This window comes from Atractosteus spatula, chromosome 1 (genome assembly GCF_055471065.1).
Source record: "Atractosteus spatula isolate fAtrSpa1 chromosome 1, fAtrSpa1.hap1, whole genome shotgun sequence".
NCBI lineage: Eukaryota > Metazoa > Chordata > Actinopteri > Semionotiformes > Lepisosteidae > Atractosteus > Atractosteus spatula.
Genome location: NC_142706.1, coordinates 17,475,509 through 17,527,911, shown reverse-complemented (window position 1 = coordinate 17,527,911; position 52,403 = coordinate 17,475,509). Strand labels below are relative to the sequence as shown.

Sequence of the window (52,403 nt, the reverse complement as noted above, 5' to 3'; positions counted from 1 at the left end):
TTACCACAATGCACATACCATTGATGCACTATTGTTATTGCTAGAATTGCTTCTTTTTCAGAGACCAAACCTGGACATACTTATCAGTCAGCTAAAGTGATAGTACCACCAGATCTTTGCCATGTGATATTTCTAGCAAATAATGAACACCAGGGCTTGTTAATTGCTACTATCCAAACATAACAATCCACTGGCCAGGTATGAATTCTAGTGACAGTTGCTATTGATTCTGTATAAACTTTGGGCAGCACGGTGGCTCAGTGGTTACCATTTCTGCCTTGTAGCATTGGGACCCTGATTTCAGTTCCTTGCCTGAGGTGTTATAAAATATGTTAAAAATAATTAAGATTCCTTAAACTTATATAACACTTCTCTGGACATCCTATTCAAAGCACTTTACAGATAATGGGGATTCCTCTCCACCACCACCAATGTGCAGCACCCACTCAGATGTTCTCCCCGTGTTCATGTGGGTTTCCTCTGGGTGCTCTGGTTTCCTCCAACAGTACAAAAAACATACTGGTAAGTTAACTGGCTTCCGGAAAAAAAACTGGCCCTGGTACATGTGCTTGTGTCTGTGTGTCCTGTGATGAACTGGTGTCCATCTGGCTCCAGCTTCCCTGTGACCCTGAATTGGAAGAAGAGATAAGAAAGTGGGTGAAAGAATAAACTTTTTTTTAAATATATAAAACAAATTTTAGTAAAACAAGTCAATTGCCAAATGAAACATAACTCCACCAAGCACAAGAACAGTTTGTGTTGGCAACTTAAATTTAACATGAACCTTCTTTAAAAAAAAAAGAAAGAATGTTGTCATACCCAGATATATTCCTATAAAAGAATATAGGAACATAATAGATAGCTAAGTGAATTTTCCTAACATTCAACTTGTCATTGACAAAGACACTACAAAGGACTAATATTGCATATAAAGTTAAGGAGATGATATTTAGAACTAGACTTGAGAATCATGGTACAGTATTACAGGCTATGGAGATAGGATTCTGCAGGACAGCCAATATAGGTTCAGAAAAGGTAATGGAGCCTCTTAAGTGGCTCAAGCATTGAAGGTTAAGCTCTACGGTTAAGGACGGAGTGGTGGCACTGTGGCTAAGGATCTGCACCTGTGGCTGACAGGTTACTGCTTCAAATCCTGTGGCTGGCAGAGGAATCCTACCCCATTTGGCCCCTGAGCAAGACCCTTAACCCCAACTGCTCCAGGGGTGCTGTATAAATGGCTGACCCTGTGCTCTGACCCCACGCTTCTCTCTCCCCACCTGTGTGTCTCATGGAGAGCAAGTTATCTTACCTTATGAGCCACCTGTGACTGAGATTCCCCAAGCAGCAGCACATGACTGATTGAGCATTGCTGAGGGTGTGGTGTTTTTAGCTGGCCGAGACTCTCCTGGCTCCCTTGGGCACTTGCAGGCATGTGATGCTGTCTGTAAGAGATGCCCCTCTCCTCCCATGAACCTCTGGTTCTGGTCAGAGGTGCCTGTGTTATGTTAAAAGGTGTGTGGGTTAGAGAACTCTTCCCGTTTATCCCTTGTGAGCAGTCACTGGGATCCGAGTTGCTGGACTTTATCATAACCAACAGAGAAATAAACCACCGGACAAAAGTGGACTCAGTGGAAAAGTACATTTAGAACTGAGGTCAGGTGGCACCTTTTTAAACATGATGTTGTAAAAATGTGGAACAAGCTACACAGCTGTGTTGTCAAAGCTAATGACTTCATACGATGAGATCTTCAGGTTACTTAGCTGAACTTTTGGCCTCCTCTAACCTGTAACCTTTCTTAACTATTTATGTTCTCTGTCAATACTTAACTCTGAAATAATAGCCAAGATTTACAAAAACGAAAGACCAATGGTTATAAAGAGAGAGGAGGCCACTGAGCTCATTTCAAACCTTGGGATGCTGCAAGTTTATCCTTCCAGTCCTGAAAAGATTCTAGGGGATCTGCTTCAGTAGCATTGCTGGGTGATTTGTGGCATACACACATATTCCACTGCGTAAAAAAACAGCTTCCTGTTTCAGAACTGTTTCTGCCAATGCACTCTCTCCTAGAAACAAAAGGAAACTAGTTGTGACTAGAAATTAGATGCATATTGGAGTGAAACTAGAGGCACTTATATGTGAAAAGAATCAAGGGGCTGGAATAGAACTATCAGGCCATTTAACAGATTCTGACTCTCTGGGCTTCAAGAAGTGGCTAGATAAGGATATGGGATCAATTAGCCAGGATGAAACAAACAATTAAATGAACAAATCAAATACAAAAGTTGTAATCAAAGAATTGACAATATGTTAAATAACAGTGTATTAAGATGATGACAAAGGTTTGAACAACATAATTATTTGCTAAAGTTTACAAACTTATCCTTGCCATTAGAAATACCAATTTCATGAAAGAGAGAGTAGAGACCTAGACTGATACTGATACTACAAATACACTGTGATGACATTAAACTAAGTGTATCTTATCCACTCTACTGCAATTGTAACAGCAACAGGCCCCAGACAGTGCTAACCAAGGGTTTTGACTACATCTAAACTGTGTCTATGCCTATGAACAAATTCCCACGTGGCATGTTTATAACAACACTTTCTTAGTTTGATCTTCAAAACTTTCCCTAACCACAAATGATAGCTCAATAGTGCATGGAGTATGTATCATTAGTCTGCAGGAAAAAAATGTATCAGTTTTTATTATATGGAGTTAAAAAGCAAAGTAAGAAAGCCAAAATATTGATGAAGTTGACTCTATAGGAACATCTGCTTCTTTCTATTTTTTATGTTGCGTGGTGAAAAAGAAAGATCAATGACAAAAATTAGCAATGCTCTTTATGACAATTTTCAGTAAAACATTCTATCATCCTTTACAATTGGGACAGTTTATTAACTCCAGTAATGGAAGTAAAGTCTACAAATAACCTGATAAATTCTAATTTTATTAGCATCTAGAACTGAATGCATAGTTGTATATTACTTACTGTACATTGATTGCTATATATACACAGTATATACTGAAGGCTAGCAAGATGACCACCCAAAACAATAATCCCAAAATCAGAACATCATATTAAAGGTTATAAATGAGAGAAGGTTAATTGGCCTATCTAACCCATTTGGTAGTTAGTAGTTAATTAATCCAAAAATCACATCCAGCAGTTTCTTAATTAAAGGCAGGCTATCAGCTTCAATAACATTTTGATTACTTGTTCCCTTCAATTGCCGTCCTCCATACAGTTAGTCCAAAAAATTATGCAAGCAAGTAAGAAGTGCCTACTATTGAAAACAAGAATGTTGAAAATAATAACATTGCTAAGCATTACATTTAATTAAACCAGTTATTATCCACTGTATCTCCATCAGCCTTTCCCAGTCTACAGCTAGATACAATCCTGTCCAAAATTAAAACAGTATTTAAAATACATACCTCGTTGATATCATAAATTTAGTTAACAAAATGGGATTTTTTGTATTCTGCAGATGTTTTCTCTCTGCCACTATCATTGTTTTAAGACTATCACTACTGTGATATATATATTTATATTTGGTAATACTTTAAATACATGTTGCTTTAATGATTTAGAATTCTTGCTACATCGTTTTGAAGAAGGTTTCAGACATTCTTTGATGGATCAAAAGGCGCTACACAGAAAACAATCATTAACCATGCATCAAAAGTTTCTAGATGAAAGGGGGGATTGGGCCGGCAAGGTTGACGCTGGCGCCGCTGAGAACAACCGACACAGTGACTGTTGCTTTTTGTCTTTTTCTAATTTCTGACACTTCCCTCTTCTGCAATTATGAAAACCCTCACTGTAAATAATGAATGAAAGCTAAAGGAAAACAGCCCTGCTCTTAGGAAAGTCAGGCAGTGTTGTAGGTGGCCGTGCGCCTCCCTGCTCCTCCCAACTCGAGGTCCTCGGTGACTCTCTCTCTCAGCCCCTCCTCTCCATTCGCAACTGGAGTGTCAGCATGGCGGCCCATGAAACCAGAGAATGTGAGACGGAAGGCTGTAATAGCGAGGCCAAACTGCAATGCCCAACCTGCATCAAGCTGGGAATCCAGGGGTCTTATTTCTGTTCGCAGGTAAGGGGGATCTCGCCAGCTTCCTTTGCAGTATATACCGGCGGGACTCAATTGAGAGCCCAGTAGTATTGCGCGCTCACGCTACTTGGTTTTCTGAGGTTGAATGTACCCAGTTGTGATCCCTGGGGCTGTTTATAAAATACCCTCTTCTATTCCTGCTTAATAATAGGCATGCTTTTTTAACATCGTTTTTTTTTCCTTCCATTTTGCGATTGCTTTTGCGACCGAGTCGCAAAGCTACCCTGAAGTATCAGTTCGCCGTAATTTAACCGTTTGCTCGTGGGCTGCCCGAGGCCTGAGTGCTGTGCGTGTAAAAACTTTTGCGTGGTGATGAACTGGGGCTCGGCTGTTTTCGATTGGGCAATCGTTTGAAAATGTCTGCACCTCTTTTGAATGAGTCTGCTGCATGGGTGTCACAGGAGCTGGAATTCGCTCAGAGTGCGAGCGGTCTTCGATAGTCGTATTGCCATCACGGGTTTCATTCATTTTTATTCCTCGTTTTATTCTATGTGACAGGTTGCTACTATGTAGTTGCATGTAATTTATTTGATCGTATTTGACATAAACATTGAACTGCGACTGCCGGGGAGTTTGTATTGAAAACTGCTGGTGAAAGTCTTCATTTAAAAGACATGGAAGTAGAAAATGGTTCTCTTATCTCTTGCCCATCGACTGAGTGACTGCTGTTGACACGTGGGTTGTCACTTAGTTTTCACGTTCATTTGTTATGGAAACAAAATCACAAAAGGTCCAATATGAATTTTAGTTAAATCTATTGTGAACTGAATTTTGCAAGATGGTCACATCTTGGCGAAATTTAGCTCAGGTGTTTAAATCGGTGGGTAGGCTTAGCTTGTCCGAAAAGCTTGCTAGATTTGAGGATTTAACACGTTAATACAGCTATAATCATGTTGGGGGGGAGCTAGCGTTCATACCAGTGATTAAGTCTAAATCCTACTGTGAAACCTGACATTTCAGACTGAAAAAAATATTTATTTTTCAAACTAAACAAAAAAAGTGTTTCAATTAAGATGCTCAGTGTAACTTCTGCAACAGCAAATTTAAAAGCTTTATGGCTTCAGGTAACATCTGGGGGAAAGTCATGAAATACGAAGTGGAATAACTCTGCAAGTGTCTTTGACCCAGAACATCATCGAGCATGCTCTTTTGAATAGGATCAGCTGTTGCAGTGGCATCAATTAAAATTGTTTTAAAAATAAAATTAGTGGAAGAATGAAAATGTTAGTGAAAAATCTAGCTTTAATGGGCGAACAGCCCTCTGGACAACTGGGAAAGATGAGTGAAGTATATTGTACTGTCCATCAAAAGGAGCTTTCTGGCACTGGAACGTGACCTATAGTTAACCGCCAAAATAAAGCAAACAGCAATGTAGGTGCCACTGTGAGCCTTAACATAACAGCATCAGGTCGCCCTGGCATTGATTCTATGAATGTCCAGGACTCTGCTGAAGCGGTGAGACACTATTCTTCCACAATAAATTTGGTGTTTTGTTGATGGTGGTAGAAAACGCTGTCTTAGGCACCACTCCAGAAACTCCCACACGAGTGTTCAACTCTGTTGAGATCTGGTGACTGGCATATGGTTTATATCATTTTCATGCTCATCAAAACATTGAGTGGGCCCTCCTGCCCTGTAGATGGGGGTGTTGCCATTGTGGAGGATTCCACTATTCTCGATCAGGATAGAAGTGCTTCACCATAGGATGAATGGGATCCCTCAGAATGGCTTTGTATTTATTGGCATTTACATTGCCCTCTAAGGTGTTGAGTGGACCTAAACCATGCCAGCAAAATGCATCCCAACACCATAATAGAGCCAGAACCCTTCACACTGGGGAAATGAGCACTCGAACCTGTAGACTTCTTTTGGCGTGCACCACACATGTACTTGTCCTCTTGTTGAGAAAAGGGTAAGAATGACTTATCTGACCATATGGCTTTTTTGAACTGCTCAGTAGACCATTGCCTATGTTCTTTGCACCCCTTAACTCCCAAACGTGCATTTTTATGAGCCAGTGTTTGTAAAAACGTGCATTCATCCTGACCATAATATTTCTCTTTGTGAAGTTCTCGATGGACCGTACATGGTGAAACTGCCTGCTAGATTGACAACTGCAGTCAACTGATTCAGAGTTGCTCCTCTGTTTTGCCTTGCACTGGCATCACAGTCAAGGAGTATGTGCTTTTGCCCACAGTTGATGATGGCCTTCCCTCAGGCTTCCATGCCAACATCACCTTAGCCACTGTTCCTCATGAAACATCAGCAAGTTGAGTTGTCTTCGTCACTGAAACCCCTGCCAAACAAGCCCCAACTGTCACCCCTCTCTCAAAGTCACTAGGATCTCTTCTTCAAGCCATGGTAGCCAAAATAATGGGCAGCTGAGCCTGTCCAGCATTTTTATAAATGATCCTGAGCACAATGAGATGTTAATTGCTTAATTAACTCAGGAACCACCCCTGTGTGGGAGCACCTGCTTTCACAATATCTTGTATCCATCATTTACTCAAGTGTTTCCTTTATTTTGGCAGTTAACTATAAGTGCTTTAGAGGTCTTAGAGTATATAATCATTAAACTAGAAAACATTAATTGGACAACCACATTCAGATATCAGCAATAATGCAGCGGCAATAGTAAATTCAGGAATGTATGTGTCAAGAGAGACGTGTTTATAATCAGACATTTTAATTTTCATTAGCACAAACTGGGAGCAACCATCAGGGATACAGCCGCTGAAACTGAAATGGTAGACATGGATAACGGCTGCTTTCTTACTCAGTTTGTCTCTGAGCACCTTGAAGAATGAATGCCTGTATTGATCGAGTCTTTTCAAACAATTAAAACCAGAGTGAAGCAAACAGATGTGAGAGAACCATTAGGGAACTGTAATCATAACATGGTGTGCTTTGAAGTACATTTTTAATTGAGTAGATTGGGTCCAAACAAAGGTTTATACTTTTAGGAATGCAGACTACAAAGGATTAAGACCAGAATTTAAACGAAGTAAAATTGAAAAGCTTGAGATTTAAATGTCTGGTATACAAATCTGCTAATTGAAGTTGCTCATATTACATGATAAAATCCGAGTGCCTAGGAAGTGTTCCAGATGAGGTTATACTTGCATATCTGTAAAACACTGAATGCCAAATCATGCGTTTTAGTCTGAGAAATGATCCTCTTGATTTAAGAAAACAATTTTCCCTTCCGTTATTATTTGTCTCCATTTTGAAAACCTAATGTTGTCCTGTTCCAAAGTGGAAAGGCTGTAGTTGGAAAATATGATGGAGATTCTTTAAAGTGGAGGCCAACCTTTTCCCCTGCTACATGACACAGAATTTCTATCTTGGTAAGGTAATTTGGGAATATCAGTCTGCTAATTTGTAATGATGCATTTAGTGGATGCTTGATGACTTGATACCTTAGTTCTTTGAATATTCAGTCTAGTTTTTTAACCTTGAAAAAATTCTTTAAACAAGTAACAACTGTAATGGATATAAACTTAACACAATATAGAATATGGTGTGTTTAGTTTTTTAAAATAACCAGTAACCAGTTTTAAACCCATGTTCTTGCAGTTGCAGAATCAGTCTTTTATGAGGAACATGATCGTGCATCTTCTAAATGGGTGAGCCTATAAAAGGGCAACTCCTTTTAACTGTATTTAACTATGGGATATATCGTTAAAGTGTAGAGTTTAAGCCAAGGGATGTTAAAAGTGTGCAAATAAGACCTCCATCCATACATTTTCTAACAGCTTCTTCCAATTCAGGGTCGTGGGGGAGCCAGACCCTATCCCTGCAAGCAGCTGGCACAAGACAGGGTACACCCTGCACGACACGCCAGTCCTTGGCGGAGGAGATACAGACACGCACACACTCATACCAGGGCCAGTTTTCCCAGAAACCAATTAATGTACCAGTATGTTTTTGGACTGTGGGAAGAAAGCAGGAGGAAACCCACATGAACATGGGGAGAACGGGCAAACTCTATCCTCACTAATGCTATCTTTCCATATACAGTATCATCTTGCATCTTTTTTTTCATACCATGTTTATACCATGCATTAACATGCATTTGATACTTTAAGACTTATCTTACCATGGTTGATGAATACTGTGTTTAATAGTAGTTATCCTTGGACCTTATCTTTAAAGAGCATTTAGTGAATGAGGCTTCTTAGGTTTGTACTGCAAAGCTACCTTACAATTACGGTTAACAGTTATTTTATGTTAACAGTCACAGTTTTGACACAGTTGTATGATTGTTGTAAATAGCTGGCACTACAGTTTAAGGGTACGTTTTAGAGGTTAATTTCATCTGTCAAATGGCTTAAGTAAGCTATCAGTCTACAGTACTTGTGTCATTAAAGACGTCTTTGGGGGAAAGCTAAAGAATAGTTTTGTCAAGTAGCATTTCAGGATTATGCCATTTTCAGTAGGATCAATAGGCACTATTGTCTAAATTAACCCAAGAAAATAATTTCTTCCTAATTTTAATCTGCAGGAATGTTGTTTGAATTTATTTTATAAGTCATTTTATCCTGAGGTTATTGGTAACTGCACTAGTATACCTAATACTAGTGGGAAATCTGTCTGAGGGTCCTATGAGAGCTTGTACAAACCTTAATGATTTACAGCAAGTGTCTACTCGCTTCTCATGTAGTTAGAGATACCAGCTGTTGAAAATAGGATTCAGCTGAGGCTGTACATTATTCTGCAGAACACTCCTAGGGAAGTTGCCATCTATGGGGGAGTGACACTAGCTTAGGTTATTTTTATCTAGCAATGTTTGACTGTGGTACAGTAGCTTTTTTAAAAAATAGATGAAAAAGCTGTGTCACAATAATTACTTAATCAAATGAGTAGTATATGTAGTGTAATCATTAGTGTAAATAAGAAAGAAATCCTACTTTAAAATTTAAAAAATGTGTTTTATGAAGTTTCCTGCTGATATTTAACAGGCAAAATTTGCATTTCTTGAAAAATATATTGGGTGGGGTTGTCTTTCACTTCTAAGAAGAATTGGAAAGCTTTGGTTGAGAATAGTTGAGATATTGGATCAATCTTTTATCTCTGTGAATACTTGAATTTTAGCCCAAAAATGTTTTGAAATACTTGTGACTCAAGTTTGAAGATATTGTTATGACATTGCATTTGAATGTTGTATTTTTCTTCCTCGCTTTATCTCCATAATCTCCTCTCCTGCCCCTGAAAAGGCCCAGTCCAACAGGTTTTATAGGTAAATCACCATTTTGTAAAGGCTTGGAAAATTCATTTTGGGATCAGTTGCAGGTGACATCTTAAATGAGAGAATTTACAGATAATTAGGAAGAAATATCTTCAGCGCTCAAGGACAACAGTTTCCTTAATTTATTTGATTTCCAACCTTTAGAAATGGGTGATTTATGTGACCCATAAAACTTACTGGATTGAAGCTGTCTAGGACCATGGCTGCAAGCCCTTTTTGTATATGGTTTTGGCCTCAGAGCCGTTTTTATCAAGAAGAAACCCGTCTGGTTTCTAACTCAAATGTGCCAGAAAGTGTGGCCTCAAAGATAACTTTGCGGAAAGATTTGAGTGAGGAGTGGAATGGGTGATGAACATGTTTTGATTACATTTTAAGATTGACACTGTTGTAACATCAAGAAAGATAAACAACTCAAAAAGTCATCCCAATTAAATTGTAATGATAACATTGCATTTTAGTAGGCAGAGTGAACTAATAACAGCATTTGAAAAACATTGTGTGGCACAGTAATATCTGAATGAGAAATTATCCTGCCAGTGAATGAGATCAATAACACACGTACCTTTGGGCACAGTAACAGTATTTTGGTAATGAGTTGAATCTTCAGAAATGCTGAACCTAATATCAGATGAGTCTGTATTGAATTTAATATCATAGGGATAATCAGGTATGTCAGGTAGTATTGCTTTATGCAGTGAGTGATCTAAGTGTGAAGGTTAAAAGTCATTTGATGGGATGGGATCTTTTCCACTGTATGGAGAGGGTCAAGGGCTCATGTCTTCAGATTTCAGCAAAACAAATTTAACTGCAATCATTTTTTCTTCCAGGAGTGTTTTAAAGGAAGTTGGGCCACCCACAAGCTGCTGCACAAAAAAGCAAGTAAGTTACTTTTAAGTATTATTAACTCTTAAATAGGCTACTTTTATCTTAATTAACCATTGTTTTACATAAAGGCATGTAAAGGCTGGGACCTTGTATGAAAGACACACAAGATTAAACTCCCTGAAACATTTGGCTTTTTAGCACAACTGACCCCAGAGTTGCTCTCGAATACTTTGCTTTTTTGCACTAAAAAAAAGGTAAGAAGAAACTGCAATGGACAAATTTGATTTCACATTTCAGGAAAATAACTGCCCTTAGTTGTTTTAAGTTCTATAATACCATTGCTACATCATTAGCTTGACTAAAACATAGCTCAACTGTTTTTTTTCCCACTTTTACTATAGAATTATTTTCACTGTTTTCTCCCTGCTTGTCAGTGCAGTTAAATAATCATTAAATCAAAGGAAACGTGGTGTTCTTAAAATGATTAAACTGAAATTGTATCAAAGAACAAAGAATATTTAGAGAAATTTACAGATATTTTTTGTGTACTTTTTTTTATCTGGCTTTAAGCTCACATCAGTCAGCATTAAAGCCATATACAGTGGTGTGAAAAAGTGTTTGCCCCCTTCCTGATTTCTTATTTTTTTGCATGTTTGTCACACTGAAATGTTTCAGATCATCAAACAAATTGAAATATTAGACAAAGATAACACAAGTAAACACAAAATGCAGTTTTTAAATGAAGGTTTTTATTATTAAGGGAAAAAAAAATCCAAACCTACATGGCCCTGTGTGAAAAAGTGATTGCCCCCCCTGTTAAAACATAATTCAACTGTGGTTTATCACATCTTTGGAAAGCTGAGTTCAATTTCTCTAGCCACACCTAGGCCTGATTACTGCCACACCTGTTCTCAATCAAGAAATCACTTAAATAGGACCTCCCTGACAAAGTGAAGTAGACCAAAAGATCCTCAAAAGCTAGACATCATCCTGCGATCCAAAGAAATTAAAGAACAAATGAGTAATTGAGATTTGTCAGTCTGGAAAAGGTTATAAAACCATTTCTAAAGCTTTGGGACTCCAGCGAACCACAGTGAGAGCCATTATCCACAAATGACGAAAACATGGAACAGTGGTGAACCTTCCCAGGAGTGGCCGGCCGACCAAAATTACCCCAAGAGCGCAGCGACGACTCATCCAAGAGGTCAGAAAAAAACCCACAACAACATCCAAAAAACTGCAGGCTTCACTTGCCTCAGTTAAGGTCAGTGTTCATGACTAACACCATAAGAAAGAGACTGGGCAAAAATGGCCTGCATGGCAGAGTTCCAAGACGAAAACCACTGCTGAGCCAAAGAACATAAAGGCTCATCTCAGTTTTGCCAGAAAACATCTTGATGATCCCCAAGACTTTTGGGAAAATACTCTGTGGACTGACGAGACAAAAGTTGAACTTTTTGGAAGGTGTGTGTCCCATTACATCTGGCGTAAAAGTAACACAGCATTTCAGAAAAGGAACATCATACCAACAGTAAAATATGGTGGTGGTAGTGTGATGGTCTGGGGCTGTTTTGCTGCTTGACTTGCTGTGGTAAATGGAACCATGAATTCTGCTGTCTAAAAAATCCTGAAGGAGAATGTCCGGCCATCTGTTCGTGACCTCAAGCTGAAGCGCACTTGGGTTCTGCAGCAGGACAATGATCCAAAACACACCAGCAAGTCCACCTCTGAATGGCTTAAGAAAAACAAAATGAATACTTTGGAGTGGCCTTGTCAAAGTCCTGACCTGAATCCGATTGAGATGTTGTGGCATGCTGTGACCTTAAAAAAGCGGTTAAGGCTCGAAAACCCTCCAATGTGGCTGAATTACAACAATTCTGCAAAGATGAGTGGGCCAAAATTCCTCCACAGCGCTGTAAAAGACTCATTGCCAGTTATCGCAAACGCTTGATTGCAGTTGTTGCTGCTAAAGGTGGCCCAACCAATTATTAGGTTTAGGGGGCAATCACTTTTTCACACAGGGCCATGTAGGTTTGGATTTTTTTTCCCTTAATAATAAAAACCTTCATTTAAAAACTGCATTTTGTGTTTACTTGTGTTATCTTTGTCTAATATTTCAATTTGTTTGATGATCTGAAACATTTCAGTGTGACAAACATGCAAAAAAATAAGAAATCAGGAAGGGGGCAACCACTTTTTCACACCACTGTATGTTGCATTGTCACATAATGGAAAATTTTGTGATGTAGCTTAAAAACACTCCATCTTTTTATTGTTTGTAATGTTTGTATGAGAAGTGTGGAGATTCACTTGTGTAAAATAAGTAAATGTGTAGTACTTAAAAATTGCATTAACTGGTACACCTGTCTTGTTAAATGTAACTTAGATGTCTATCTGTGCGTTACCATTGTTTTTCGTACAAACTGCAGGGCAAAAACCATCACTTTGATTATGGTTGGCATATTTCCATTACGTGTTAATTTGGGAACAGTTTTACTTAAAATTTTAAAGTATGAACAATCTTAAGAGTCTTTACTATATCACTGTTAAAGAGTAAAGATTTTCTTTAATTTTTGGATTAGTAAAAATGCTAGAAATATTTCCAATTAAGGCTATATGAATTCATATCAATAGCACATAACTGGCTTATTTGAAGGGAACCATAACATTTTGAAATATAAAAGTAATGGAACCAGGCTGTCTTTCTTGTCCATTTTTAATTCGCAGAAGAGGATAAAACCAAGGATGATACAAAGAAAAATGTAGAGAATGATGTCAATACAGACCCCTGGCCTGGCTATAGGTACACAGGCAAACTCCGGCCCCACTACCCCCTGGTAAGTGAGTGCACAGGTATTGTCCACTTGTCCACTTCCTGTCTGGTGAAACTACATACATCACTTTGCAAAGAACAGTCTTATATGGCATAGACGAGTGGTTCTTAGCCTTTGAAAACACAATGCCTTTCAGTTAACACTATACATTATCAAATGTGAGCTCTGATGCCATGTACGTGTCGCAAGTTTTGAAGTTCTCGGCTCTGTGAAAGAAAGAGCACAATGGAGGCCGCTTTCAACATCAGGCTTGTTGCGATGCTGTTTTTGATCATCGGAAAGGCAGAAAATCCACGTTTGCTCCAATCCATGAAAACAGCAACCAAAGTAAATGCAGTCTTGTATGAAAGGTTTGAGTAATACCTCAGGTAGTACCTTGCGTACTACCTAAAGAAATGAGTATAGATCATCTAAAAATGTTGTTAAATGCAATTACAGGCCTCCCAACACACCCAGCCACATGCTGGTGTAAATTTAAGAATCAGAATGTTACAGGAAATATGCCTTGGTCTGCAATAATTAGGCCTTGCAAATTGCTCAAGGGTGAGTTAATTAATGAATTTCTTAACTAAAAACTAATCTGAAAATGTGTTAAGGGGATTAAATAAATTGATACATTATGTGGATCAGACAACCATTTTATTATAAGATTCTCTGTCAGACTAAATGGTTGCCTGGTCAACTACAGTAATAGAATACCAGCTCCTTAATTGTTTTAATCAAGGTTTGTTTGCACCCATTATTTCATAATGAATGCTGACTCTTTTATTTCTCAGATTCGTTATTAAATCTCGGTAACAAAATAAATTAATCGACGGTATTACAAAATTTTACAAATTCCAAATCAAACACAAAAATGTGGATTTTGTGAAGGTACTGTATACTCACCATGTTGTTGAGAGTTTGAGAATTGTGACTTGAAGCGGCCCTTCCTGCTCAGTAGTCACTATAACAACTTATATAATGCAATGTACGAGCGAATTAGTAGAGGTTGCGCAGCAGATATTTCGCAGCAGAAATGTTCCAATGTGATCTGCATGCAGAGTTAATATGTAGTGTTTGTCGGTAAAACTGTCTCAATGTCGAGAACAATATTTCTATTGGATTAAAAGAGATGGATTCATGAGCCTGCTTGTTTACAATGGTATAGGGCCATTTCTTCATCTCATGTAGCATTTGGTTGCCTTGTTTTGTCTATTTTGTGATGCAAATTGGAAGTTTTAAACATTACTGTGTAGGTTTTAGAAACCCTTTTACTTCCCACTGTCAAGACTATTCTGTAGTGAATATAACAGTAGTGTGCTGTGTTGGGATGTGATATTTACAGTATGCAGTATCTTATGCTGGACTCTTCTTTCCTTTGGACAGACTCCAATGAGACTTGTGCCAAGTTACATCCAGAGACCGGATTATGCTGATCATCCATTAGGTAATACATTTCTGTCTTCATTTCTAATATGTTTTTTTGTCTGGGAATTGTTCTTTATACATTTTTAAAATTCAACTGTAAAAATGGTCACAGTAGAGCACCATGCTATAATCACACTTATTTCTGCTAATGACTGGTAGCTGTTAAATTTATGAAGTTTCATTTTAATGTGGGCAGATTTTACCAGTTGGTGTACTGTTGTGTTCAGTAGTAACCTCTGGACTGTTTTGTGTTTTTTATTTACCATGTACAACTGCTAATATCCTTATCACCTGAAGCACAGCTGGGAAAGGCTGACTACAAAGGCCACTCTTTGATTTCACAATGGCCACTTCAGTGCACTTTTCAAAAGGAATGCAAACATACTTGAGTATGAGACGCTAAACTGCAGTTACTGGGGTTGTGCCCTTTCATTTTGTTTGGCTCTTAGACTCTCTTAAGAAGAGATCACCATTATTAAGCACTCATTATGTTCTGGAGCATTGCAGTCATTAACTGACATCCACCAGGATGGGACATCCAGTACCACCAGAATATTAAGCACTCATTTTATTCTGGAGCATTGCAGTCATGAACTGACATCCACCAAGATGGGACATCTAGTACCTCAAGTGACCACTTTGCTTTTTCCTCTACTCTTCACTTAATGTACTCTTCTTACATGGCTGAGCAGTGCCATCAGTGGAAACACCAATACAATGAAACCCATCACTTCAGAAATACAAAAGGTTGCATTTTATTAGTAGCAAAGCTGCACGTGAAATTGCTGGGGGTGGGTAGTCATAGCTTCATTTTCTGAACAGTGAGTAACTTGGGTTTTTCACTAATAGCAGCAGAATTACTACGTAAGTATGGCTGCTTTATGCTAGATATAGGGTGTCCTAAAAGTTCTGAAGTAGAGCTTTTTTAGTTAGAAAAGAGGACAAGATCCCCTGATAAAAGGGATTTATTCCTGCATGAATAGCCTCATGCTTGGCCTTGTGTATTTCTGTTGACATGAAGCAAAGCTTTTTCTGGAATTTGGATCATGAAATGAAACACCTATTAACAACATAAAGTGGACATTTGAGTCTACGTTGATGAAGGATAGAACATTCTATATCACTCATTGTTTTTTTGTTAAATGAGCACATGATGCATCTTTTTATCAGAAACAAGTTTTGCTGCATAGAAACATTAACTATGAGGCTTAAAGCAGAACTTAAGGGAGATACAGGCCATAGAAATACTAGTGTAAAATCCTCCCTTATGTATCTGGACAATTTTGAACCACAGTGGAGATGTTTTGAAGTTGTAGTCTGACAGAGAATGTGCTGTCAGTCAACCTGTCCTTCCAGTTTATAGTTTGTGCTTCAGGCAGTTGATGAAGGAAATAAACACCCTTGATAATCCATTGACCTATATTTACATACCAGTTGCCTTCCCTAATGCTTCTTAGGCTTTTGGGAGTTTATCTGGAGTAGCATTCCTTGTAGTTTCATGTTTAACACTCAGGAATGATTTGATACTGTATGTGAGGGGTAGTTTGATGTGTTGATTTCTACATTAGATGGAGTGAAGACTGTTCACTTGAAGTTGAATCTTCAGGTTTTATAGAAAGGGTACATCAGAAGATTTCAACCTCTTTAAGGTTTGACAAAAACAGTATTTTGTAAAAGTGAGAACCATTATAGGAATAACGAGACGGAATTACAATGTCATATTTTTATTTTTTCCCTCCATACAAACATATCAACATTTTTGAGAATGACACAGTCTTGTCCAAAGTAGGTACTGCGGGTTTTGTTTTTTTGAAGTGTAATTAAAAAAAATGAAAGACAAAGACGCGGGGGCCAGCGTTATGAAATTCATTTTTACAGGTCTAGGATACATTAGATCCTAGAACTGTAAAAAATCATCTTTTCTTTTGAAAGAACTTTCCTTTTTTCACATTTTGTTCTGCAGCACATCAAGTACAAATATAAGTAGTGTTCTTTCGAAATTTAAAATTATGTTCATGGAAGCTGGAAAAAAACTAAGTTTAAATCTCTTCGACATAACGTAAAAATCACGAGTACACAGAAAGGAGCAGCAGTGCAAGTGCTTTGTGTATACTGTATATCAGTTAAAAGACACTAATTATATTTTGTATAAGAGATGTATTCATTTCTTTCAAGTAGTTAAAAGCTGGTAGCTGACATAGGGGGAAAAAAAGTTCTTGACAGCTTTGTACTGTATTGTACAGATGTGCAGCCAAAATCTGGTTCTTTTTTTAAGATTGATTGGGTCTTTTCATTTAAAATTAGCTAACAGGAACTGGAAAGGTGATGGTGGTCTTTGGGGAGGAGTACAGAATAGAGACCCCTCCCCCCCCTACTGCATGTGCTGATTTATTTATAAAGCTCTTTTCTTGACTTGTTTACTACTACAGCAGCAGAGGTGGGTCTCCTAGCAGGTACGTTTCCATCACTAATCATAAACCTCAAACGAGAGACAAGACTTACGGCCATTTCACTTGGGGATTCTCATTTTTGTTGGACAGACAAGTGTGGTTACCATGCAATGGATGTTTGTTTTTAATTGTTTTCCCTTTAAGAGGAAGCTAACTCTTACATGTTCCAAAAAGCATGTGGTTTATTTCAGGCTTGCATGTTTGCTTTTCTTCAGCTTTTGTTTACTGCTGTAGCCGAGTAGACTTCATTAGCATTTCAGTCTTCTCTGTAGTGTTGGGGAACAAGCAAGTCCCTGTGTAGAGGAACATTGAAGGTATTAAATCATTTTTAAAAAACAGTTTACTTGTTTAAACTGTGAGAGTTAGCCCACTCTTGTGCCAGAGTCATCCATTTACTCAGAGTATCAATGCTGTAATGTGGAATTTATATATATATACATTTTCATTTTAGGAATGTCTGAGTCAGAACAGGCCTTAAAGGGAACCTCTCAAATTAAGATCCTTTCTCCAGAAGATATAGAAGGAATGAGGATTGTGTGTAAGGTAAGGTTTGTATTTGTGATCCGTCTGTAAAAAGCAAATGAACACATGCCACTGTATGTCTGGCAAACACATTCAGAATAAGAAAAAGTACTAGTCGCACCAAAACGTAGCAGAACATCTTGCAAAGCAATCTCATATACCTAAACAAAATGGTCTTCAATTTAGGTACCTTTTACTTATGGTTGTCCGCAATTTTAGGAGCGTATTTTGACTTTCTGGATTTTGCCTGTGTTATGTGCTTTAATATTCAAAAATATCATTTATGCTGCATAAGGTGTAGCAGACCTTCAGTAAAATGTAAATGTTTTATAAATGTTTATAAAAATGTAAATGTTTTATATTTAATCATGTGGAGTTCAATCGAAAAAAAAACTGTGTACTAAGGGTCAATTCCTGATTTGCATAAATATTACACTTTTGAGTGCAGCAAATAAAATATAACAGGTGTCCCTAAAAGGAATAAACAGATGGCTTATATAGCTGTTAGATAGCATTGCTCATATTAATTTGAGATTGATTAATTTTTTTGGGTGTATATGAATGCCCTACCGCCTTCAGATCATTTTGTAAATCACACTCCTGTGTTCGGATTTAAATTTGACTTGCACGTCCTGTTTACAGAAATTTGCTTGGGATGTGTGTCAGCCTTTTATTCCGTTGTCTATGTGTCTGTTGTCACAGCTTGCAAGGGAAGTGCTGGATATTGCTGCCTTGATGGTAAAGCCAGGAGTAACGACTGAGGAGATAGATCATGCGGTCCATCTGGTAAGGAGCTTCTTTGCATTTTAAAAGGCCGATCTTCCGTTTCCCCTCTTTACTACCGGCCGTGGGGCTCACCTGGTTATTCATCACAGTGCTTGTGTGTTCTAGGCTTGTACTGCCAGGAACTGCTATCCATCTCCTCTGAATTATTACAACTTCCCCAAGTCCTGCTGCACGTCAGTCAATGAAGTGATCTGCCATGGGATCCCCGACAGGAGGTCTTTGCAAGAAGGAGATATTTTAAATGGTTTGTGTCTCCGTTGTAGTCTTTAGAGAAAACCTGGGTTCACGTTCTTGTATTGCGATCTAAAATGCTTTACTTTTAAAAATGAAAAGAAACAAAGTGCCCCGTATATATGGTTTGACAATTGGAAATTCGTCATTTTTAGTATAGTTTCCACATGATCAAAGTCTGGCAGAAATTGTATTAACTCATATTTTAGACCTTGAACTATCTTGGGAAAAGTTAAAAAGGCTTGTAAACAAGTGAAAAGCTTTTAACTGGAAATAACTCAGTAGGCTACATTGTGAATTGTTGAATAACTACCCAGTGATGGTGATGGATGATGACAACACTGATTTAAATGATACAAAGTTAAGGTTGCAGAGTTGTGAGAAGTAGGTACTGTATCTTTTAGCTTTTTATGTTTTTATTTTTTATTTTTGACCCTCATTATTTAATTTCAGTGATACCTGCTTTATTGAAACATTCCTGTTAACCAGTTGTGAAACAAAGGAGTGGGAAAACTCCTCTGGGTTCTTACCAGACTGCATATTTCATATATGATGCAGTTAACCAACATCCAGATTGTTTAGTTTTGATTGCAGCTGTGCAAAAACCTACAGGTCTTAAAGTCTGACTGTTTATTTTTTCCCTCTATCTGTAGTGGATATAACTGTGTATCGTAACGGTTACCACGGAGACCTCAATGAAACCTTCTTTGTTGGAGAGACGGATGAAGGAGCCAAAAAATTGGTGCAGACAACCTATGAATGCCTTATGCAAGCTATTGATTCAGGTATGTTGAAGCCCCCCCGATGTGTAAAATTTTATATATATATAGTTGAAAAATCTGAATTGTTGTGTAGCAGTATAGCATAATGTTAATAAAGTTAAATTCATACCACACACCGGAGGCAGGACAAGACAAAACACATGCACTAATTATAGACCCAGACTGAATACTTATGACACTCCACTAATTGACGAAAATGTGCTGTTTTCTGACATTTAAAGTTAAAGATTTTAATTCCCAAATGAACGTGTTGAAAATAAAATTGAAATTAGAATTGTCTATACTCGGATCAATAACAGCGAGTACAGTAAAAGGTGATTAGAACACTATGTTCATATTTAACAGTCAGAAAGACTTCTCGTCCATGGGTTTATCTGTTCAGCATGTGTTTTTTCCCCACTGTAGAATGTTGAACAAACAGGAATGTTGAACTTGAATGTTAATCATTTTTTTTTATGCTCCTACACAAAGTGGATACTGAGATCTCCTCACAGCTGGTTTACCATTTTGGTCTTGACTGTTTCGACAGTGAAGCCAGGCGTGCGGTATCGAGAGCTGGGGAACATCATCCAGAAACATGCGCAAGCTAACGGGTTTTCCGTAGTACGAAGCTACTGTGGACATGGCATCCATAAGCTCTTCCACACTGCTCCCAATGTGCCACATTATGCCAGTGAGTAGCTTGACGACCAAGGTATTTAAGACCCTGAAATCATTCACAAACAAAACCACCTGCAGCTTTCTTTTAAAATGTTGGTATTTAAATGTAAACTTTGCACCTTGTTTGAATTAGATTTTTTTTCTTAGGAATGATAACAGTATTGTTAACTTTGACTTTTATGTATAGCCCCTGGAGACCCAATATAGATTATAGTTTATGTTGCCTTGTTTCATGGTTTTCTGAGATCGTAATGTTCAGTGGTAACATCCTGGGCAATATGTTCAGTTCAAAAATGTCTTTTCCTGTTAATGTTTAAACTGCACTTGTAAAATCTCAGTCCCTCTTGTTTATGTTAAGAAAACAAAGCAGTTGGAGTCATGAAGCCAGGCCACGTATTCACCATAGAGCCCATGATTTGTGAAGGTAAGAAAAAACAAAATCCTGATCCTGACTGGCAAATGTATCCTGGAATAAAAGTGCTATTTGGAAAGATGACAGATCAGCAGTCTCCATCCCTCTTTGACAAATAAAGTCACTGATTGGTTAAAATGAAGTCATTGAGAGCTTGTTTGGTTTTTAAAACCAGGAAGAGCTGTGGCTGGCCAGGGTCATTGCTGGAGACCCCAGTTTCAGTTGCTATTTCTAAGTTCTGCCCATTCTTAACTCTTGCTTGAACAGTTTCTGTACATCCGTTTCAGTGTCTTTTTATGTGGTGTGACATAATTAATATCCGTGACAGTGGGGCAACATGGTGGCGCTGTATTTAGTATTGCCACCACGCAGCGCCGGGGCCCTGGGTTCAATACCGGACCTGCGTGGAGTTTGTATATTCTCCCCATGTATACATGGGTTTCCTTCCAGAGTCCAAAACCATGCAAGTAGGTTAATTGGCCTCTGGGGAAAATATATGGCTCTGGTGTGTGAATGTTCGTGCGTGTGTGCCCGTCTGCCCTGAGATGGACAGCCGTCCCGTCCAGGGTGTATCTTGCCTTGGTCCAGCTCCCCTGTGACCCTGTATTGGGTAACGCGTTTAGAAAATGAATGGGTGGATGAATGGTAGTTCTGACGGCAATCAGCAGTCTGGGAAATACACACCCACACCCACCTTCTAACTTCGCTCTGCGTCTCCCCGTTGTCTCCTGTGCGCACACAGGAGGGTGGCAGGATGAGACGTGGCCGGACGGCTGGACAGCGGTGACCCGGGACGGGAAGCGCTCAGCCCAGTTTGAGCACACCCTGCTGGTGACGGAGACGGGATGCGAGATCCTCACCCGCCGCCTGGAGGACAACGGGCGCCCGCATTTCGTGTATCAGATGTAGGGTTAGTTAGTAAGGTGGGGGCTTACAAGCTCTTCCCGGCTCGGCCCCAGTGGAACTGTGCTGGGCACTGTTTTTCATTACAGTTCCTGACTGCAGTACCTGTGGGATTTCAGCAAGATTTCCCCATTCTTTGTTTTGTTTTTTTTCCCCGCTATTTTTTTAAAATGCAAGTACTTGAATACATCAGGATGATATTTATCATGTGGGCTATTTTAAAGTGAAGGGTCATCCGTTTTTATTGTCCTCAGAAGATGCTGAAGGTTGTATAAAAAAAAGCTATGACAAAGGTGACTATATAAATAAAGGTTTATTTATGAGGAGTGCTGTTTGGCACAACTGCACATGGTGTCAAATTTTGTAAGACAATAAGTAAGTTGGGATTCTGTAGACAATGACCACCTGCAGGTGCTGTAGAATATGGAATTATAGAATTTGCTGGAAGAACGTACATCGAGCTGTGAAATTCCTTTCTCACTCTGGGTGACCTGACCGTGACAGTGATGTATTAGGGTTATTACTTTAGGAACTTGTTATTTACGAATCCTAAATTTCTGGACAGTTGGGCTGGGAGAGAAAAAATGGGCTTTTCTCCATTAGAATGATCACTTTTCACTGAACGATTGCGGATACAGTAAAAAGCTCAGCGTCTTATTGTGGTTTAAATCAAGGCAGAATATAAAGGCACTAATAAAGATCTGGCTCTGCAACATAACCGGTCATTGCTATCAGAATTAGTGCATTCCCATCCTGGTGAACATTTGTTCTGTTTAAGGTGCATAGAAAGTCTGAATTCCACAGTCAGTCTTAAATTCCTGCAGTAATTGTAGATTTTCTTTTTTGAGGTGAGATAAGAAAACCTTGTTTTTGCGTTCTGGGTTGTGTGTTCTCATTGAGAAAATGACAGCATTACTCCTAAAGGCAGCCACAATACATTAGTCTGGACAGTTGTTCCTCCTCTAATAAGAGTGCCTCACAATTTCACTACAATGGTAGTAGAACACTTCAGAATTGTATTGTTCACTATGTTATTGTCCAGTTTTTAATCTTAAACATTTAGACAGAATTCTGCAAGAGATCAATGCTATCTCACCTATACTTGTATAAGAAGAGAACTGTGTGAATCCCCCAGTCAGTTATTTCTGTAGTGGGGGAAGGGAGTTCATTCAATGCTTTTTGAAAAGGGGAGATTTGTTTGAATGGCCTGAGCACGTTTTTTAGTGTGTTGAAGGAAAAAATCAGAGGATAAGGCGAAGTTGGCATTTGCCGACAAATCCGTTATAAAACCTATATTGTGGAGCCCTGAAATTCTGTTCTCCTATAAATGGGACAGTGGGGAAAAAAAATACTCCAAAAGACTCATAATGACAATACAAATCAGTGTGCACGAGCATAACATTTGTCCACTAGAGGGGGTGATGTGTTTACCTACAGTAGGTTTTACTGTCCCTGCAGCTCCCTCAGATAAGCACTCTTTGTATGTGACAATGTGTTACCTGTGGCCCCATTCTTATACGCAGTAGATTTCATTGCTCCAGAGTGCACGGTGGTTACAGTAGAGGTTTCGAAAAATTCTGATCTCTTGGCACCAAGCAGTATGGGTTAGAAATGTATAGAAAATGAAAAAAAAATGGAATAGAGCAGAAAATCTTAACGGTACTCTAGTTTGCATTTGACGTACTGTAAAATTCAACTTATGGTAAGACTAGATAAAATGATTTCAGTACCGAACATTTTCCACCCACATTTTTGTTAAGAGTATGAAATTATTTTCAGAATGTTATTCTAAATACATTAAAATTATTTTTGTGATCTTGTGATGGAAGTGTGTGATTTGCATTTGAAATGAACATTAAGAATTACAGCCTGTATCAAAACTATTGAAAAATAATACTTGAATATCAGCTCCCATCTGTTTCTCTATGGCCTGTGACTAGTATATTTTTAAGGTTTATAAATGTGACATTCCCAGCTGCATAATTACCACAATCAATTACTAGCAGTGCAACTGGTGGTGAGCTGTACTGCAGAATGGCACTCAGTGTGACAGTGCAAACCACAAAAGAATTGTCTCGGTACATTGGTACATTCATAAAACCTTCAAACATGATGAGGTTTATAATGCATGGGAGGTTTGATATCGAAACTGGGAAACTATTCAACCTTTCAACAAATGTTGATTTCACATTTGGAAAATGCAAGGTTTTAGGTTAGTTTCTGTTAATCTGACTATGCCAACAGCAAACTGTCAAGGAGAACCATTGCAGATGAGTTTAGCTAATCAACATGATGTCCTTGAAAAGAGAATTTCCTGCTACATACACATGAAATTTTTAGATACAGTATTATCAGTTTGTAAACCTTGATTTTTTTAAATTAAAATAATCTGATTTTAAGTCCATGTGCGGTGTAACTATTAAATTATGAAATGCACTAAAATGTCAAGCCCTTGTGTTTTTTGTTCTATTGGAAAAACTCCAGATACTACAGGCATGTAGTGCTCTCAGAAAGACTAGCACTTTGGTACCGTGATAAACATCTTCATAAGATTTGATTAGTATTAAAACTTGCTAGTATTCCGTTAAAAAAAAAAAGATTCTGTACAGATGCTGGAGCAACCTCAGTCAAGATCACCTGGTGATGTGACCCAGGCTGAGACCCACGACAATTGGATAACAGAGCTGAACACAGGCAAGCGCTTCTGCTGGTAGAGCTGGTAGGCAAAGCAATATAGTTCCCTACTTCTGTGAACCAAGTTATGTTTTATGAATTAAAACCCAAGTGGTGCAAATTGATCCTAAATACTTAAATATATTATGACCATTTAGAACATTTCTTGTAATTTACTCAGAGTTACACTACCTTATCTCCTCCCAGTTGGAAATTTGTATTTGCTAGTTTTCTTCGTAATTTACACTGTAATACACCTTATTTAACAAAACTGTTGTTACACTATTGGAGAACTCACATTCATAGACACATCTAAGATATACCATTTTTTAATTAATTGACCTTGAGCTTCAGGGAAACATTCTGAAACCCTATAAGGGTCATATACCCTTGTCAATGACCCTATATATATATATATTAACCTGTTTGTAATTGCACATAATCTGCATAAAACAATTGTAGTTTTTTTAACACCCCAGCCTGCAAATTCTTAGCACTTGGTACCATTGTCAGAATTAATGCATATTTTGACCTCACTTGTTTCATTTAGTCCAACCAAAATGTGTATTTTAAAACCATTCAACACTATATAGTATGTACTTCACTAAAGTGCCAGTCACTAAATCTGAGAAACATAAAATGTACTTTGCCTTAGCCAGAAAACACGTTAAATCAATTAATATTGGGAGCTGTAATTCAATTATGAACTAAAAATCATCTGTAGTGGTGGCTTTTACTTTTTACATCTAAAAGGATTCACAAGACTTGGTACAGATGCATTCAGTCACTGAATAGGAAATAGACATCTGTATTCAGTGGCTGGCCTTTTTCAAAGTGAAACTTGAAACTACAATTAAAGCTGTTGCTTCAGCAGGATTCAAAGAACATGAAAGTTGCAAACAACAGCATTTAGCCCACTTTGGTCTCTGTAGTGTAGTAGATAAGAAACATGGGTTGTAATGAGAGAAAAAAAAAGTTTGACAATCAATGATACAACATCTTTTTTTTTTAATCAATTTTATTTTAATTTTAGGCAAAATGCTGATATAACAACATTGTTAGTCACTTTGCAGGAAGCAGAGACTTTCCTGCAGGAGCTTCTGTTTGAGTGCATTTTAGTTGAGTTGAAGACTCCCACACTGTTCAAATCATGGCTGCAGTGGCAGGATAAGGCACCTAAACTGCAAGCTGTGGCCTCTCCACAGTCCGGCTTCAGAATGTCAGGACAGCCCGTATGCTAGAAGTAGAACAAGAAAACTTTTAACTTGCCTAATGCATTTTTACTATAAAATATTTGGAAATACATAACCATTGCAATTCTGAAATGTGGTTTAGTACTACTCCAGCACAAGGTGTAAGAATAATTACACATTTTTACAAGTATGAATTTCTGCAATTGCCCACTCTAAAGATGAATGCTGGGACTCTGATGAGGCAGACTGTCAAAATGCTAATGACTTTGGTTTTCTGAAGTGTCCATGAATATGATATTCCTATATTTTCCTATTCCTATAAATACAATTTTAACAAACTCATATACACATACACGCATTTGTAAACTAATCAAGACAGAAAGCAAACCATGATCATGCTCTATAAAGCTCCATAAAATAACTTTTAGAATGTCACAACATTATGTTTTCCAAAAACAACTGTCAGTAAACTCACTGTGCTAACATCTGGATATACAATCAAGAACATCTAGCAACCACATTTTTAGAAAAAACCTGGTCACTCATTTACAGCATATGCCAAATGTATGCTACTGTGTCACAAATTCCACAGCTTACAGTCAATTGTTTATGACTCTAGATTCCTTCATGATCCGAGTCATAAGTAAAACATTAACACGTCACTATAATTGAGGCTTTTTAAATTGAAAAAACTGTCAATAACCTAATGCTTCTTAAGGAACATGTAGTGGGTAGGTAGTTACAATTATCAGGCTCTGACAATATCATCAGTTCTGCGATTTAAAGAAAGGACATGAAAAAAAGTGTATATCATGACAAGAATGTGAATGTACAACCGCAATAAGATACACTAACTTCATCACAGATATTTCAACAAAGTTTAAAACTGAAAAATAACTGAAAAATCAAAATGGCAATTTTGTTGCCCATCAATCCTTGCTACCATGTGTCATGTTCACTGTAATGATCATGACAGTGAATTAGGTATTGCTGTATAGTTTTCTTAACCTTGCAAACAAGAGGAGTGCATTTTAAATTAAGTTCTAGATAGCAAACGGATATTCACTCCAGGCTCCAGTTCTCCTCTCGCTTGGATGTAAAAGTTAAGCAAAATCTTTAGAGTCTTTAAGAGTCACTTTACCTTTTCCCCGCATGCATGAGGTCAAAACCCTCATTGATTTGATCAAATGGCAAGGTGTGGGTCACAAATTCATCCACCTTCAGCTTCTTTGCCAAGTAATCTTGGACCAGTTTGGGTACACTCTCCACACTCTTCCAGCCTGTACAGTGTGAACCACAAAACAGAGCTTTAGCTGCAGAAGACCATCTTTGGCTTTATTTACACCTTTCAAGGCAGTCACCTTTGTGACCATCCAAATACATCCACTCTCCATCATCAGACAGCCATTTTAACCTGGAAGACGTTGTGGCAAACCAGAGCCAGAAAGAGAGGACACCAGGTGAGACCACACCCCAGATGGGATGCTAGTCCACCGCAGGACAAATGCACATAGAATGTAGAGACTCCTATAAACCTAGTCAGCACATCTTTGAAATGTGCAAACTACTAATTACCAAACAAGCTAGATGGGCCAAATGGCTTCCTCTCATTTGTAATCTGACTTATATTCTTGCAATGTGTAAAAGCAAATACTTTAAATATGCTCATTGTAAGTTGCCTCCATTTACCTTTTTCTGCACAAACATCATCAAGATATTGGGGATGCGATATAAAAATTCCCCATGTCTTTCATTTGGCAAAAATCTTGTATCTCAAGTTTTGCACAGCTGGTAATGAACACAAGTGAAACCTGTAGTGCGTGGTGAATATTTTAAAGTGTTGTCAAAATTTGTGAATGGAATAAGTTAGTTAACAGCTTGATTCATTCTTTTTTAATCATTCATAGCCCAAACTGAAACATACGCTTTGTAAATATGGTTAACCAGAGCAAGCATGTGTTCATTAAGGAATAACAATGTAAATTCCACTGCACTGCAATTTTACCCACTGAAGTATCAGAAAAGCAAGCACCAAACACAGTATTAAGCCTCCACAAGTGCGATTTTGCTGAAGACCTCTCACCTCCAAAGGCTGATCCCTTCCAGGTGCGTCCTGTAACCAGCTGAAATGGGCGGGTGGAGATCTCTTGTCCTGACCCAGCAACTCCTATTATTACACTGGTTCCCCAACCTTTATGGCATGCCTCCAGAGCCGCTCTCTGGAACACATGGGAACGATCATTTACCCCATTTCTTCTCAGAAACAATGTCCTTTTTACAAAGCAGTGCGCAGGGCGTGAATTTGACCAATTTATTAACACAAAAATATACTCTTCTCTGTTGTGCACTACATGCTGTACAGCACTGCTAGGAAGAGATCAGTAATACTGGTTCAATTAGGGATTCAAAATCATAATTCACTTGCAAATTAACTTCATTTTAGGATTGGTTTCCTTCACTCGAGGAAAATTAAACTCAACTTGAGTTTCTTTTAAAGTGAGTTCCATTAGGTATATCCCAATTATTTAACTTGCAGCTTGTGGCAGACATTAACATCTCAGGATAAAAAGCTGGCCATGGCCAGACTTGAACATAATATTTTGGTATTCAATGATGTTTTACCGACGTAAACCTTAGTTGTATTTTCATTATGCATCCATGCACTTTCCCCATCAAGGCGTATAGGTACCATGTTCTTCATTTAAACTTTGGTTTATTTGGCACTTGTATCATGTAATTATGAAAGAATCATAAAGTACTGAAAAAGCCCTGTCCTTTCAGAGGAAATCTGTGAGGTATATATACATCGATTATATACCAACCTATCATCAAAATTCACAGAAAGGCATACATTACAGAAGCATGCCTCTTCATGAGTCAATATCCATGTTGTCTTCCTAGAATAGATAATCATCCCTTACAGGCAATTATGAGTTGACATTTTTTACATTGATCAACCTAATTAAGGTTTGTGATTATTAATAAAAGCTTGTTTTGAATTTTAAAATGCACCATGCTTCAATATGCACAAGCTGCAGTATTAAATCTTGTTGATATTATATGACATTTACATACCACTTTAATAAGGCCAGCAAACTCTGTGAGCAGTCATCTCAAGAAACGTTCTTGGCGCTTTCTTTTTTTCTACAATTAAGTTTGGGATTTGGCACGGTTCATTTCCAAGGGAAAGCATGAGATCAATTAAGGAATTAAATCGGAAATTCCACTGCAGGGATGGGACTACGAAGGTTGTAGCTGGAAGGCTAAGGGAAAACGCATTTCATTTTTACAATACAGCCAGAACACAGCCTTGTGCCCGCTGCTTGCCAAGATAAGTTCCAGCTCCCCTGCGACCCTGACTTGGAAGAAGCGATTAGAAATGGGATGGATGGATGGATGGTCTTGAGCATACTCACCATGATGCCCACATTGCCAATGCACTCAAAGGAGTAGTCCACCCCACCGTCGGTCAGCTCAATCAGCACCTCCTGGATGGGTTTGCTGTGGTCCTTGGGGTTGACAAACTCAGTGGCGCCGAACTCCTTGGCCTTCTCAAACTTGTCTTTGTTGATATCGATCCCAATGATCCGAGAGGCTCCTGCAGCCTTACAGCCCATCACCACAGCCAGACCCACAGCTCCCAGGCCAAAAACTGCACAGGTGGTGCCGGGCTCAACCTAAGAGCAAAATTAGAAGCATCACATTTACCAAAAGTACATGGGAGTCCTAATTTACCACAATATTCCATTTCGTTTTCTGAAAGGTAAATAAAGCATTGGTCGTCATATGGTCTTCAACTCTCCCTACATCTTGCGGTATTTATTTTGGTTCAGTCAGGGATAACTATGAGAAATTGTTTGCTTTGGTGTTGTGTAACTTTGAGTACTTCATTTATGGCAAACAAACATTGTCGGTCTGTATACAAACATTCACTTCTTCCCCTACATAAAGTCAACTAAAACATCTGCTCAATTCCAGCTACAGAAGATACTTGAAAAACTGGCAACCAACATCTTCCAAATTTCCTTTCTTAAATGCTGATCATTCTGAGTTAATTTTTGTTCTTGTTGCTGTATGAGGGGAAACTACAAACCAAGTCAACATTACTGTATCAAACTTGTTTAAAATATTTACTTTAGTACTTCAAGTACTGCTGTAAGAAAAATGCACGATAGCACGGCAGCTGAAATCATGCCAGAACATAGTTGCCGTCTGACTCGAGCACTTCTAAAGAAAAATGCTGGAGACGCCACAAATCCTGGAGAGATTTCTTTTTCATGAATGGAGAACAACCAGTGATGCATGACCAATCAGGTTTCAATAGTGTACCTGAACAGCCAGTCAGCACCTTTAATAAAGAACACTAATAATTAAACAACCAAGGGTTTTTACACCTCTCAGCTCCTCTCACCCATATCCCTGAAGTTTTTCACTATTATAGTCTTCATACTATACAGAACAGCAAGAGTATGCCATGTTATTCCAAAATATAAAACACAAACGTTTTTAGCAAACACCCAGACTTGTTTGGCTCCTCATTGGTTAAAACCACCTGCAATTTTAGACTGCCTTATAATGTGAGAGGTATTCTATAAATATCCAACCTGATTATGAAGCTGGAATACAATGTAATTTAAATACTGTAACTTCAGTGGGAATCACTGTGGCATTATGGTTAACACCACACAGGGTCCAATTCCAGATTGGGGTGCCATTCTTTGCAGAGTTTGCATATTGTCCCCACGTAAACATGGATTTTTGCCAAAATAGCCATTTCCTTCCACATTCTAAAGACGTGCTGAATATGCTCTTAGGTTAAACCTCTAAATTTTCCCAGTTTAAGTGTTTAAGTCCCTCCAACGCACCAGTGTTACAGTCCCCTCTGCTACCAGGATAAGGTCTGGGCTGCCAAAACTCTTAGCAGCTTTCTGATAAGGAGGTAATAATGGAAACATTCAATGTTGAACAAACATTTAATCTTTGTTGTTCGTTCCAGACAATGGCTATTTTTCATAGAACCTCCTGTTTTTCTAACAATGGAACAAAATGGAATAACAGCAGTCATGAAGTATTTGCACCTAAAAGTACAACTACACAAAACAACTAAATAGCAGTTTTGACTGACTGCAATTGCTTACATCTATATAACACTTTTTTTCCCAAAGCACTTCATATTTAGAAGGTGACCTGGTCCACCCACCACTGAAGAGCACCACCTCAACCTGGGGGGACACCTGACAGCCATTGCACACCAGCAGAGCCACCACTTAGTAGACAAGCTGAACATGAGAGAAATTACTTCACTACTCAAATTAAGGTGGAGATGTAGTCAGGACAGTGAGGGTAACACCCCTATTCTTACAAGAATTTTAATGACGAAGTGGTCAGGACTTCGATTTAACATCTTATCTCAAGGACAACAGCTCATACAGCACAGCGTCCCACACACACTAAGGCACTGGTTTGGAAATTCTAGCCAAAACAAAGACTTTCTGCTCTGCCAACAGAATATAGAATACACAGGCAGCCTGTGAATTCTCCCATCCTAGTCTTGCTTAGTCCATAGGCGAGGTAATAACATTGCTGTTTCAGTCCTTCCAGATACAAATTCTGGCTCATGCTTCATACTTAAGCCATACACGTATGGGACACCCATTGTAAAAACTCAAATGTAACACTTAATCCAACACTTGACCATGGTGAGAGTCTATAGGTGGAAAGACAACAGCCTCTCACCTTGGCAGTGTTGAGGGCTGCTCCATACCCAGTGGAGATGCCACAGCCCAGCAAGCAGACCTTGTCCAGGGGGGCAGACTCATCCACCTTGGCCAAAGAAATGTCAGCAACCACCGTGTACTCAGAAAATGTGCTGGTGCCCATGAAGTGGAACACCTGCTTGCCTTTGCAGGTGAACCTGGAGGTTTTGTCAGGCATCAGACCCTGCCCCTGGGTGACCCTGTCCAGAAAAAACAGAGCAGACAATGCATGTTGGCTAATTCTGCAACACTTGACAAGGAAGTACACTCACATCCCAGGAAGAGGAGATATTTTTTCATAGGTTCTCGTTTTTTTAGCATCTTCAATGTCCTCGCTTGATTTGGGCAGTCTAAGCACTTTCGTATAATGCGTGTCGACTTTTTACAACTTTGGTTATCTCCTCTGTTACTACAATAACTGGGATTAGAGGCTTCCCAGTACACAGACAACTGATACCGAGTGAAAGCTAAAGGGTTGTCATCTTCAAATTCAAAACAGTAATCATTTTTCCATTAGTACTGGATTTTTTTTAATTATAAAACTGAATTTTAAAGTCTTGTGAATCCAATGTATAGGTCACTTTGAGGTATTAAGCTGAAAGATGTTTTCACACTGTTCTCTTCTTGACTTCAGTTATTTCTGAGATTAAAATACTATTCCATTACTTTTGATGTTTAAACAGCTGGAAAGTAATTGTGGTTTACATGCCCCTTATCTACAGTATATGACAGTGGTTGTCATCAAATATTTTAAAGCAGAACTTGAGAAATGGTAAAATTAAGAGAATTGCTTAAATAAGCAGTGGTCTTTCATCTTATTTAGATCCCTGAATCAGATGTTCCACACTGCAAGTTTCCAGTCATCACGAGTATACAGTTAAAGGCCGGTTTACCTTATCTTCTGACACAGATTGGTTTTCGGGTTTTTGCAGAACTTGCACTCTCCACATTGAGGAATATACAAGGGGATGACTTTGTCTCCTTAAAAAAAAGCAAAATAATTTTAGGACATTCCTAGAGATGGAAATGTGAGAACAGTCAGGATTCTTTGTCACATACTATGGAAACTTTTTTGACAAAGTCAGCTACATTCAAAATTAAATATCTTCGTAGATAACCTTTGAACTACAGTATACCATACTGAGTAGCACAGGAGGAGTCCTAAGGTGTCAAGGTGGTGAACAAGCCACTCTCAATTACTGGAGTATTCAAAACTGTGACTGAGTGCATTGACTGTGCATCTGATTGCCTCATGGCAAACTAGTGAGCATTACAGATCAGGGAGCTCTTCCACACTGTTTGAAATGATCCATACAGTTTGTGCATGATTATCAGTGGCTTTTTAAAGACGTTCTGGCTGGTGATAGGCTGACCAGTCACATACAAATCCTCCATATATGCCCAGGAAAGGTCACCTTCTGCCCACTTTGTTTACACTGGCACTGCACTGCTCTCCACATCTTTTAATAACACCTCCTTGGATCACAAATTAAAACACAAACACCACTAGCACTTTAAGTTTTGGGAACACCTGCTCATTTCACCAACAATTCATTCAGTGTATTTTATATATTCTGAATAGTGCTATATGCCATTTTTTTTGGCAGTCTCCAATCACTCTCAAGCAGAAACACAACAGATCACCTCCCTGTGTTTACTATATGACTGTAAATGGACATAAAACATAGTAGTAGGTAGGTTTCTTTCTTGAAAGGTCACTTAAGCATACAAAACGTTTTTCTGCCCAACATAAATTACAGAAACTATAAAGGGGAACCTTCTGGAACATGGTTAACAGAAACTGTTTGGAACTTCCAGCTTCCTGGATTATCCCACCTGGTTTGAATTTGGTCACTCCTTCTCCAACACTCTCCACAATCCCACCCCCTTCGTGCCCCAGAATCACAGGGAAGAGCCCTTCAGGATCAGCTCCACTCAGAGTGTAGGCATCAGTGTGACACACTCCAGTGGCGATCAGCTACAAGACAGCCCATCACAGACCCGTCATTTACCTCTGCCATGAACAGCACAACCAAACATATAAATAAAATAACACATTTGTAAATTTAATCATCCAGTCCTGAAATATTTTGCTGAAAGGGAGAAAAAAAGTAACAGCTTTGCTTACAGCTAAGGTATTTATGAGCTGTGATACCAAAATATACAATGATTTAACTTATAAAGCCATAGAAACAGTACAGAAAATTTAGTATTGTGATTTTAGTGGCTCTTCGGGAATATTTACAGTTCTACTTCTGCTACTTGTATACAGTCACAGAAAGCAACATGAAAAGCAAGTAATTTATCATGAATTCTGTTACTCAGAACTTATGACTCACACAGGAACTCAGTAATTGGATTTATCAGTTCTTTAAATGGATACTACCAAAGGTGCTGCACAATGTAAATATTATACAGAACATGTTCGTAAGGTTATACATCATGTAACCGATGGTCTCCTACCATGTCTCTTGTGGTCTGAGAAAATCTGAAGAAGTTTGATTGGCAGGCCTAAGATGGCTTTTCTTTATTAAGAAACACCATATACTGCACCTGCATATACTCTTAAGGTGACAATAACTTGTTATAAAATGAACACATTTTATGACAAGAAGACCTGTGTGAGTGAGTGAGTGAGAGAGTGAGAGAGACTTTTAACCTATGACAGACTGGTCCTTCTATATTAAAGTAGTCAATGTTGTGTGATGGAATACATGGAGTAGGTTAGTAATACATAAATGATGCTCAAGGAATACAATGCTAATCCTTTTTGTAACTAGAGAACAAAAAATAACTGCACCTCGGCAGACTGGGGTGGGAGGAAATACACATTCCTCTTTAATGACAAAAAGTAACTAGGAATTGTGCAAGGTGGCAACATAAAAAGTACAGGAGAATTCCAATGTGCAGCTCCGTGATTAGTCAGTTCCTCTTACATAATTTATCATGTCCACTGCATGGTCCCAGTTAGAGACTTTTTTTTTGGGACACGTTTACAAACAGTGTCATAACTAGGTTCTCAGTTAGGAGGCCCCTGTTATGTTAATCACGGAATCTGTTAAGCGAAAAATCATTCGAAGGCAATCCATTAGAAAATGCGAGTAGTTACCTTAATGCGAACTTCATGAGCCTTGGGCGGAGCGACTTCTACCTCCTCGATGGACAGGGGCTTCCCAGCCTCCCAAGCGACAGCTGCCTTGCATTTAATGACCTGAAAATAATTTCAGACATGCGAATAATTTTGCTGCACCCAGACTTTCTATGAGAGATTGCGGTTTGCAAAGCAACTTTACGTTCATATAAAAAACATTTAAAAATCTCACCTTTGGTACGGTATAATATTTCACGAGTGAACTTAGCAGTTCAAAGTTCTTAAAGAATACCAGAAGTGCATTTCATACATTTCGGGGTGGTACTTTCAAAGGCACATCAAACTTCACAATGCCGTAAGAATGTGTACGAATTAATCCATCAACTTGTATAAAGAAATGAAAGACACCAATTCACAACATGGGAGAGGAATAAAATTCTTAATTCACATAAGAACATTTGGTTTACTAACTGGTTTTAAAAATTGATTTAAATGACCAATACTGTCATTTTCACTTTATTAAATGCGATATTTTGAAACCTTCATACAAACTCTGCATTATATTAACTATCCCCAGTCGACTTTGTGTAAACAATCCTAATTTAAACCCGGATAGTGAGAACCCATTCCATACCATGGAAAAATGTTGTAGAGAGGAGATATAGTGTAAATAGTTTGAGAAAATATGGTACTCGGCGTCTCTCTATTTGCCAAATCATGCGATTGCACAATTTCTGTCTCTACAACTTTCAAGGCAGTACAGACCACTGTACTGTTCCGTAACTGAAAATACTAATGTAGAATATTGCTAATAATGTTCATGTCTTTGGTATAAATGACATGAAGTGAATTAACAGACATGCATTTTCCTTTATAGAGTTGTCGCCATTTTAATTTATGCAACTGTAATTAAAATAGATGCGTTTACATCCGTTAACTTCAACGCATGAACAATTTTCTCTTGGTTTTCACAGAGGAAATAAATATTATTATCTTCTAAACACGCCTAGAGCAACTATACCCTGTTAATCACTGCGAACGAAACAGTTGAAATCGAACAAAACACAACTGTCAATTAATTTAACTTATATGAATAAAATAACAATGATACAAGGTTTACAATTGCCTAGTAAATACTCTGGACTGAATTTACACATATTACAGATAATCCAAAACTCATAAAGTACTGAAGAATACTTGTGTCAAGTTCAGGTTCAACATGCATTTGTACAGTACAGTACATATAACAACCCTCTTTGCGTTAAACTTTTAAATGTACTGTATTAGCCCGTGGCAACCTTTTTAATGTAAATACTATTGCAAATATAAGTCAGATGACCAAATCTGAACTCTGATCTGTACGATTTCTTTGTGTTGTATTAAAATGCGCCCATTTAAAACGTTATCTCTGAACCTGCTTGTCAAGGCAATCACATTTTGGATAACCGTCTTCTCCCCAATACAACCGCTTGCAAGAACATTAAATATTTCGCTAAAGTGAGCATATTTTTCATGCAAAACGTACATAAATTATCGGCAAATCCTTATTTGTCGAGAGTGAGTTTTTTGCAAAGAATAAAGACAAACCCCACTCACTTTGCCAGCAGTCTCCATGTTCCTTCTCCCTCAGCAAGAGACTCAAAGCAGCTCCCGGGAATCTGTATAAATCAATAACAAACCAATCAAATTGCAGATTTAGAAAGCAACAGGAACTTGAAGAAGAGCACAGTTTACCTGTTTCGTGCTGACATACAACGAATGAAAACGTAGTGGTTTCGTTTTATCATACTGATGCAGTGATAGCTATAGCAGTCTAGCTTTTTTATTCAGTCATATTCAGAGAAATGTTTGATTTATATAAAAAAATAAAACACGGTGTGTATAGCTGAAATTTCAATAAGTTATTTGAGGTCTTGCACTCTTTTTCAAATGGCCGACCAAAACGGCTCCATTGAGCAGATTGTCGAGTCATCTGAAGCTCTTTTAGGACTAGTAAGAAAAATATCTGATCACTGGGTTTAGTGGTACTAAACAGTATAACTAACAGACACTTACATGCCCAGTTTTTGATTAGTTATTTCATTACAGTTAAATATTTGCATATAGGAGGGAAACTACTTCACACAAAGTACATAAAGCCACCTGGGTGATAATGCGCCACCACTATACAGCCGATCATGTGAGGCGAGATATTGTATTGCTTACTGTAACTGCCACTTTGTTAGGATTAGTGAGTGTTCAATAAACCCTGAAATAGATAACTGGCAAATCCAATAGGAAAATCAGTATTAAGAATATAAGAACTGTTAATAGAACATAATTTGGCCCATGTAGTTCTTTTGGATACTAAAAGCAAATTAATCTGAACATGTCATCTAAATGTTTTGTGAAAGAAATTCAGCTGCCAACTTTGATAACATGGCTGGAGAGCTTGTTATAGACTTTCACAACCCTCTGCACATAATGTGCCTCCTGTGCTCAGTTTTGAATGCATTTCCCTTTAGTTTCTATTTCTGTACTGCGATTTATGTTTCATGGTTGATTCTGAAGGAGTCTCTTGTTTTGACTAAGTCACTGGCTTTGATGACTTGAATGTTGAATGTTACAGCCTCCTCATTCAAAAGGATCCCAAAACAGTTTAAACTGAAAAGAGAATCTATTTCATCCACTAGTGAAGTGCAGCACCTAACCAGGGTGACACACAACGGCTGTTCTGTGTCAGCAGCCCAACTTCACAGCTGATCATGCAGAGAACTGGGAAATTACTTTACCAATTGAGCAAGCCCAAAGCAGAATACAGCCAGAATGCTGGGGACAACACCTCAGTATTTAGTAACAGTGCAATAAGGATTTTTAACAATGACTTTGTTTTACATCTCATTAGAAGTATGGTACCTGCAGATGGGCGGTGTGGTGGCTCTGTGGCTAAGGATCTGTGTCTGTGGCTGGAAAGTTGCTGGTTTGTATCCTGCAGCCGGCAGAGGGGTCCTACTCCGTTGGGCCCCTGAGCAAGGCCCTCAACCCTAACTGCTGCAGGGGCACTGCGCTCTGACCCCAAGCTTCTCTCCCTGTCTGTGTGTCTCATGGAGAGCAAGTTGGGGTATGTGAAAAGACAAATGCAAGAAATTGTATATGGCCAGTGAAGTGATCTGTTCACAGTGTTCCCAGTCACAGAATGGAGTAAACAGTGAAGTGTGGTCCAGAAGAAGGTCAAGGGTGCCACCTACTGGTACCCCACCCTAATTACAGCAGGAATCTGATTTTCCTTAGAGGTCTCCCAACGCCTCACTCACCAGGCCCAACTTTCCTTAGCTTCTGAGATCTAACATGATCAGGCTACATGACTAAAGAGTAAGGGAATGTATCTAGTTGATTATCTCTGAATTGCACCAATCTATTGGTTCTGATCAGGGGAGAGACATACTGTAGGCTACAGGTGTACTGGGTCTATGAAACAACGTCTTTTTTGCACTGGTGGTGATGGGGGTGGGGTTCATGAATGAAGGAGGGCTTGAGGACTTCAAATTATGAAATTTTGTCAAGAGTATCACAGGAAGTGTTGGAATTGATTATAAGTGTATCATCTTTATCGTATTTGTAATGATGATGTCCTGAAAAATGCTGCCTTGGGCTTCTAAGCCTTGCCTGTCTGTGTTTCCAGGTCTTAGAGTACAGCAAATTTATTTGCTATATATTCATTATGCCAAAAATGATTTTTTGTTACATTGTCAAGATAGAAGGCTGTATACTTCCTTATGTGATGATTGGGGAAAAGGTCCTTATTGCTGTCTTCTCTGTGTTAGTGCTATGATGATTTGTGATGCCCCACACCATGAATGTAGGATATATCAGGTCCTCTATGATATCTTACACCATTCTTCCATTAGATTTAATGGCACTGGTGACCACTTTTGCCCTAATCATTGTGATCACTGTGATTTTAATTCTCTGAGGTGCTGATATTGCCCAGGAAAAGAAATGAACAAATATCAAAATACAAACAAATTTGTACCAAATATAAGTCAAATCTCTTTAAGGCAAAGTCATGCTCTAACTGTTACAGAATACATATTGTACAGTATATTGTGACAAATACAGAATGTTTCAGTAAAATGTATGATGGAAAGTTAGTATAATGAGAAAAAGCTTAATATACTTAAAATGTGAAATATGAATAGGAAATGTTGCTCCAAAGAAATGTTTTCTACCTTTAAAAATGTTATAGCTACAAAACACAGGAACTGTGCCCTTCAGACACACAAAACTGCACACTGTTTGGAAAATGTATCTTCTAAAATCTTTTACTTTTTCATCTGCATTATAAGCCTCAATGTACAAACTGACATTGAGCTTTAAATGCTAATTTGGTTTTCTCTCTTCGTGCTAGATGATTGCTTCAATGACTTAACATAATTTACAAATATTTAATTGGGAAAAACTCTGTACTGTCTTCCAAATGTATTGCAATTCTCTGCCATTCTACAAAAATACAGCATTTTTATTAAACAATCTCCCAAGAGCAATTTGATAGTGATCTAGGCCAGTGGTTCTCAAAGTGTGGTCAGTGGACCACTGGTGGTCCGGGAACATGCGCCAGATGGTCCGCGGGCTGGCCTAGTCATCTTTCTTAAAGCAAGTCTAAGCAGCTCCATTCTTCACATTAACTTTTTAAGTCATAAAAACATTTGCAAAATATGCAATTTTGTCTGTAAAAATATCAGTACTTTTATAAAATGTAATTAAATATTAATTTGATTACATTAATGGGTGATTATTTTTACAGGGTAAGAAGTGGACGTAGGCATAGGTGGTCCACCACATCTGTGACTTAGTGTAAGTGGTCCACAGACCATAGAACTTAGTGAATCACTGATCTAAGCAATCTGCAGAGTGAGTTGAAGCTATCCACCTTTGTATCTGAATGATGGCACTAATTCACACTGCCACATCCTGTTAGTGTTATGTTACATTCTATTGATTTTTCTTTTCTGCGCTTTGTGTTCAGTGTAACAGTAGTGTGAAACTCTTTTCCAGAATGGCTTTGTAAATGAGAATTTATTCTTAACTGAATTCACTGCTTAAGTAAAGGATTATTATACTCCTATTATGATGTTGTCTTAACTGCTGCAGTGCATTCACTTTTTTTAAGGAGGAACCAGATTCCATTAAGGTTTTACAGATGTAGTTTAGCTGGAAGAAATCTATCACAAGTCACACATCACAGGTTTGAGGACCACTTTTTGACTTTGGAGTTTTAAGAGGGATTTATTTCCGATGTGTACATTAAAATTGGAAATCAACCCCCGACCAATTAACACATCTCTATGCTGGTAGATTTATAATAATATGGTAATATTTGTATTCCGAATTTCTAATGTAGCCATTTTTTGAGGGAGTCACAATATTAGCAGAATGTTTTTCCATCATCTATCCTTTTTCAGAGAAAGAAAAACAGCAAACCTCTGGTTTATCTATCCCTTTATTCACATCTCCACTAGATAGTTCAAGTAGGTAGCTGCGTCAGCATGCGTAGGCTGCAAAGGAACAAGTAAAGGTTTATTCCATGCTGAAAAGAGAAGAAAAGAAACACAACATTTCAGCCAAAATGTTGTGTTTCTTTTCTTCTCTTTTCAGCATGGAATAAACCTTTACTTGTTCTTTTGCATCTCCACCAGATGTCAGAGTAACTCCAAGAAAAAAGACACTAACATGGAGATGTAGAAAAAGCACAAATCCAACATGAATAAAGTCTGATTAAGTGCTTAAGTGGACAAAACACTTTTTAGAGCCATGCTATATACAGTCAATATTTGTTTTTTAATATTCTTTATCATGTCTATGACTTGAGAGCAGTGTACATTTATTTTGAGGGGCCTCAGCTCTAGTTTGAAGCAATTTAAAATTTTTAAAGAGACGGCTTTGTCACAAGAGTCAACGTGGTGATGACTTAAAGCAAAAACAATATTATTAAATCATATTTTGTCAATACCTGAAGCCCTGTCACATCTGATTCCTCTGCTAGCATCACCTTCATTTGAGGTTGTGGAGGATAATGGTCTGCGAGTTTGCACGTTTCACCACTTGTGTTCAAGTCTGGGATTATCCTAGCTTGGGAAGATGATGGAAGTTCGCCTCACTTTACTCAAATCAGCAGTGCACAGTCGGCTACTGAGAGTCTGTTCATTAGCATGTGTACTCCTAATATTTGTTATTTATTATTTTTTCACCAGTATATTCCTTAGTACATAGTACAAAATAATCATACTTATTAGTAATTTTAAGTGAACTTTCAATAGTTGAATTATTATGAATGGACAAGAAAAATAAGGTTTGAAAAGTATTTATGTTGTGTATCTTTTCCCAGGCACTTAATCACCACGACTAACAATGAAATTAATACCGAAATACACAGAAGTATGAGGATAATTCCAAGGAGCTTGAGCAGAAGGCCAGGGAAGTCCCTTCGAGCTTCATCTTATTTTCCTTGCATTATCAAAACCGTCCGAATGCTGAAATACAAAAAAGATTTTTGTATTTGGAAAAGATTTGTGAATGGATGTTCTTCGATGGTCATCTTTTTGCTCTGATCCAGTAGCCACCTCTTAATACTACTTATTATACAGCAAAATAATCTGAATCGGCTGCTGCTGAACACATAGTTCTAAGAGGTCCATTTAACTTCTAAATGTATCTAGCATAGCACAGTGTCTCAGTAGCAGCAAGGTAACCATATATGTGGTTTACGACTGTAAAATACAGCACCAATACCATTGTGTACCAAATGACCAAGGAACTACTACACCAAGAAACTCTGGGGTATTTATGGTTTCATGCTGGTGCTAACATCTCAGGAAGATATACAGTATTGTACATGTGCTTACTCAAGATTTGCCCCTGTCCCGCCAAAACATTTTCTTTCTGCCTTTCCTGACTTCAGTCTTTCTCTGTATTGTTGACATACATGAAATAGGAACATAGGAACATCATCTATACAGGAGGATGTTAACCTGCACAGCTTTCACCTGCCACACCTCCTGCAGTGCCTGGAGGCCAGCTACAGGGTCTTCAGCTGGGGGACCACCATTCATCGATGTTTCTCCCCCTTACCCCAGTACACGTCCTCGTGGCGGGGCAGTGACAGGGACGTCTCCCTGCCACCCCCTGCAGCTGGCCTCTCCTTAATCAGAGGTTTTTGGCCCCCAGCTCCTATCTCTTTTCCTCAGCCATATCCAGAAGCTTCCTTTTTCCAACTCTTCAACTAGATCTTTTGCAGGCTTCTTCAGTGTTATGCCAGCCACTCCCACATCCCGGAGGGGGTGTAACACCGATGTGCTTATAAAACCTCTGTATCCAACTTCCACTTGGTAGACTAAGGGTTCGACATTCTGCTCTGAGCTCAGAGTACCTCTGCAGCATCCATGCCCTTCTCCCAAGGGACTGTCAGTTCTAACAGCAGTATGGTCTTACTCTCTTCTGCCCACACCACTACATCAGGGCACAATGTCTTGCTGCAGATTTCCCTTGGGAACTTGCCAAGGTCCACTTCCATCTTCTAGTCCACTCATGGTGTGAGGATCTTTGATGTTACCCTACCTCTGCACTCCCCCACCTCCTGACCTTGCCTGACGAACACAACCTGCTGTGATGCTAAAGGAGGATTTTTTTTTCCCCTTTGCCTCCCACCTCTTGGTCTCCAGCACCTTGACCTGGTTGCATCGGCCCTGGGAAAGAGCCATCTTACAGCCTGTCAAGTATGAGTTTTGACACTACTTATATTAACTTTTGTGTATTAGCACTGAGAAGTTTTGAAATCCGATTCTCTCTGAGACTTGACTACTGTCTGACATTGCAAAGAAAACAATTAACTTCACTTGTAAAATTTGTGTAAGCAAACTCAGCTATACAAAAATGAATACTAAAAATAAATGAAGAATGAAACTTCCTACTGCTATGAAGTGCTATTACAGATGTATTGTCAGACTCTTTGTCTAGGAGGGCAGAATCTGCATACATTTATTAGTTACAGTACTTGTTCATTATGGGGACTTGAACTACACACAATGAGGTATTATTTATTTTTCTAGATTTGGTATGTCTGCGAGCAAGAGTACAGTTTAAAATAAGAGAGCTTGCCTTTTTCCGCTGGTCATGAGGTCAAAGGCCTCATTCACTCCATCTAAGGGCAGCGTGTGGCTCACAAACTCATCCAGCATAAGTTTCTTTGCCATGTAGTCCTCCACTAATTGAGGCACGCTATCCAAACTCTTCCAGCCTATGGCAAAAAGAACGGTATTCACTAGTCTTCACTTGAATGTGCTGTTCATAACATATATTACCACAAGCATCTTATTAACAGCATACGGAAATAAGAATTAAACATTATTACTTGATGGTCAGTTTCTGTTTTTATAAAATATTGGTTTAAATAAATATCCACATATTTATTGAGAGTTTAAATCATCAAGGTTTGTAATGAGAAATATGAGTAATCTGCCATTAGTTCCCATTTTTGATGATAATTGTTGAAGCACATTCATGAATCATTCCAAATTGGACCACATAATGATTTCATCCAAGCCACAAATTAGCACAGTACTATGAAAAAAATAAAATTAATGCATTTTGGTTAATATGGCCAATAGGAGGATATTTATGGCAGAAGGCCTATCACAGCAAATAGTTAGACAGCATACTGGAGGAAAAAAGTTATTTAAAGGTAAATGTACTAATAAATTTGTGGCAGTGACTATGAAAGATGCCTTTACTATAGACATTCATCAGTTTTCATGGTGAAACAGGTTCAGACCTTTCCTTTCACTCTTGAAACTAGTGATCTTTTCTGATCATGCATCTTTCGACAGAAAGGCAATTATACATTAGGGTCAACCCGAATGTATTCTTTCTTTATTAGTTCATCATTGATCACAGGTTGGCAGACAAGGAGAAAGTAAAGAACCAGTTAGAATAGTCACCACCAAACAACGACCCCTTCCAGGTGCGACCATTTAGCAGCTGCATTGGCCGAGCAGAAATGTCGTTGAGCTCTGTCACCCCAACAATGACACAGACTCCCCAGCCTTTCACACAGCACTCCAGGGCACTCCTCTGGATGTAGGGGAAAAAAAATAAAACATTTGAAAACGGGATGGTTGCATTTGTACGATCTGATATCTCCCAATGTCAGTGAAGAACGACCAGAAAAAAAGATGTGCGTCATCCAATTTAGAAATGTATCAGATGTGGAAAGTGTCCTGAAGTGCGAGAAGTGAAAATCCCATCCATCCATTTTCTAACCACTAAATCCAATTCAGGGGGTCGTGGTAGAAGCTAGAGCCTATCCCAGAAAGCAGCAGGCACAAGGGAGGATACACCTTGGCTGGGATGCCAGGTCATTGCAGGACACACACACTCACACCAGGGTGAATTTTCCTAGAAGCTATTTAATCTGTTTGAAGCATGGAAGGGAAACTGGAGCACCCACAGGAAACCTATGCAAACAGGGGGAGAACATACAACCTTCATGCAGATAGCACCCTACATGCAGAATTAAGCCCAGGGCCCCAGCACTACAAAACAGCAATGCTAACCACTGCACCACCATGCCACCTGGAATATTAATATTTCTGTTAATTCTGTCAGCAAGAGATTTTCTGCTGTAGCGCTGGAAGAGTGACTGATTACATTTTTAATTCGATAATAATTAACCTACCATTCCAACAAACGCAAACAAATTTGCCAAAACAGAAGAAAGCAGGGCAAGAGCAAAAGTCCAAAATCATACTGTATATGGGACAGAGGTGAACAGATAAATGGGGGCACGGTTCTGTAGCTGTTAGTGCTGCAACCTCACAGATCTTGGGTTTGATTTTGGACTGGGGAGCCTTGTGTGCAGAATTTGCATGTTTGCTCTCTTTCCTCATGGGTTTTTGCCAGGTGCAGTGGGTTTTCACCTTGGGCTCTGCTTGCTTTTCACTTTCTAAAGTCATGCTTAGGTTACTAGTGTCTCTAAATTGCCTGTGTGTTTTTTGTGTTATGCAACAAGGCAGCCACATGAGAGCGGTGTAGTTCCACCTGAGGTCACCAGAGGGCCTCAAAAGTGGCGGAAAAGTGTAACTCTTAGGAAATCGGTCTATTACCAGTTTACGTGAGAGGAGCATCTGTTAATCCTTTTTTTGTTTGAAGAGCAAGGCTTAAGAATGCTTCATACAAACTATTTTTTCTTTCTAAAATATTGTTGGCTAAAGACAGCACCATGGGATATAAATATATCACTAAGGCAAACACGGATTAGACACCTGATGTTGTTACAGGATAGATAGACATCTTTTCCTGAGAGCTGCCCAATCTAGGAGTCACACTTGTGAAAAAGGTCTGACACTCCTCTCAAAGCACAGGGTGAGCACTCCCTACTGATCCCACTAACACCTTTTCCAGGTGTTTCCTTAGCTTTCCCAGGAGGTCTCCCTTCCAGGTAGTGGGCAGGCTCATACCTACTGAGCTCGAGTGGGTTGCTGGTTGTGAGTTGCAGAGTGATATAGCTGTTGGCAAGCTAGAAAGAAGGAGCCTCAATCTTCACATTCGGTCACATCAGTATCTCTACATTTACTTCTATTTGGAGTGGTTCTTTGTTACTTGCTGAAGTCTTTTAATGTATTTTCAAATGAGTCAAGCGATAAAATACAGCCCTGAATGACTCGCTATGATATTTCCACAAGAAATACAAAACCTTTAGAGGCTGAACTCACCATTAAGGTAACATTGCCCACACACTCAAAGGAGTAGTCCACTCCCCCATTAGTCATTTCAATCAACACCTCCTGGATGGGTCTGCTGTGGTCGTTAGAGTTGACAAACTCGGTGGCGCCGAACACCTTGGCCTTCTCAAACTTGTCCTTGTTGATGTCAATCCCAATGATCCGAGAGGCTCCTGCAGCCTTGCAGCCCATCACCACAGCCATACCCACAGCTCCCAGGCCAAACACTGCACAGGTGGAGCCGGGCTCAACCTACAAGCAGGGAAGAGAGTGAAACAGCAGAGTTACCACTTTATAGCCTAATCCCACCAGGTCTCAGGAGCTATGCAACATTCAACCTGATTACTACACGGGGAGGACCAGAGTGGGAAATCTAAGTGTTTTCTGTAAGTGGTGTTGGTTGAACACTAAGTGGTTGTTTTTCCACTGGATCTCAATTTTTAAAACAACGCTTCAGATGGTGACAAGGGACACTTCTGTAGGAGGTTCTGTCCTTCAAATGGGATGCTAAACCATGGTCCTGACTACTTGTGGCAATTAAAGATATGGTCCTCACTACTGATCCAGCAAGAATGCTGTCCATTCACAAGATTTTATAAGTAACGTATACTCCTCCAATGAGTAAAGACCAGAAAAAAATGTGTATATGCAGATTACGTGAACAATTGGTACAAATAAATTCAGTAAGAGTGGCATCTGAGTGGGATGAAAACCAGGAAACACAGTGGCTCCCTCAGACTAGAAGTGAATATCAGGAGACTAGACACATGCTCACATGCTAGTATGAAAGAATATGATTTTAAATGTACAGTATATATCAACGAGAAATAGGAACATTTAGGGAAATAGGAACAAATACCATTTAGTACAATCAATTCAGTGAATGTTATTTTTTTCAGATACAGACCCCCCTATTTGTGTCTGCAGGTACAGGCAAAAATAACTGGAAGAGAAAAAAAGTTTGTGATTATATTGAGCTCTTAACTGGCAACCTGAGTATTAGAGTCCAAGGTTGTCTTTTTGTCTTCCACTTAATCACACTGAAGCATTGGATTTATTTCTTCATCCTAGCTGTTTTTTTCACGTGCCTCAGCGTGGCTCTACTGGGCTCCCAATATCCCATAATTACAGACACATACAAGTTGCGGAGCCATTACTCATTATAGTTCAATATTCTCACAGTACCCCTATGCCTGTGGTTTGAATGGCAATGCACAAATTAGGCCCAGTTTGCTACATAACTACAAATCTGACAATGCAGATGCATTCTTGTCTACTCTAATCTATTTTTACTCTTAAGTTGCAATCCTATCAGCTCTGTTCCAAAGCCATTCACTACTGCATACAAAGCTGTACATTAAAGAGACACTGGCAAGCACTAGTAGTGAATTCATGCCACTCTACTGTCACACATCTTTTCTAAAAACATTTTCAAGACTAGAGGTAATCTTTAGAATTGAAACTTTCTGACAGGAGCAGGGCAGGTAGGTACCTTGGCAGTGTTGAGGGCTGCTCCATACCCAGTGGAGACACCACAGCCCAGCAGGCAGACCTTGTCCAGGGGGGCAGAGTCACAAATCTTGGCAGCGGAGATCTCATCGACCACCGTGTACTCTGAGAAAGTGCTGGTGCCCGTCATCTGGAAGACTGGCTTCCCCCTGCACGTCATTCTGAACATGGGTTTTTGCAATGACCTGAGAGCGAGATGGAAACATGTCTTTTTGTGGTGCTTGAAATGACTCAGTAGATATGTTGTTAGGATACATTTGAACAAATGAGGTATGGTGTAAGTGGAAAGGAACATTGTTTTTCCATTTAGAAAGTTAACTGAATTTACCTATACTTTAAATTGATAATACTTTCAGCAATATATACAGTAGTACTGTCCAAGAATGAAAGGTCTGGAATGAGTTAGTTGCCTTTGGTTACAAGTGTTTAATGATGCTTTGGAAGGCAAAATTTTAATTAGGTTCAAACTAAAAATCATTGTTTCAATAAGAACCACTGATTCTGCTAGAATATTAAATTAACTCAGCATTTACCTTCAATTAAAAGACCAGTACAATGTTTATCAGGTACAATATCACACTTTTTTGGCATCACTAAATTAAATAGCAAATATCCCTTTCTCTTCAAATAGCATTCTTCTGGTATCCTAGACTAGAATGCTATGTAATAGAACTCTCCAATACAGAGTTCTGTATTGATTTTTTTCCCATCTGTACCTATCATTGTTAATATACTGTATATATGATACCAAAATGGGACAAAAAGGTATGAGTTGGTTCTAAATGTTCAGCTCAGGTGTTAAAAATCCTTGAAAAAAGAATTTATTCCATTTGTTTATATTTTTGTAACTCAAACCTGCAATAGTTTCAAAATGAAAAAGGTCCTTAAATATGTATAGGTTAGCTTCATAAATTCTGAACAAATGGAGTAAAGGATGAGAATGTGTGACAAGCTTCTTTTAATTATTTCTGGTCGGATTATGTTGTTCAGGACCTCATCTCCCTTGGGTCTGTATTGTTTTTTTTTATTTTTGAGTCAAAGACATTTACCAGTTCTTGTCACACAGATTGGTTTTGGGATTAAGGCAGAACCGGCATTCTCCACACTGAGAAGCAAAAAGAGGGATAACTTTGTCTCCTGGAAAATGAGAAAAATATAAAATGAGGTCAGTGTCATCCTATTGTCTAGAGTCGTTTACAGCTGGTAAATTGCTTTTCTTAGAATCTTTACGTGATAATTTTTTTTTCAGCTGTTGCAATAAACAGCCAGCAGTCTCTCATTGATGCATCCAGTACAACCCTGAGATAATGATTGTGAGCTGACATCTTGAAATTGATTAAACTCGACTCAATGTAAAAGCTTGCCAATTTCTACTAAGTGAGAAATGTAAGAAAAATCATTGACATGAAATGTCCTTCAAATGATATAATAGAACTATAGTTTTTGGAACGTTATTTGTTCAAGTTCAGTCAGTACCGGATCAACCATCAGAAAGAAATGAAAAACATGAATACTGTCCCTCAGAAATGCTAACAATTAAAGCAATTTTATGGCTGTATAAATATTTCTCAAGCCTTCTGAAACAAAACTATGGAGTAATTAATTTATTTTTTATAACAATGTTTTCAAAGTAAGAGTTAAAAAGTGCCCAAATGTGTGCGTATATGGTTTGTGCAAAAGAGATAGAGAATCAGCTCTAAAATAAATCCATATTTGGTGAAAAAGATCCACGACAAAAAAGTGTATTTTTACTACTGCATTGAAATGTATATTCTCTTCTAATGAACTGTGTTTAGGAGATATTGTGAAACTCAGACATTTGTGGTGCACCATTAATTTATACCTCACCAACACCACACACACAAATTTAATGTCATGGCATGAAATGGCATGCTAAAAATGAGTTAGTTGCCTCTGATTACAAGTTTTTCTGTTTAATTGCAAACTGGTTTCCTGTCAAAAAATTAAGTGGACACACAAGGACCTCGTAGAACTATAAAAACATTATATCATATGATATTAATTTAAGCCAATAGGTAGAATGGGTGATATAATCTGCTATTCTAGGGTTGTTTCACCTGGCTTTAACTTGGTCACTCCTGGACCCACACTCTCTACAACCCCAGCTCCTTCATGACCGGGAATATGTGGAAAGCGCTCCTTCATATCTCCCTTATTCAGGAAATACAGGTCAGTGTGACACACACCGGTAGCAGCAATCTGTTCAAAAAGAGTACAAAAGCACACATGCAACACTGCAATCACATCAACACATGAAAAATGCCACTGCCTGTGGGATAGTATGATCCTGATGTGTTTTCCTTTTCGGTAATGTAAAAAGCTTTGCCAAGTTACCAAGCGCCAAGAGTGCCAAGTCACTCTGGCTTAAGAGATGTTATAGTAGCTTTAGCACTTGTAAGCACTTTTTAGTTTAATACAACATTTTAGAAATATATGCATATATTAAACATAAGAGCATAAGAATGGTTACAAACAAGAGGAGGCCATTCGGTTTTTCCATAGCCAATTGATCCAAAGATTTCACCTAGTTTTTTTTTTCTTTAACAACACAAGGGCATTGGCTTCAACAACATAGCTTGTTTGATAATTCAAGACAGGGTACTGATATTGTACAGGAAGTAGTTTAAAAGCAAGGTGTTGTTAAGATAGTCAAAACACAATGTAAAACAGTAGTCGGTAATTGAGCTGTTGAAGGAAAACTCTTAACAGCCAACAGGAAGAGAGGATAATTAATTCCTTACACTGAGCTTTTCTCGACACTCCACTCAAAGCACTTTACTGGTAATGGGGACTCCCCTCCACCACCACCAATGTGCAGCATCCACCTGGAGGATGTGACGGCAGCCATAGTGCGCCAGAACGCTCACCACACATCAGCTATCAGTGGGGAGGAGAGCAGAGTATTGAAGCCAATTCATAGATGGGGATTATTAGGAGGCCATGATTGGTAAAGGCCAATGGGAAATTTGTCCAGGATGCCGGGGTTACACCCCTACTCTTTTTGAGAAACATCCTGGGATTTTTAATGACCACAGAGAGTCAGGACCTTGGTTTTACGTCTCATCTGAAGGACAGCGCCCTTCCTTCCACTGGGGCATTAGGACCCACTCAGACCACAGGCTGAGTGCCCCCTACTGGCACCACTAACACCACTTCCAACAACCTTAGTTTTTCCCAGAAGGTCTCCCATCCAGGTACTGACCAGGCTCACACCTGCAGAGCTTCAGTGGGTGGTCATTTGTGAGTTTCAGGGTGATATGGCTGCTAGTTAAGGGATAAGCAGAAGCAACTGTTCTTATCATTGGAATCATCTTATTTTCAGTTAACTGCTCAATTTTTAGCCCATTTTCCTAGAATTGTCTTTTTTAAATAGCTGGTTAAACCATTTAACACAAAATAGGAATCATCTCGGTTCTAATTAAATTTAGAATTTAGCATTTAACCAAAATTAATCAAATTTCATAAAAAGAAAGTGTTCATTCAAAGTTCATATTATTTCAAATAGTTAACTTCTTTAATAAGCATTTTGGCAAAATGAAAGGATGCAATTGCACCTGTACTAAACATGACATTGATCTACAATGAGTCAAACTAATCAGTAATGTCAACATTCAGAGAATAGAAGATGTTTCTCACCTTAATTCGAACTTCATGAGCCTTTGGGGGTGGCACCTCAATCTCTTCAATGGATAAAGGTTTTTTAGGCTCCCAAGCTACTGCGGCTTTGCATTTAATAACCTGCATAGATAATCTTGTTACTGAATATGGTCCCACACATGTACTGTACTTCCAACAAGATATAATGGAATGCATCATCTTACTTCCTTTATTATCTTGGGTAAGAAGATTTCTTTGCAGGAAGGTAGAAAAACAAATCCAATACATAATATATTTATCATAATCATGAATCCATTAACAAATAAAAAACAGACATGCATTATATTTAAAAACGATTCAGAAGCTTTAAATAATCCTCACAATCTTCACTCAGCTTGAAATAAAATTAGAACAAAATGGCTCCTTTTTTAATGCAGATAAACAGTAGACAGAAAAAAGATTTCTATGCTTTTAGTAGAACATACAAACATAAAGTACATGTAGTTTATATCTAACTTTTAATAATGCACACAGTGTGTTTCAGAGTACGATATGCAGACTCCCACATTACTGGGAGGCAGAGTTTGAAAAGTTTCTTGGAAACACTTCAGGATGGTATATCTCGTCAGACAACTACAAAACACTATCAGCCACCTTCTGGAACCAATAAATTCATAACTCTATTAGGTCTTTGTGATTTCTGCATTAACCTCTACTCTAAGTCATCTACTGATGATGATAAAACCAAGGAAGGTTTCACTGCCACACTTGTCATTACCTTTAGTGCTTTCCTTCTCTCTGTCCCTATTTTAGTTAGGAAATTACAATTAACACAACATTAACAGACATTTACAGTAAAAATAAATATATTATTGGACTTTTACATACATCACGGTCTGTTGCACCTGTTTATCAGGCTTTGACAGGAAATCATATTGAGTTTCTTCCCCCCTGGTTAGAATTGGAAGCTAGGTGTTGTGTGGGAATTCTGGGATTAGATATGTTATTTTTAGGGAAGAATGTTTGTCTAATCCCAGAGTACAGTACTGTATTTCTCAGTGCAGCAGGAAGTGTATCTCTTCTGCTACTCCCTGCTGGTAATGGAAACACACCCAGTCTTCCCTGGGCAGTCAGGCCTCTCTGTGTCGCCCAGTTTCTATGGTCAGGTTGTGCTATGCTCTCTCCTGTTCTCTAACCCCTCTCTGTTATTACCACACACACCGGGTTTATCAGTAAAGGTCCATAAACTCTGGTGAGCCTGCAACTCCGTTCTCTTGAGCTCTGTGAAGCTCGCAACATTTAAACTTCCATTTGAAGAAACTTACTTCTGGAACACCTTTGTCACTTTTTAAAAAATAATACCTGTTTCTCCATGTTCATTTTCTCATACAGCTAGGCAAACATGGAATATCTTAAAATCCATAAAGACAGGAACATTGTTTTTTTCCCGTCACAAACCTAGCAGTTCAATAATATGTGACTTTTGTGTATAAATAGAATGCTTAAAATGTTTTCTACTTCTTACATTCATGTTTTCTATAATTTATATTAATTTAAACCAACTTCGTAGTACACATTTTAGTCTTTTCCTTGTTTGTGGTAGTTTTGATATTAAAAATAAGTATACTTGTATCCACTGTGAAAAGCAAAATAACTAGGCTTTACATATTTTAATCTTCATGAGAAACTGCAGCAACATGTACTGTACATACAGTGGGGTTTTGTCTAATCTTTAATCTCCAACACGTTGAACAGAATACGTTACAATTATTTGACAGTAAGACTTAAGAAACTTTAAGCACAAAATCCTATTAAAAAAAAACTTTTAAGCTCTGCTACTGTACAGCAAATATATTTGAATTTGGAAATACATCCTCCAAAATGGAGGAAACTTGTTATTTGGAGGGAGAAGAAAACAGTATTTTTTGTGTCGTTTTGCAGAGACATGAGTGCAGAGAGATGCGAGAATGACAAATAAAATAATTAAAAAAAACTATTAAAGGACGGCACACAATACAGTACATTTATGAAGAAAGTTCTGTTGCTGTCGACGTGTTAGCAGCACTTTCTAGTTTAATGCAAAAAGTATATTGTTTAAACGCGATCAAAAACAACATTTTTTTTTCTCCTTGTCGTTAATACGCGTCTGTACTTCTGTAGAAACCAGTACTTTTTAAGTAATAACGCTTTGCAGCATTTAATAAGTAGTGTGCAATGGATACATACCTTCCCGGCTGTGTCCATGGCTTGGGTAGTTTGCAAATGCCTTAAGAGTACCAAAAACTCCTAGAGTGTATGAACAATGATTTGGATTTGATCTTTGTTGGGCTTTTGATTTTATCTGTAAATGATTTACATTGTTTAAACATGTTTTGTAGATTGAGGCAGATTTTCTGTCGTTGGGAGGGATACAAACCTCTAATTACAATCTGCACTAATTCATTTGTACTCAGGCGAAAAAAGTAAAGGATTCACCTGCCAATAGAGGAAATTAATCATTCGCGTTTACTCAAGATTAATATGAACAGCAATCTACGCTTGAATTCCCCTTCACTCATTTTACCTCCTACTCACGTTATACATAATTGTTACTTTATTATTTTGTTAAAGTCCTATTCATTTATTTAAA

The 52,403-nt window shown here is 38.4% G+C and overlaps 3 protein-coding genes across 4 annotated transcripts; 1 reads left to right on the top strand and 2 right to left on the bottom strand.

Moving 5' to 3' along the window:
• Positions 1–3,968: 3,968 nt before the first annotated feature.
• Positions 3,969–23,622, top strand: metap1 (methionyl aminopeptidase 1). Of its 2 annotated transcripts, none has more exons than XR_016091469.1 (11): positions 3,969–4,099; positions 10,193–10,244; positions 12,918–13,027; positions 14,393–14,453; positions 17,336–17,427; positions 18,109–18,192; positions 18,298–18,436; positions 19,077–19,208; positions 19,735–19,899; positions 20,224–20,289; positions 21,020–23,000. XR_016091469.1 is itself a non-coding variant. In XM_088923310.1 (11 exons), exons 1-11 carry the CDS (start codon positions 3,986–3,988, stop codon positions 21,184–21,186), a joined length of 1,161 nt encoding a protein of 386 aa, XP_088779436.1. In that variant the 5' UTR covers positions 3,969–3,985; the 3' UTR covers positions 21,187–23,622. The 2 variants fall into 2 exon arrangements, 1 of the variants encoding a protein (XP_088779436.1); XM_088923310.1 differs by having other exon boundaries at positions 19,735–19,878; positions 21,020–23,622.
• A 1,231-nt stretch (positions 23,623–24,853) lies between these two features.
• Positions 24,854–35,567, bottom strand: LOC148840696 (alcohol dehydrogenase class-3). The gene is made up of 9 exons (XM_088908690.1): positions 35,490–35,567; positions 33,912–34,013; positions 32,639–32,780; positions 31,696–31,783; positions 30,783–31,002; positions 28,463–28,723; positions 27,130–27,265; positions 26,188–26,326; positions 24,854–25,090 (listed from the first exon to the last, which is right to left on the bottom strand). The coding sequence occupies exons 1-9, from the start codon at positions 35,505–35,507 to the stop codon at positions 25,066–25,068; spliced, it is 1,131 nt and encodes a 376-aa protein (XP_088764816.1). The 5' UTR covers positions 35,508–35,567; the 3' UTR covers positions 24,854–25,065.
• A 3,982-nt stretch (positions 35,568–39,549) lies between these two features.
• Positions 39,550–52,054, bottom strand: LOC148840695 (alcohol dehydrogenase class-3-like). The gene is made up of 9 exons (XM_088924555.1): positions 52,001–52,054; positions 49,814–49,915; positions 48,235–48,376; positions 47,206–47,293; positions 46,140–46,341; positions 44,639–44,899; positions 42,866–42,998; positions 42,027–42,165; positions 39,550–40,402 (listed from the first exon to the last, which is right to left on the bottom strand). The coding sequence occupies exons 1-9, from the start codon at positions 52,016–52,018 to the stop codon at positions 40,369–40,371; spliced, it is 1,119 nt and encodes a 372-aa protein (XP_088780681.1). The 5' UTR covers positions 52,019–52,054; the 3' UTR covers positions 39,550–40,368.
• Between the last annotated feature and the right edge of the window lie 349 nt (positions 52,055–52,403).

Bases quoted from the DNA above. Each gene is read 5' to 3' on its own strand.
- LOC148840696 (XM_088908690.1), bottom strand. The intron at 31,003-31,695 runs GTAAACCGGCCT...TTTTCTGGACAG, and splicing joins AATCTGTGTCAGAAGATAAG to GGTCACCCAGGGGCAGGGTC. The intron at 25,091-26,187 runs GTAAAGTGACTC...TTCTACTTCTAG, and splicing joins CTCATGCATGCGGGGAAAAG to CATACGGGCTGTCCTGACAT.
- LOC148840695 (XM_088924555.1), bottom strand. The intron at 48,377-49,813 runs GTGAGAAACATC...CTTTTTGAACAG, and splicing joins CTCATGAAGTTCGAATTAAG to ATTGCTGCTACCGGTGTGTG. The intron at 40,403-42,026 runs GCAAGCTCTCTT...TTTGTATTTCAG, and splicing joins CTCATGACCAGCGGAAAAAG to CATTCGGACGGTTTTGATAA.
- metap1 (XM_088923310.1), top strand. From the start codon at position 3,986: ATGGCGGCCCATGAAACCAGAGAATGTGAGACGGAAGGCTGTAATAGC. The intron at 10,245-12,917 runs GTAAGTTACTTT...TTTAATTCGCAG, and splicing joins GCTGCTGCACAAAAAAGCAA to AAGAGGATAAAACCAAGGAT. The intron at 18,437-19,076 runs GTTTGTGTCTCC...CTCTATCTGTAG, and splicing joins AGAAGGAGATATTTTAAATG to TGGATATAACTGTGTATCGT.